Consider the following 70513-nt stretch of genomic DNA (forward strand, 5'->3'; position numbering starts at 1 on the left):
AACTGGATCCCCTTTCTGTGTTCAAGGGTGGGAGAGATGAGTTTGTGTATCTAAAACTTTGTTTTAGGGGCCTTCACAATCTCTAGCCCCATCAAACTGCCATGGGCTTTTTTCTTTTTTTCAAAACCCTGAATGCTTTATTGAAAATATGCATACATAACACTTTTCCTACACAACAATACAAAACAGTACAATCACTTTTGTAGATAACACATTGAACGCAAAGCCACACATCATCCCTTCCCTCCCTAGCCCAAGGAGCTTAGAGATGCTACAGTATGCCCTTAGTATTCCCCACCCAGCCCCTACCCACCACCACCACCACCACCTCTCAGAGAGAAATAAGACATAGTTAAATCAGAAACAACTCCCTTGGTAAACTCAAGACAAAAGAAGAGTAGACACCAGGTTGCATACAGACATAGCATTTGCCACCAGCAGATAAATGATGGACTTTACTGAAACTCTTGTTTGGGTTCTTAGTGTGTATGATTTGCCTTAAGTCTTATGAAATAATGTTGGGTGTGGGAGGGGAGTCCATTCTGCAGTCCAGGAGTTGAGATAGAGGTTTCCAGAGTGTGAATAGCAGACCGTGACACACGTAACCTACAGAAAACACCAGTGTGCCTCCAGTGATTTGGCTTTGATGAGGGTCAGATCAATCAGCAATGGCACACTAAGAGAGAGATTTTCGGTCAGTTACACAGACATGCAATAGAGTAGGTTTTCACATGAAGGAAACTCTTTAAAGGCGAGGGGTGGACAGTTCAAAACCTGATTCGATTGTAGGTAACACACTTCGCAAAAACTCCGCTCACTCCAACTGGCATGGGTGTTACTGTGCATATTCATTTGTAATAGTAGTGGTAGATGAAATGCAACTTAATACAAAGAAACAAAAAATATTATATATAAATGAAAGATAACAGGGGTTATTAAAGATTACAAAAAAAAGAGGACTCCAAATGTCTGGTTATATTTTAATATGATCATACAGGGATAGAGGTCAACCAAAAGTGATATAATGTGAACAAAAACTTTAAGTAACAAAAAGTTCAATAAAAACAGACAGAAAAGCACTGATTTTAAACATGTTTTACTGTATATCAGTCTGTAGCAAATAGTCATTACATACCCTGAAAAAGGGAGGAAGAAAGCTTTGAATGGCGCACTGACCACTGAATAACTTGGCCGGAGAGCAAAGGGGGGTGTTTAATGCTGAACTCTCTCTAAGCTCCAGGAGTGGTACCCTCGAGATGAGGCTGCTGTGCCTTATATGCATGAGGTTCTGTTTTTACAATGTCTATAAGATAATCAGTCACTGCTTTTGGGTGCATAGAGGCATAGTGAGGGAGAGTCAATTCCTTAAGCAATCTCCGGTTCTGTCTTTGCCAATGCAACCTTTTGAGCCGTCAGAATGGCAGCTAGTGTGGCGACCATAAGCCTGAATGAACCTTATGGATTTAAGCCATTGCAGTAGGTGCAAGAGAGCAAAAAGACCACTCAAAGTGCAGTGGGGGGAAGAGGATGTCATACATACTGAGGGGTTGTGTGCAATTGTATGAACAGGAAGGCAGTTTGTGTGTGTTTCTGTGTGTGTGTGTGTGTGTGTGTGTTTTAGGATTGCAACAACACTCCCTAACACTGCAGGCTTGGAGAGTGGCTCTGGTTATTGATGCCTCTTCTCTCTAACTACTCGTCCGATAATGACAACAATTAACTTCTCATATGAAATGACCCTTTGCTAATAACAAAACACTTTACAGCTTTTGGAAACATGCCTCATTCGGTTTTTTATCTTGCAAAGATGACTCATTGCCGGTAACTCGGGGCCGTTTGAATGCCATGTGGTTAAGGAGAAACAAATTCAAATGTAAAAATTAAAGCCCCAGATTAAAGAAAAGTTTTTCTTTTACAAAATGGCTCTCAAGTATTCTTTGTTCCACAGATAGAGGTCCCTATGGGGCTTTGGATAACTTAGAATTGGTTTAAAATCCTCTTTACAATTTTACTATGGGATTAGGAATATTGGGGGGGAGTTTGGGGAGATCTTCTGCTGGTGTGAATTGAGCACACATACAAAAACACGCACCAATTAAACCTGCACCCACAAATGTCAACTCTCACTAATGTGTGCATGCATAATCGCTCAGTCACTCTCTCACACACACACACACAAACACACACACACACACACACAGAGGAGGGACAGCAGTCACCGGTGTGCAATCCAAGTTGCACTTGAACTTTTTCACATCTGAAAGCATGTCTTTTGAGAAAGGTCGTCAGTACGTGTCCCGGCAGAGGGAAACCCCACCTCACCGACAACGTCTGACCCCCACCACACCGTTGATATGTGACATGTAAATCCCTCTGCCCTTCTCCTCTTAGGCAGATGTAATGGAGTTGTGCGGTAGCTAGCTCGAAGGAGGGGGGTTGGGGGCTGTCAGTTGGAAACATTACAGCGACTGTCCTTGTTAGAAGTTAAATTAAGGAATAAAAAGTTTGTCTTCCTAATGTCGAGAAACAGAAAGTGGAATCTTCACGCTAAAGCTTTCCACGGGCACTACTTCAGCTAAGATTCACCTCTTAAATGAGAATTACGCTATGACTATCATAAAAAAAATCCAACATTTAGCATAGCCTTTTTTTGTGTTCTTTGTCAGCTGGTCGGTCAGTGTTTTCATGGTGGATTTTTCGGCCTTTGTCCAACAGTTTGAATGCCAAGAATATAGCAAGAGAGTGGGAAGAGGAAAACATACATACAGAAGAGTTGCTATATCCCCCAATGCACCATCCTCCCCCAACAACACCCCACCCGTGTCCATGGAGACATTATACAGGTAATGTGAGAGACAAACAGGCAGACGGATGTAGTCCAATGAGAAGACGGCTGGTCTGCGGTGTCTGTCTGGGAGCATCACGGGGACGCTCCGAGCTCAAGGTGGAGGTGGGTTTCTCTCTGCGAGGACCTGGCATGGCTGGTGACCATGCAGCAAGATGGGGGAAGAAGGGTCAGTTGGAGGAGGAGAACATCCGTTACAGCTCACCAGCGGACCACTGACTGGTTTTCCTCTGGGTCAGGATCAGGTGTTGGATGCGGACCTGAATTTTCAGAGTGTCCGTCATCAACTCCACCATTTTGTCTAGGCCAGTCAGGAGACAAATTTTTCTCACCTTTGTTTTCTCGTTTGTCTTGGTGGGTTGCGTTTGTTATTCTTGACTTGCTTTAGGTCGGTGTTAGATTTCATTCGCCCGTTCAGATTTTGTTTTACTGTGGGATTCTTGGATTGTTGTTAAAGAGAGATGTCATCCGGTCCATAAGTGACCATCAACTGTCCATGTTACTGCAGTTCTCTGAAGAGACAGGAAAAAAGACTTCAGGGAAATACAAAGAACAACACATTATAAAATAACATTCAACACAACAGTGGTGTTTTACCATAAAACTCTCTCAAATATGATGAACATTAGCAGATAAATTCAATCCATGACAACGATTGAGCTAACAATAGTAACTTTGAAATGTTAAAAACAAATTTGGCTACTACCGTTGAGTCCGTCCGCCTCTTGTGAGTCGAGGAAAGGTGCAGGACCCCAGACTCGCACTGTGCCATCATCTGAGGCGGATGCCATGAGTCCTGGGATGGCTGGGTTCCAGCTCACACAGTTAACGGTGCGTGTGTGGCCTGTTAGCTCAGCAATGGGAAGTTCACCACGCCGGTGCCAGATGTACACTTTGTGGTCTGTGGGTAACAACGGCAACAAAACAGGTAGAGGGAAAGATACACAGGGAGAAATATGAGAACACATGGATAATGTTACAAATCGGAAGAAAAAATAAGAGATTTTTACTGGCCAATTACTGAACGACCACAGCTGAAGCAATATTTATATCAAGTCTGGTCATATGGGTCAATACTACTGCAATAAACAGCAGTGATCCTGTGCAATAGGCAGTTGAGACATTACTCAGATACCCTCAAACAGCACCAAATCACACCCCACTGAGAGAAGACTTACGCTGCAGGCACTGCTTTTTTTTTTTTTTTTTACTAAACACAAACCAAACTCAGCAAACACAGCAAGGATCCTTAGTCACAAACTCCACAGAACGAGATTAAATTATCTTAAGTAGTCTAAATACAATGGTTTATTACACAGAACAACATCCGTGGTATTATTCCTGTTTATATTTTACTCTCCGACTGTACCTTCACTGCCACTAGCAATGAAGTCTTCGTTGTGTCCTCCAAAGCAGGAGTGGATGGTGTAGAAGCCCTGGGTCACACCTTGGTACTTCCTCACCAGCACCCGGTCTTGAAGGTCCCACAGGTGCACTCCCTACAAAAGGTTGCAGCAGAACAGCCAATGACAGAGTGTCTACAGGTACCTGCCAGTTACATTTAATGCTTTTCAAGACACTTTGTGACTAAATTTGACAAATGGACAAATCATCTTATTCTTGTAAGTATAAAGCTAAGTAGTATATATGTAGTCCTCTTCAACGATAAGATTTGAGTGGGAATATGGTCATTAGAGTGAGTTAGGTTCATCTACATTTCGCCAACAGTGCAAGTACAAGTAAAAACAAGTATTAGGTTCAGTGGTAGGTTTAAAGATTTGTAACTCAGAAAATGTAAACTTTCATGCAAGAGAGCAAAACACAAAAAAAATGTAAGGCCTAATATTTATACCCTGTAGAACTACTGGAACATGCTTTAGAGGAAAATGAGCAGATATTGATAATGGGTGAGTTGGTCAGGAAGCTTACCTGAGTTGCTACATTTAACAAAGCTAATCTTCCATTCTTTGAAACTGTAAAAGACATGATAGGGTGGTCCTCCTGAACTCTGTAAAGGACATGTGAACAAGGCACAGGCAGTCAGGCACCATACTTAATAATGCAAATATACAGAGATATTGTTGTTACAGAAATCTTGGTAACTTGAGGACATAATACAAATACAATAATACAATAAAAAAAACTTGACTAAAGTCTGCTTTGCTTTGTAGCAGAGAACTTCAAACCTGAAGTGTGCTCAAACCTCTGTGTAGCACTGAAATTTATTGACAACAGGACATATACAGTTGAAATGCTGTATGAGCACAATGTGCTGTATTTTCAACTAATAATTTAACCTTGATACATACATGTTTCTGTCCGTAAGGTCCTCGAAGTTGTAACCCCGGATACGTTGGTGGGTGTCCGAGGCCAGCACTGCTCTGCCATCACTCAGGCACCACAGGCACTGCACTCTCACGCCCTCCCAGGAATCCAACAAGTTACCATCCAGGTCCTGAGAACACAGACAGCAGACCCCTCATCTCTCACTCTTCAGAGGCAACCTGTCATGGCAAACTTATGTAACCAGAGGGCCTATTAAGATGCCTTTTCTTTCAGTTCAGACACAGACACAGTGCAACCACCAGACGTGAAAGTGAAAAACAAATTGGAGGAACATACTAGGTCATCTATTCTAGAACAAAATGGTTTATCACACAACACAAATGAAGCAGCATTTCTACTATACGTATTTCTGAGCTTTTTCTGTAGCAGCTTTTTAAAATGTGCAAAATGAATCAATAAATATGAAGTAAATGAAAACTGTCATTCCTAGCACACTAACATTTACATCCATGATCAAGTGTCTTTACAGCATGCGCATACACCATGTTCCCAACAAAACGTGATAAAAAAAACAACAACAGCAAAACAAAACAAACACATCCTTATGAGTTGATCGAGTTCATGGCTGAAAAATCAATACACAGAAAGAGACAATTATCTTGAAGCTGCCTATTTAAGGTCAGCTCAACACACGACAGCTGCTATACATATACCATGACTCATACACAATGTCTCTTTTTCTTGGATCTCTCTCCTCTGCAAGCTTCCTGCGCCTTCCAAACAAACCAGGCATTCAGTATTGATTCAATACAGAGATGGTACATAATTCTCAAGAGGAAAACTGACAATGAATACTGGAGGCATTTACTTGTAAAAATACATACTGTTTGTCTCAAACAAGGCAGGAAAAATGGTCCATCCACTTACACATTGATAAAACTGTCCCCTCTGTCCTCCTGTGACAAAGCGTTTGCCATCGGGGTTCCAGGCCACGCTGGTCAGACTATCTTCATGGGACTGGGACATTTTGGTCCGTAGCTCCCCCGTCTGGTCACCAAGGGGAATAGCAGAGACAGTGGAAAAACAGAGGAGAGAAAAATAGGGGGGGAAGGGAGACAGCAAGAAGAAACATTAAGTAAGTGTGGGGGAGGGGTGAATAAAAGGAAAAGAGGGGGAAGGGGAAGGGATGGGATGGGAGAGGAGGAGAGGTCATTGAGTACACACAGCCTAAACAGTATCTCCAGGAGGTTTAAAGCATGTATTTCTTTTCCACTCATTTACTGAATTTGCATGAGACATCTGAAGTCTCTGACATCACCGCTGTATGCTTTCAAACACATTTTCACAGGGCTGGCATATGTTAGTATAAATGTTACCTGAACATTCCAGAGCCACAGCTCAGAGCAGTCGTCAGGTCCACAGGCGATCAGGTAGGTGTCATCGGGACTCCAGGCTAAGTAGGAGACACCGTAGGCATGACCCTCCAGGGTACGCAGCAGCTTCAACTGGTGGCTCTCCTACACAAAGATAGGACAAAGACAAATATGATCAAATTAATTCAGACACCCAAAGTGCTGGGCCCTCGTCATACTGGGATACATTTTCAAACCAAAGTCAAATACAGTGCACATTGGTTGGAAAGAAATTACATGACATTAAAAATTCGAAAACATTGCAGACTATACTTCAAAGGTCCGGTCTGTGCGACAAATGAATTTTCCTTTTCCATGTACAAGGGGCACTAAATTCAAACAAGTCCTGAAAAAAGTCTGAGCCTGGAGGACAAGCCTCTTCTGTGAATGGATGGATTTGGTCCCAGGGTTCTTATTTAGAGTACATACAAACAGACGAATGGGCATTCCACTTTATAGAAAAAGACACCAGTGCTGGTTCCCCTTACCAAAAGAAAGGACCAACCAAATCATAATGTTAAGGATCCAATGAAAAGTCCCAAAATTCTCAGTAATGAATATGAGACAATGACAGACTTAATCTTTGGGCCACAGAGTGGCAACCTATCTATTTCTTTAGATAATACCTCATCTAAGACAGAAAATAAAAGTCCTTCAAAGAGCTATGCATTTGTATGCATAAAATATGCCCATGAGGGTTTAGCGGATGGGAAATTCTAAGAAAAGTTTATTACTGTAAGATACATATTTTGAAAAGCCAAGACAAACCTGCCTGCAAATGTAAAAGCCCCAACCACTACATTCCTGCAGGGTAATTTTAGCTGTGACCTAAATCATAAAAAAGAGATAACATGTGTTTAGTCAGGAATTTTTTATCACTCACCGGGTCCACTTGCCAAATTATGACAGTAGTGTCTTTGGAGCCGGTGGCTAGTTTGGTGCCGTCATTTGAGAATTTGCAGAACCACACTTCGTTACAATGCTCTGTCAGAATCTGTTGAGTATAGCAGGGGAACTGCTTCCTGCAACACGAAGAAAGACTACAGGTTAAAATCTTCATTGTGCAAGTCGGCAACAGTAGGTCCATCTACCTTATATTTTCTACATCTCAACATGCTGAGATGACAGTCAATTCAAATATACAATACATGGCAGGGATAGGAGGGATAAAATTCTAATGATTCTACTTAAAAAACAGCAAGTGTAGTGCAGCCATAATAGGACAGTAAGATGCTACAGGCAAGTCATTACAGAGAGGGTAAATGAGTTGAGACCTATGAGGCAGAAGATGACATTTGGAAACACAGAGCAAGGCTTTCAGTGAATGTGCCTCCACATTATAGTTTCATAACAACAGGAGGTCAGCTGATGACAACATAAATATCAGATGGTACAGTATAACACTGAGGTCTCGAGGGGCTTTAGCAGCATGCTAGCTGTGCAGCACCAACCTGCTGCACACATGATCGAGGAGGAGAGAGACCGAGTCCAGATTACTGTCCAGCTTGGTGTTGTGATAGAGGCAGCGGTCCCTCTGCAGCTCCACTGCTTGCCGCAGCAATGTCTGCAGCCGCCGAGGGGGCAGCATCACAGAAGGTGGCAGGTATGCTACAAGGAGAGGTAAAAGCAGGCAAACTGAATTTCCACATATGGGTTCTGTGTGTGGTAGCGCTGCAGTCATGCAATATGTAAGTTAGCTCTACATGGTCAGTTTATGGACATGTTTCCTTACTCTGTAATTTGTCCAGCAGTCGGCAGCGTGAGGCGGTGCCCTTGCCCTCCCACTCAGCCTTGGCCCTCAGATCCTCAGCATGGCTACACATTAAGTACCTACAGGGAGACACAAGCACACAGTTCAATCAACACAACCTACACATGAAATGATAACAGACACCCACTTCAGACTTAATGCAAAAGAAAAATTAAAATTAAAATGACCTTTTAGATGTGAGAAATACAGTTAGTAGACAGTAGAGATTTCCACAAGAGGCTGCTGTCATCTGATTTTTAACATAACTGCTTTCTGTGTTTTAATTTGGAGACGGGGAGACCTCTGTGGATGATTGGGCTCCAGTAAAAACCCTGTTAACAATGAACACTAGAGGAATCCTAATCTAAAAACAAGCTGAGCATCTAGAAACAAACTGAGCTAATGTTAGCGGACGCTTGACTCTCAGCCTTTCCTGATGTCCATCACACAAACACTGGATGTAACCGTGAAACTGCCTGATTCAGTGTTTTTGCCGGTTTTCTTCATATTGGAGGAGGAGGAGAAGACCTCCCGGTGAAAACCTCCTAAACAGTTATCACTGAAGGAATCCAAAAAATAAACTGCCAATGGTGGTCAAACAATGATGACAACAACTCCAGAGATTCCACACTACTGCACATCATCATCAAACTATATATATGCTTATTTCACCTGTCATGCTCTCAGGTTTGTCCTCATGCTTGTCTCTCTACCCTACAAAACTACTGAATAGACCGCTGCTGTGTGACAACCCTGAACATCAGAAATACTTAAGATTGTGGATTTGACTGGGTGAAAACTGCACTGTTGCATAAGAGATATGTTCCATTCCAGAGACGAACCAGCCTCCATTAAAAAGTCTGGCTCGATAGTTGGCTCACCACCACTGTTGAGCTCTATAATCACTATGATTATTGATTACAAAGCTACCTTAGAGCAATGTGGGTATGTACAGCTGCTGTTTGCAGGTGCGTATTTGTGTAGACAGGGTGAACTGTCTGATGACTGCTAATAGACAAATTCAATATTAAACTTTTGACAGTACCCGCTAAGCACATGGATGCGATCTGTGTTGTACTTGAGTGGCGTCAGCTCTCCCCGGAGCACCTGCAGAGCCTCCAGGACTTTTCCATCCTCCAGATACTCCAGATACTTCTGCTGCAGCAGCAGGAACTTCATACGCTGAGTACAAGACGAGAGACATACAGTGATTAGATTTCATAAACAGTGAGAAGAGAAAAGAGAGAATGACAAATGAGCTCAAAACTACAGCTTTGGGTTTCAATTTGACATTGATAAGAAGGAATTTCAACCACCAATCCAACAACAGCAGGTCTGCATGACTACAGAAGGACATAAGAAGTTTTTCTATTTCTACAGGGCATCTCAAAAATAAATCACCATAAAAAAGGCTGTTATTTGCCATTAAGCCTTGAAATGGTGGTAGCATATTGCAGCATGTTGTCATTAACATATTTATAAATGTACCCAAGTCATATGGTAATGTCAACATCAATAGCATACTTTCTTCAAACTGAAGACTGCTGGCAAGTATTTACCAGTCACTGCTGCTGGTCAGCATTACCATTTGCGCTACTATAACTCTGTCTTATCACAGGTATGCAGCAGGAACTGCAGCCCTGACAACGGCTGCACATAAATTCGAGAAAACATCCACCCACAGAGGTCCACAAATAAAGTGCACAGACATCTTCTAACTCACAAACTACACCTGTGATATAAGTAAACTCCCTCCTAGAGCTGCAGTGAAAGCCATGTTGACAATGACAACACTAATCTGCTACAACCCAAGGCCTAAAATGGCTACCCACATCGAACATGCAGCTGAAAATCAACAGCCACAGTCATTATCTCAGTAACCCAACTGGTGATGGCAGTTAGACAGACTCCTGACACAGAGCAGCAGACACTTGACTGAGACACGAGGGACCACTTCTGAAGCTCATCTTGTTTACTGATTAGCAAGCCAGCAATGGCTAGTTAGCCAGAGTTGAGTCCCATTTCCAAATTGATACTGCAAAGTATGTACTATCATACTAATATTCGCAGTATACCATTTTGGCAGTTTGTTTACAATAGGTGCACTTTTATCATTTTGGATTAACAAGAAATAATGAATAAAGATGTGCCAATTTCATTTCAAACTGTTTTTTCTAAAAATGTAAAATTTGTACTTTTATTCAAATGTGTTCCTGGAGCCATCTTTCCACCATCCACTATTAGCTTGTATTTTCTGCAACTGAATAGCTCCTTTATTTCCGGTGGGCAGTGCACACTACAGTAATGCCACTCAATGCCAAACTCAAAAATCATGCAAATGTGGCATACATACTAATTCAGTCATAATTCATTCAGTTCAATAAGTAGTGTGGAAATGGGACACAGCTATGACTATAGTCTTGCTGAATCTGATCTGAATTAAAGGAATTTTTAAAGATGCCATTTTCAATAACTATCACTTAATTTGTTTCATAAAATTAATTCTGACAATGAAACGTGTTAAACAACATATTTTAAGTGGGAAACATAAACTCCCCAGTGGACAATTTAAACTGTATATAATGGAAAACTGGTTCTAAATCATTTCAAAACGATCTCTGGCATTTCTGTTCTGTATTTTCTTATGTATCTGCTGACATACAGGCCAATACAATATATCTGCAAGAGTTTCATAGCAGCTGGCCATTAAGCATGAGATGACATATATAAATGAGTCAATAAATGAAAAAATGTGCCTATTTTGAGTCTGCACGTTTTAAAACGGTCTAAACTAAATGAGCAGAACAAGAAAAAAAAATCATGCTAGTAAAGTTGAACCACATTTTGCTTAAAAACAACAGAATCATGCACTCATACCCTAAATCTAATGTGGTGTCCGACGCGCCATCCAGAACATTTTAGCTTTCAGTGTTCCACAACAAGAACCTGCAGCCCTGCATTATAACGGTACCATTCTAGAACCTCCAGCTGTGCCTCCTAACTGACTGGTTGTCATTCAGCCCAGTTCAGGTTTGGGCAAGGGCAGCTTACCACAATAGCATTGGGGGAATGCATCAGTGCTCTCAGCTCATTGAGATCATTCTCAGCCTGGACCAAAACAAAGGGAGGGTGATGGAGGGGAGAGACAGAGAGAGAAATGGTTAGTTCAGCAGTTTCCATGCATGCTCAGGAAAAAAACTAATCACATGAGCAGTAAAACAGATCTTACGGTCAATTTGTTGTTTAAGATGAGCAAATTGAGGCTTTAACAATGAAACTGATGTCCACTTGCTGTCATCATGAATGACAGCGTATCAGCTTTATGTCTCTCACAATACTGGGCTCTTTTACTATCTACCAGTGAAAAAACACTACGTTTCTGGAATCAAAACAAATGTTGGATGAGTGGCTGGTTTACGATTGGTTTACAGAGAGTACAAAACCATTGCACCCAAAGTTTACCACTATTTGGCTCAAGGCTGGTATTAATTTTCCATCCTGCAGTTCTGACATAGGTTCATTATTCCAGAAGATTCACAAGGCCATTTTTAATAAGATGTGTGCTTTTATAAGCCTCGCCTCTGAAACGTTGGAGTGAGAGTTATTGTGCAGTGAGAACAGGACAATACTGCTGAGTGTTGATTTAAAAGCCAATTACATAAAAAAATGTGCTAATATAAACCTAATGTTTTCAAATTCCACATTTGCGGGCCTAATGGGGCCCTCAACATTTTGCAATAATGCTCTGCTATGCTCTGGGTGTTCTGATAAACCTTAATTTTCATCTTTTAATATAATACTGGGCACATAATGGGGCACATGCCTTGTTAGTTTGTTATAAAAATGTCAGAAAATGAAAAAGAAACAGCTAGGAGTTTTATATTACCATGCACTCTACCTTAAAAATGTAAGGCCAGTTGACCTCAGACATTTCCCTAAGCTCTCTATATTAATAAATATAAATAGATGATATATTGTTCTATTCTTGTAATCCACAACATTAAATACACACATTCTGTGCTTAACTTAGACAATCTTAATTAAGCTATATGCCCTAAATTGATCAGTTCCAAAGCTAAATAGCACTTAAACACTAAGAACTGTAGGTCAGACAAGCGTTTCATTGGTACTAACTGGTAATTGTGCTCGTGCCCAAAGGCAGACCACTCTAAGTCCTTTAACTTCCACTCTAAGACTTCCTTTAACAACTACAGGAATCAGACTTGCTTTTGTTGGTAAGTCATATGAGATGATATGAGATACAAGATTGCTGGTGTCCTGACCACACAAGCTCTTCATGTTACAGGACAATATGGACAACAGATCGCAAAGAAGGTCATCAATTCCCTGTCCATCAAAGTGCTTGCTATTATGTAACCATGGTAACTCAAGACCAACCTTGTCCCACTCCCCCTCCATGACATGGTTGCGGAACTTGGTAGCTGAGGGGTGTTCCAGTCTGCAGCCTGATTCCTGCATCAGCAGGTCCACTGTCTGACTACAGATAGTGTGAGAGAGAGACAGAAAGAGAAAGAGGGGAAGAAAGACAAAGTTAGTCTGACATATAGACACAAAACGTGAATAAAAGAAAGCAAAGGATAACATTAATGACTTTAAACACAATTTGACTTTAAAGGTAAGACTTAAGAGCCCAGTCTAAATGAAGAAAAGGTGTGCTCATCATTATGATTTTGAAAAGGCAGCACATTTCTGGTCAGATCATTCAACCTTTCTTAATTATCTAATCACCTACAGCATGTTACCATTGTGATTGTATGGTGTTTACAAGGTGGGAGATCTGTAACAATAATTTTAACACGGGGATAATGTGAACATCATTGGCAGACAATAGGGTGAGGGCAGTTTCATGGCCAGCAATGTCTGGAGGAGGCCAGCCCAGAACACTTGTGTCACCAGAGCATTATTTACGGACAGCAGGAGGTTCACTAACATGAACTGAGCTTGTGCTGCAGTTATCACCCTCTCAGCCTGTCAACCATGAACCATGACCATCTGTCCAAACACCACCTCTCTGCTAAACACACTCCACCATCACAAACAGGTCTGCTCAGATGTGTGTGCCTGATAATGAGTGTGGGTTGGGGATGGGGGTGGCTGACACCTTCAGCATGATGACATCATTCTCAGGTATCAATGGAGTGGCGCAGCAGCTCCGTGTTGAGCCTCACATCCAGCTGGCTGCTACACTGATTTCTCTTGCATTTCTCCAGCTGAAATGCAGGGGCTCTGTTTCATACCAGGCGATGCCATGTATCCCCCTGACCCACCCTCTCTGCAAACATAGTCATGCTAAACTGGCTTTTATAATGCCTTATAATGGCAGCTTCACTTTCTCAGCTGGATACCAGAGATCTGCGGATGTCGAGCCATCCAACAGTGGCTACCACAGCCACTTTGAAGAAGAGGGGTAGAAGTGCATTTCTTGTAAACCCCACTAAGCTATTATTAGATTCAAACACAGGCTTCCATCTCAAACAGCTGGTAGAAAGCATTCTTCAACCGCCATGAAACCAGCAGATTCCGCTCAATTCAGGAGCAACTGTCGCCCACGGTATTGACTGCTGTCTTTAAATAAATACATGCCCTCATACATGCATGCGCGTCACTATTTGTGACTGGCTGTTGGCACGTTGCTCTGACAGTGACAGGAAGAAAAAAGACTTTAATCTATGAATAAAGTTATCACTTTCACCAGCTGGCTGTATGAAATTGTGAATGATTTGATAAAATACAAGGCCACCTCGAAATGACAGCTCAAGACGTGCAATGGGTGCACTCGAAATACAACCAGGATAGTTTTCATAACCATGATAGTTATTACAGTGTGGCCGACCTATTAATGGTCCTCCCACACGCTCTTGCAAAAACCATGTTATTTTACCCGACGCAGCCAAGCTGGCAAATGAAGAAAACCACCAACCATCCTGGCCAGAACCTACGTTGACAACCCGCACATTAACATTTCCTCCGCATTTTTTTGGGCTCGAGACGCAAACGCGTACACTGAAAACGTGATATTCCTGCTTCTCCTTAATTGAGATGCAAAATCAGGTTACTCCATTTGCGCGACACTGACTTCAAGCTTCGCAAACCACAACTGGAAGACGATGCTTGTTTTCTCTGAATAAACGTTACTAACGTTAGATGATGTAATGCCCTTTTCTCAGTGCGAAATCTAACGTTTATTAACGCATCATGGCGCCGCTGGCACGTAAAACACTATTCAGCTCACTAAGGACTTAAACAGCAGCAAAATGTTACACAGTGTTTCATGGTTGTATGAAGGTTTAATGTCAGGACGCAGCACCTAAGCGCAGGCTAGTGCTGTTAGCTCTCAAGCTAACTGTTATTGTGCAAGATGGACCCCTTCTTTCTACCAACTGCCGAGCTCAGAGGCTAACTACCCCATCCCCCCATGTTTGTGTCTGTCAAACGCACTAATAGCGCTTTTACCAGCTGCTGTTTCGCAGTTTCCGCATGCGAAACACTGGTAATACAGGACACGCTTCATATGTTCAACGCTAACGTTGGATGCATCTGTAGTTTTTTCCTCGACTTTCAATAAACTTACTTCAGCCCTAGTCCGTGGAGATGTTGCCCTATTAATCGTATGACATCTTCCTCCGCCTGCGATAGTCGTTTTTTCTTTTTCAGCGTGCCCACTTCCGAACTCGAGGCCGTAGAGGCAGCCGAAGTCCCCGAACCGGGACCGGTTGAAGACCCGTTACTGGTACCGACACTATTCCCGTTGTCTGTGGTGGAGAGAAGCCCGTTGGAGTGGGTTCCGCATGCCGAGGATGACTCCCCGTTTTGTGCGCTGTTAAGGCAGGAGAGCTCTGAGGATTCTTGTCCCTGTCCTGCCCCGTTTGCCTGCATGCTGCTGCTGAGGTTGTTGACAACACTTCGGTTAAAGAGGATGGCAGACGTGGCTTGAGAGTGTGGAGACTGAGTAGCAAGTCCTAGGACAACTCCGGACAGGCCTGTTACAACTGCTGAAGCCCCGGGCTCTCCTGCTCCCTCCGCCGCCGAGGCTCGGTGCTTCTTCCGCGGGGGCGGCGACGCTCCGCCGGTGTCCGAGTCGGAGGAGGAGGAAGCGGAGGCCAGAGTTTCCTCACCGAGAGCGGCCGTGGTTAGAAGCCGGCGGAGCTCCGGGTGGGAAATGAAGGTTAAGCTTCCAGGTTTGAGGCCTCGTCGTCGGGCTCAGAGCAGACTGTCACTAATGGAAGCGCTGTCAGTTAGCCCGTTTTTGTTGTTGTTTCTCTCAAAACAGCTGCAGCTCTAATGGAGTCCTGACGCCCTGACGTAACCGGAAATTCCTACACTACCAAGCTTCCGGGTAGAATTATAATCCATGGGTGGTGGCGCATGAGAACCTAGTTAGCATAATAATTAACTGATAAAAAACACATCACATTAAAATTCATCCGAATGTCTCCAGAGGCTTGACTTAAATATATTCGGAATTTCAAATTAGCTTACTGTGTGAACCTCATATTGACTTCACAGGTGTTCATCTTTTACATTTCAAACAAAACCACTCACATCTTAATAAATCATGTAGCCCCGAATTAATTATATCCATGAACAGGCCTGAGAATGTAGGTAAAAGGTTTTTCATTTTGTCTAAAAATTAGGTACTAAATGGAAAATAATGAAAACATGATTATGTAAACAGAAAAACAAAAAAGTAGCAATAGCCAGTCCTGGCCAGTCCATATTTAAATATATCACGGTGTTAGAGTGGTTATTATATTCTGTAAAATGTGTGTCCTTCACAGTTGACTGCAAAGTTGTCATAACCATAAAACTGACATAAAAAAGGTGTCACACATCAGGCACAACATTGGTATATACTGCCTTCATCTATATAACCATTCCTTACTTTTAAAAACCTTAAAAATCATCATGATCATAATCATTATAATGATTAAGATTATTCAATTATATACTGTATGATTGTTTCATTCAGCTAATTATTAATACAGAAAGAAACACTGTATCAATCGCTCAATAGCTGGAAAAGCACAGGTGTAACAAATACCAATCCTGATGGCTCAGTTCCATTAAGTGTCCTAATGGGCCAATCTAGTGAGCCGGCCAACAGGACATGGTTTCAACTGTTTTGATGTTTTGTAGTGTGGCCATGATCTTATACACATTTAGATCACACACTGTGACTGTGATCAATCAAGTTTTGCAACTAAACCTAAACAAAATTACAAAGGCTGATCAAAGTCTTTTAGCTACCATATGTGCAAATGAATGAACTAATCAATGAATGAATGAATAAGCAAGTATTAAGTTCCCAGAGAAATGTCCATTGTATTTATAATTAGATCACTGATCAGTTGTAATTACCAATCAGTCTACATTAGCATGCTAACATTCATAATTGTCATTCTTATTAGAAAACAAAATGCAATGGCACATTTCATGTGAGGCTGACATCATCATGTCAAATATAAATTGGAACTTTCTCTATTAATTGTTTTTCTGGAAATGATTAGTAGCTATACAATTAAAGCCCCTACATGGCCATGCTCTACCCTAGCAGGTATTTTTACTGATTTTGCTTGCTTAGAATAATTCTCAAGACTGACAAACTATGCTGCTGTGTCCATGTGCAGGGCCTTTAAACCCAGACTTCTCCCCAGAAAGCTGCATGTGCAGATGACGTCAAGACTTCAACACTGCATCTCAAGATCCACAAAAAAATCTCAAAAAATGAGTGCAAACATGTTTTATAAATGCAGTATAAATACAGAGCGATTAAGCCACATTATTTTACAAAACCTGAGCTCAAGATAAAACAACAAATGAAAGTAATTTATATGTCTGTTCCAAGTTTGTAATTCTCATAGTACTCGGAATCAAGTGCAAAGTGATAAAATCTGTAATGCAGGAGTTCTTTGAGATCATCAGTGAATTGATGTTTCACAGTGGTAATGCTCATTACGGTAGCTACTATGTTGTTGTGTTGGCCTACCTCCATATGCATGTCATTACTACAGAACAAATGAAGAAAGCCAAGGTAAATAACCTGTGTACAGTATATGGAAAATGGCTCGTCCTTGTGTTAATGGTGAAAATAGTCAAGAAAGGTCCCCAACTTGGTGGGGAAGGGCAGTGGTCACTGGACCGCCATTGCTACTGGGTTTGTCTTTTCCTTTCATGAAGAAGGTTAGCAGCTCCCCTTTCCCTTTGACATATATGGGCCCTCTCCGGATAAAGCGGAAGCCATACTCCTTCAGGATGTCATAGCAGTCCTCCACCACCTGGGGGCAGAGCAGGACATAACAGTTACAGGAGACGAACCAAATCAGAAGCTGAAACTGAGCATATATAAGAAAAAGGGCACAATAAGAGGAGACATCCAAGCGTGCTGTATGTGCGCTTTTGCGTTTGTGCTACCTGGATGTTTCCCATCACTCCGGTGGACTCCATTCTGCTGGCTACATTGACTGTGTTGCCCCAGATGTCGTAGTGAGGTTTACGAGCTCCAATCACTCCAGCCAAAACTCCCCCTTTGTTCAGACCTGAAGGGCATGGAAACATGGACATACACGCTTGCAAATGTGCTCAGACACAAGCAAGACACACACACACACACCCACACACACACACACTAACCGATTCGGAGCATGAAGTTGTTGAAGGACTGTTTGTTCAGGTTGTTGAGGGTGACTTTCATAGCCAAGGCAAAGTCTGCCAAGTCAGCGAGGTGCTGCCAACGCTCAATCAGTGACTGGTCCTCTGGCTGTGGAACAACAGTACAACTTCCACAGTGACTGTCATCACCATATGCAGCACTAGTTAAGATAAAAGGCTAAAACAGATTGTTACACCTGTACCAAGGTATATTTGTAAGATATCAGCTGGTAAAGTATCACACCTTGCTGCTGCTGAATGCATTCGTGTTGCTCTCTGGAGTGAGTCCTGAGGCGGCCATGTAGGTGCTGCCTATTGTCTTGATTTTAGTGATGCAGCGGAACTCATCCCTGTCCAGTAACTGGCAGGGAAAGTGAGCATCAGTTAGTCAAAGGGAGTTGCGGGTATTTAAGACATTTGCAGGTTGCTCACACCACGATGTCGCATTCACACACACATGCTGTACGCTGCTGGGACTCACGCTGTCAAAGTCTGAGATTATCTCATTGAGAATCCTGAGACACTCAAGGCCGCCGTTGTTGATGCTCTCCTCGGTGTAGAAATCAGAAAAGTTGGGGATGGAAGCAAACATCACACCTATTTCACTGTAAGACTGGCTGTACAGCTCCTACAAATGACACATGACATGGTGTTAGGTTTTTCTTGTTTTGTCACCAAGTAGATGAATACAGCAGAGGAAAGCGCTAATATGTAATTATGAAATCGACCAGAAGATGGCACTCATATGCAATGAATTGCTTGTGCTGGGGTGCAGGTGTCACATAAGGGGCATTACTCTGATGATGCAATTAACAAGGACCTATAATCATGTTGTTGTCCGCCCCTCTGACACCCGCATATCTACAGGATACAGTAACTTGGCACATGCTCATGTACCTCATCTCTCTTCTTAGAGCCCAGGAAGTGTTTGGCCACGTGCTCCGGCAGCATGTTGGTGACCAGCGCTTCATTCCAGCGTCTCATCTCGAACACCCTCTCCTTCTGGTCGTGCACGCCGATCTTCCAGAGGAACAGCTTCCTGGACTGACACTCCAGCTGCGCACACCGCATAACGAATGAAAGTCACGAAATATTAAGTTATTTGGAGACACCATTATAGAAATGTGATAATTGCTTTGTCCTGTCACAGGAAGCTTTCCTCCATAGGTGCTGACTTTCGAGGCTGTGGCAGACAAGCTGTGGGTCAGTAGAGTGTGATACAGTGTGAGTGTGCAGTGACTCACATGGCGGGCAAAGAAGTAGAAGCCAATCATCATGACAATGATCATCATGGTCATGAGGTACTTGGAGGGCACTATGGATGTTCTGGAAACACAAAGAAAAGAAGCAGAATGATGATAATTTCATCATTATCATTATCACCATGCTGTTAATGAACCTTCTCTATTGGCTTATCACAGTTTATGTATGACATAAATATTCACTGATCTGCCCATCTCTCACCTGTATGAGGCAAACTGTATGTAGTCATACAGATCATATATGTCCCGCCAGCTGTAGATATTAACAGCTCCATTGGCTGTGACGACCAGCACCATGAGTCCCAGCTTAATCAGGTGGCTGACCTGCACCAACATGGCGGTGGCGATGAGCGACATCACGGCCATGAAGCTGTAGTGCTTTGGGTTCTCTGCGCAGCCTCTGTCACCGAGTGACTCCAGCACGGGGCCAGCGGTGCTGTTGAGGACTCGAAGGGACAGCGGGACACAGCTCAGCTGCAACGTCAGACATAAATTGAGCGGTGTTCAGTAAGCACCTAAAATTCACGCTTCGACAAATTCACTCATTCATTTCAGGGTTTAAACATGAAACACATTCAGGACATAATTTCTGCATAACTGTACCTTCAGTGCTTAGAGTTGAGCGGCTTACTGTAAAGCTGCATTAAATATGTAACTGAAATATATAAGCAAAACATGTTCACTTCTCTTTTTTTCAGGCATTTTTGCCCAAGTGTGACCGTCACCTCGACATGACAGCCAAGACAGAAAAAAAAATTAATGTTCTCTTTCTCTATTCCTGTCAGACCTTGAAGGCAGCAGTGTGTGTAACAGGCTGCTCCTGTGGGGCCGTGACAAATGAGCCAGCAGGCAGCGAGACAGACAACTAATGGACCCCACTGGGAACATGTAGTCAGACACATAAAAGGCAGCGATAGTTTGATGAGGACAAAGTGGAAACACACAAATGGAGGCTTGGGTGACATGAAAATCTGTGATGGCGACATTTAATTAAAGCGATGGAGAACCTTGATTTTTTTTAGCAACGGTTCAGTCAAGCTATTTTACCATTAAATTCTTCTCCCATTGAATTTTCCTACCTCACAATGTATTTGACCTTTGTGTTATAAAATTGCCTTCACTGTGTGAGAAAACATGAGTGTCTTGCAGTCGTACCATGTCGGCGATCACAGCCATGGTAAGAACAAATATGGCCGCCATGGCCCACGTGTTTCTCGCCCATCGCGTGCGATCAATCCACACTGAGAAAGACACCAGCCTCTTTGAGAACATCTGTGACAAACAGACATCAGTGTCGTTATATAAAAAAAAGTGTTTTACCTCATGTAATGTTTCTGTATGCTGTACAAGACTCCGACAGTCTTGTGTCACAAATGTAATTTCACAAATCAGCATTGCCTTTGAGAAAAAACATTCTTCAAGTCTTTTTCCCATCACCGTAACCATGGACACAAATTGTGTTTTCTCACCCTGGGGAAGATGGCAGCCAGGGAGCACACCGTGAGGATAAGCAACAATACCTCTCCTATTGCCAGAGTCACATAGTTGACAGCCAGCCTAGAACAAGAAAACATCTCCAGTCAATGTCTCGGTCCGATGCTGACACTTTCAAACCAAAGGTGATTCAAATTTGCTCTGAAGGAGCAAGCAGAGCAAATACATGTGAGCTCACAGTGGGTCTATGAACACCTCCATTGCTGTGATGAAGAAGAGCACTATGAGGCAGCAGCAGAAGGCCGCTCCGCTTCGCTTCTCCTTCTCTGAGGAGTAGTGCTCCTCCAACTTCCCGTCCACAAAACGCAGTGACACAGGGTTGATCTGGTGATCCTTCATTCTGTGAGGAGCGCAGAGAGACACGGCAACAGGACAAAAGACTTCAATAAGAGCTTGGGAGGAGACAAACTCAAGACTTTGAGGTGGGTGATGGAATGACTGAGGACAGATTTACCCACAATGAATGCGTATGACTTCACAACAGAATGCATATCAGCCTTAAACGCTCATGTTATCCCTCTAACTCATCGTAATCATTGTGATTTTGTTCTCTTTCTTGTCTTACATTTGCTGAGTTTCTCTATCCTGCAGCTCCTGCTGCAGTCGTCTGTTGATCACTTCTTCGTCGACCACCTTGTCTCTCTGAGGTTGTCAGTAAGGCAGGAGAGATCAGACAGGGAAGATCATTGAGTGCACTTTTGAGATTTTACAGAATGTCTGTGCAAGATTATGTGTGTGTTTCCATGCAACGCACTAAACACGCTCGTTTAAAGAGCTGGGTCTGTTCCGCAGAAGTTTTCTGTGGACCCAGGTTTATAGTTGTCAACAAAGAAAAGACATTTATCATGATTTACCTCCTGTTTGGACTCGGTGGGTGTTGATTGGGGTGAGGCTGCATTCCCATTTGTTGCTGTAGTGTTGATCAGCTGGTTTGAATTTCTGTTTGACAGTATGCCTGGTTTCTGAGGAGCAGGACAAACATCATGTTCACTAAGCACAATCTAGGCGAGTGACAATGTTTCTGATAAATAAAATGAGGTCACTCACATTTCCACTGAGCCCATTGGCCGCCTGTTTAGGCACTTGAACCAAGTAAGTGTTGATGCCTTTCTCCAGCAGGTACTCGCACCTGTCTCCACCATCCCCCGCCTCCAGCTCAAACTCTCCGCGCAGACTGTCCCTGGTGGTCTGGGAGATGTGCACTCTCCTGTGTGGGACACAAACCTCACGAAATGAAACGGAACGGAAGAATGTGATCGTTCACCGTGAAATCAAGTATTATCCTCCTACCCAGGAATCCCTCCTGACTCCATCTTGTTCGCTACAGTGACATCTGTAGACCACACGTCAAACTGCCACCTCTTCTGGCCGAGCACTCCTCCCAGCACGGTGCCGGAGTGGACGCCCACACGCATATCCACTTCGGTTTTGGTCTTCTCTCGCACGTACCTGGAAGGAGAGGTGAGGAAGACGATCCCTGCTGTCATTCTGCGACTAAAAGCCCTCGTCTCCTTGGCTTCTTCCATGTTTTTTTTTATAATTATTATCATTATATTTAAGCCCACTATCCTTCCATTCATTCATACTTTTTTCTTTCTACATCTTTCTTTATCATGATTGCCTGTTGACTGATGACCGCCTCTACATTGTCACTCCCCCTTCCCCTCACTCATGCCTTTGTTTTGCCTCTTGGCTCTTCTTTGGGCTTGCACGTTATTTTCGTGTCTTGCATACAATTGTGACATTAAAATCGCTACTTACGAGATGGCTTCCACCATGGCCAAACCCATCATTATGGAGCAGGCGGCATGGTCCTCTCTGAAGTCAGGAAGCCCACAGATGCAGTAGTAGCAGTCTCCGAGGATCTTAATCCTCAGCTGGTGATATTGCTGCAAGATGAAGGCAGAGCGAGAGAAGCTGTGTGTACCGTATTGAACTATAGTGCAGCAGAGCAAAATATCGGCAATAACAAGAATAAAATTATGTCAGCTATAGAAACCATTAACAGGAAATAGGACATTGTTTGGATCAAATCTGAATCGTGTTTTAACCATGTGATGGAAGAAGAGACACACCAGAACAGACACTCACTGCTGCCAGTTTATCGAAGCGGGCAAACAGTTCATTAAGCAGCTTCACGAGCTCCTGGGCGCTACAGGCAGAGGACAGCTGGGTGAAGCCCACTATGTCAGCAAACAGGATACTGGAACACAAGCCAAGAGGTTGCAGTACAGCGTTTAACAAGATGAAAAAACCTTCCTCGTAATAATGACCATCAAAGCTATTAAGAGCTTTGAAACCTCAAAAAAGAAAAAAAAGAGCGATGAGTTTGATCCGGACCTGACGTTTTCATGGCGGTACATGTACATGGTGTTGAACTGCTGCTGCTGGACCTCTTGCTGATTGGCCTGGTTCTTCATGCCCTGCAGCATCTCGTCAGCGATGTGTTTGGGCAGGATGGACAGCAAGAGTTCCTCCTACATGGAGACACAGGCGAAGGAAAGGGAGTTTTGTCATGTTCAGTAATGACAGACACAAAGAATAAATTATCCCTCTGCGAACATGTGTGTGTGTGTGTGTGCGTGTAGCATGACTGAGGCAGTAAACACATCCTAGCAGACCTCAGGAGATCCTGTCAACCGGTCAGATGTCTTCTGGTTGGCCGGTTCTTCCTGTCTGCTACCAAGCTCCCCACTGAAAAGACACTATGGGAATTCTACCCACTTCTTTCCCCTCTATCTGTTTCCATTTCTCCACCTTCTTCTACATTTTATCACGCCTATCCCCCATGTTTCCCATCCCTCTTAACACTCAGGTCCAATTGTCACGTGAGTGGATCAAATAGAAGAATTAAATGAATAAAAACTAGATAAAAAAGGCTGGAGACAGATTATCTTTGACTTCGGTTTATCGTTGCCAGTTCATTCACAGATTGACTGCATCGACAATGTATCACATTTATCCACTATTGGATCCTAAACTTTTATTGATGTATCACTCCCTCACTGTCCGGCCCTAATATGTAATTGCATACATACTGGTCAGTTAAGACAGAGCAAATGAACCATCAACAGCATTCTCATTGCACAGACAGAGCAGGGCAGCTGCAAAAGGAATACAACAGGCAAGAGTCAAACACAACAAAAGATCGAAAACTTGAAAGATATCGACTCATTTCCTCCCATAGTTTTGGTAAAGGTAAAGGTTTGGTAGAGGTTGACCTACATTGTGTCAGGTCCCTGATGGTGGCTCCGCTGGTGAAAACAACAGTCTCTCTAATCAGCCTGTTAGCCCTGAGCTGAGCAAAACATGCTGTAATTAGGCAGCACGAGGTGTTCCACCTCACAGGTGTATTTGTGTGTTTGTGCATATGCGTTTGCATTCGTTTGCCCCAAATAAGAAAATGCATTATCTCATTAAGTAGACGTGTGATTGTGAATGTGTGTGCATGCTCTCTTGCCTGCTGGGTGCTCTGCTCCTCCAGCGTGACTTTGACCTCTAGCGACTGTCGGGCCTCCAGAAAAGCTGTCCTGTACTTCCTGTCCGCCATGTAGTACGACATCACACCCACTGTGGCTGCGCACAGGTAGAGCATCACATTGGCCAGGAGCTGAAGAGAGGGCGAGAGGATGTATGTTTGTATATATGTGTGTGTGTGTGTGTGGCGCTTTCCTTATACTGTCACTTTGTAACCATTGTCTGTAACTCTCAGTTCATGCACAGGGTCAGTCAACACGTGGAGCCATGTGGAAACAGGCTTGTCAGGACTTGAGACTCTCAGATTCTGCATTGTAGGCTCTAGATTGATCAACTATCGTTTATTTCTTGCCTCAAACACTTTTAGCTGTTTAATGGAAGCCAATTCTCTGACAAAGGTGGCACATTTTACAGAGAAAAGAAACTCAGTTGTGATTGGCTGCCTTACAAAATAATGGTATTGAAGTGTACATTTTTTCTTATAATTACATATAAATCTCTGAGATAGGCCATAGACACAGTGGAAAAGTTCAAAAACAAGCGTTTTATCAAAAATGTCCACTTTTTGTGTGGAGCATCATGGGTCACATGCAACAAAACAGCACAAGATGCATGTGGCATGCACAAAGCCACAAAATGACAGCTATTAATTTGGAATAAGCATAGTGTAATTACCAAATTGCAAAATGAATTTAAAATAATTAGGACAAATTTCACTTGCATCATATCATAGCGATGCTATGAGATCATATTTAAGTCTTTGGCCCTGTAAACTAAGAGTGACACAATTGGCATAAAACACATGTTGAGCATTGTTTCCCCCTCCCCCTGCACACCCCAACTCCTCCCCACCACTCTGCACACCTGTGTGACATCTGTGACACCTTGGGCCTCTGTCATCCTTTACATCCAATGCGCTTTCTCATTCATCACTTTACTGGGTCATATTTACCTGCCTCACCAGCATGGGCCCCTGCAGGTTATCATCAAACCTCTGAGCCACAGTCACCCCCAGAACAAGCGTGTGTATCCCGCAGGAGAGCGCTGTAAGCAGGAGCAGCGGCACCAGGTTCAGCGGGAGTGTCAGAAAGCTGGAGAAGCTGAAAAAGGCCTGCCAGCCCACAGAGTCGCTGGCCTGGGGGAAGCGCTCGTAGTTCAGACCCATGTAACATAAAACGTGGACAGCGATCATGAGCCACAGGATGTACGGCACCGCGCCGCGTGAGACCGGTGACGCGGGCAGCTTCTGGAGGCGGCACAGCGCGTAGAGCACGCTGTCCGCAGCCAGCCCCACGGCCGCCACCACCACCATCGCCAGTTTGTCCTCGGTGTACACCACCGCGCACATGACGATGACGAAGCTGTTGAAAAGAGCGGCGAACATCACCAGCAGGAGCAGGTTCTCTTGTCTCTGCCGGCGGAAGTAGCTCTGGTAAAGCCTCTCCAACGACTCGGGCGTAAAGGTGAGGCGCACTGCGCGCGGCAGGCAGCGGCAGCAGCTCGACCGGAGCGCGGTCACTTCGCGCGTCCGGGCCGCTCCGTGGCTGGAGTCACTGGGAACATCCACCGAGTGCTCCGCAGACGGCTCCGTGTCTGCTGTGTGGACCCGGTTCAGAGACATGTCGGTTTCGTGAAGGTGATCCTCTCGGTTTATGGAGCAATACTGTGGTGCCAAATGACTCCTGAAGCGCGCGGGATGCCAGAATCCATGAAAAACGATGCAACGCGCCCCATCGTTGTGCTACTTTTGGATTTATTTGATTTTGAGTAAAAATCCTTCCATCTCAATCAAAAACACTCGAATGCAGAAAATATTTCCACACAGTGACTAGTTCCACCTACATCCACAGAAACTCGCTCACCTTTTGAAATTCTTACCATGTTTCTTCATTTCATGGTGCCATTAAATCCCTTAAAACTATATTAGACTCTCAAAGCTTCTCGCAGGCTCGGAGCCGCTGCTCTGACCCAGTCCAGAAACTTCCTGCCACCTCTTCTTTCTTGCCACCGAAGTCCTGTGTCCTGCCATGGTGGACCAACAAAACCCTGAGCCACAGGTGGCTCTCCATGCCCATGCAGCCTGTCCTCTGTTCAGAGAGGGTAATGTGAGTGTATGGAGGCACAAACACAAAGCGTTTTCATGCTTGAATCCATATTCCTCTTCATCGTGGTGAGACTCATTTCTAAGATGCTCTTCAGTCTTCTGATTGTTTGCTCCTCTCTCCTCCCATCCCGCCCCTCCTCTTTCTAAACAGCAAGTCCTCCTGTTACTGTTGCTAAGATGAAACCAAAGTAACTGCCAGCTTGCCATCATGTCTTGGGAAATGTGGCAGTGATGGTGTGAAGAGGTGAGGAAAAGGGATCGTTAAAGCTGCTCTCCAAAATGACCGTTCATTTGATCCTCTGGTGTTTCAGAGAACAATGAGAAATCAATATTTCAGAGAAAACATACACAAACACAGGCTTGGTTAAAATATGTCATCCGTTTTATTCATTATCATTTATGTCTGGGACACGATTGGTCAGGATTTGTCAAGAAGCAAATGTGCTTTTTAGGAAAAAATACACCTTGAAATGTTACTTTTATGTCCATGATCTGCAGACACGCACACACACACACCTGAAAATGCACACAGACCACCTCTCTTTAGTCTTTGGCCTTGTGTTCAGGCATGTTGGTGAGTGGCAGGAGAAAAAACTCAGGTCAATCAGTCTCTGTGTGCACTTGTCATCTGTGGTGGTTTTCCAATCGGCCACTAAGAGTACCTCCCAGAGCCAACGCTATTGCCACCAGAACTCCCACAGTCCCCAGTCTCCCCAGAGCTGCGGTACCCAACGCTGCAGCCCCAAGTGCCCCAGCTCCAATAGGCGCTGCTGCTGCGGTGACCGTCTCCATGCCGATTCCTATAATTAGCTGTGGCCCCGAGAGGAGGCCCCTTTGAAGATTCACCTGGGTGTGGAACGGGCTCTTTGGTGCACCCAGAGCGAATGCCCCTACTGCAACAAGGGCGACTGTCGTGAGCTCTGATGTTGTCGGCAGGGTTGCTACACCTCGCATTGCCAGAATCGCACCAACAGCAACCGAAGCTAAAACTGCTAAAGCTGAATTTCTAGATCCGAACGCCTGCTTCGCTGCAACACTTGCGGCTCCGAGTGACAGCCCTGCCGCTGTAGCTGCTCCTAAAGCTCCCCCCATGCTGCCTCGGGCCCCTAGAGAAGAGCTCCATTGCAGAATGGCTCTCAGGGCAACTGATGATATTACGGCAGCTCCCGCAGCGACCTTTCCAGCCACGTCTGGCCCCAGCCCGACCGAGGCCACTGTCCCCAGGCCAGCTCCGAGCAGACCTGCAGATAGAAATGCCACCCAGAGGACTGACTGCAGCATCATAACCACCTCTGCTTCAGACCCTTCTCCTGCTTCCCCTGCCCCTAAACCCACTGAAAATCCCATTGTCCCCACAAAAACAGAATAGAAGAATATCCTCTCCAAAAGTTGGCACTCTGTTTTGGGCCTTTGTGCAATCCTCTCTGTCAAAGCCTTTCGAAGGGCACAAAGCACAGAGATGGTCAATCCCATGATGAAGAGCCCAACTATGGCACCCATTCTTCCATATACGACACTGAGGTAGAGAGTGGTGAAGATGATTAACAGGGCCGTGGTCATGTCGTTAATATTGGAGTATGAGTAGACTATAAGGGCTAGGATTCCTTGAGCTGCGATGTAGATCCATGGTGGAAGGATGCCAGCTAACACTCCTGTAGTGACAGCGCCCACCACAACAGAGGCTCCCGTTGTGGCCTCCACTAACCACGACGGCCTCACCCCAACTTTGATCCCCATCTTCATCGCCGTGGCGCTGACAAGGAACCCGCTTCCCAGAGAAATGAGCAGCAAGGTGAACACGAGGCATGCCGTCACCACCCCAACCCCCGTGGAACCGGCTCGCCCGGCGGCCAGAGTCGCGGCGGTCATCAGGACGCCATCCTGAGTCAGCGTGGGCTCAACTGCAAATGACGCAGCTTCACCGAAAGCAAAACCTGCTGCTGCGCTTTGTAGGATTGTCCTCACCGCACCAAAAACACCTGGGGAGGAGGTGAACACAGGATGATTTAAGTCCATTAGAAATATTTTTTATTTATTCAGTAAATTTGCTGAACTGCACTTGAAGTGGCACTTCACCAATTTTATACATAAGGTTCAGTTACTCATGATGGGGAGTACTACTGTGAAAAGAGTAATATGTCTGCTGCAGAGCTGGAGGGGGCTTTTTGAAGCCTGAGATGACGTCAGCAGGGTCACCTTGGCTTGAGCTTGGGGACGAAAGTTTTTCAAAGCATTTTTGGGGCATTTTAGGTCTTTTATTTGCAAGTTAAAAGTAGAGAGATTTGGAAAGAGAGACTGGGAACAACTGCAACAGGAGTACTGAGGACTAAAAAACAAAAATCCTGCGTGGCATACTGCATTGCATTTGGAAATGTACGATTTTGGAGCTTGATCTACACTATTTTTTATCTATTTTTTTAAATATATATATTTATTTTTTCTTACTGTTTGATCAAAAATATCCAGTTTTCACTTGAATTATTTTATCTTCTTGTACCTGCTCTTTGTAAAACACTCTGTAATTGCTCATTTTGAAAAGTGCTGTATAAATGAATAAATATTATTTATTATATATTCTATAGTAGCTGAATGTGTACTTCCATTTTGTGCTTCTTTATGTTTCTGCTCCTCCACATTTCAGATGAAAATATTGTACTTTCTACTCCATTACATTTGTTCTGCATAGTGTCCAGTGTGTACATTTTCAAGCAAAACGTATGATCAAATTCTGAAATATGATGCCTTGTGAAAGATCAAACTACTCAACAGTACATAAATGTACTTAAAATGAGCTTCATCCCCACCTGCTGCACTAAACTGCTGCTTAGATGTAAAAGAATCAACAGTAATCCAATATTATATACAGCATTAGAGTATAGGACTCTGAAAGGTGTCAGTCTGCAGTAAGAGTACTTATACACTTGGTACATTAACTTGTATTGCAGTATTTTTTCTATGGTTTTGATACCTTTACTCACTGTAAGTAAAGGATTTGAATAGTTCTTCCACCTCTTGTGTGCCCAGGTTTCCATATGCTGTGACCTGCTGCTTTCACTTTAAGAGGAAAGTCCATGCTGAAACTTAAAACCAGGAAGTCTGTCTATATTATGAAAGAACAACAAACATTACTACAGACCTTCTCACTGCCAACAGACCGGTGTCTGTGCAGTTCATACTCTGAAGAGTACTTATTTATGCAGCCTGCACTCGTAAAATTGATGCATTACATCAACAACTCCATGACTGGCTGCAGCTGATAGATCCTGTGTCCTCCAGCTGTCAAACGAAAGCAGCTGCATGGATATCTGATCCACTGTTATAAGTCTCAGCTTTAGCTTTGCCTGTGGCCACTTTTTAATCAAGTGCATATCTGATGTTACCTTACCCAGGCTCGTTTCTGCCATTGCTCCTTGTGCCTCAAGCTCACAGTCTCCACCGTTTCCTGTTTGGTGTCACATGGTTCCACCCACAGTGGGTAGAGCCAAGCACAAAATATAATGAGAGAGAGAAATCAAATACTGATTGCTGTCACTGTTATTACAGCCTAAAAATCAAACAGAAACTACAGAAAGATTTATTGACAAGCCCACCAAATTATGTTTGGAGTGTGGACTAAACAATTTGATCATCTGTGTTGAGTCTTAACCACTCGGAGCTCACAGCTCAAACATCCCATAAAAAACATTGTAGCAAACATTGTAGTGCATGATTTTGATGTCTTTTTTTTTTTTAAATCTATGTCAATGAGTACAGTATGGCTAGAGTTCAACCATTCGCAATGGTTGAAATAACCTGACTTTTTCTAGTCTTAGTGCGCCTCCTGCTGGACTCTGCTGGACCCTGCACACATGGAAAACTCAATTCACATAAAAACAAAACGAAAACAAAAAGACTGTTCTTTAAGGTTTTTCAGATGAATATTCTCCTTTGGATTAGAGCGAATGGTTAGAACAACATTCAGGTAAAAAGATGTGATGCCTGAATCTCCTCACAGCAGTCTCCTAAACAGCATCTACCTATCAACCCTAGAAATGTACATAAACATCCTATGATAAACTTCAGATTTAAACCAGCCTAACCGGGGCCTCTTGTAATGTTTAACATGTCTATGAGGTGTTAATATTTCCACCAAAGAGATATTTTCACTGCAAAGATCTCATATGGTGTCACTGTTTTGTTCCAAACAAATAATAGGTATCTAATACTTTAGAAAAAAAGCAAAGATTAGAGAGAGAGACAAAAAAATGATTGAAGCAGAACTTTTTCCTTCCTTTAATCATCTCAGCCCCTCAGATTTACCTGGTGACCCTTGGAGGAGTCTGATTCTTGGCTGGGAACCGTGGACTAAAATACTGAACTGTACATAAAGTAGTTGAAAGTAACCCCAATTCAACATGCTACAACATTAAAGTGCTATTAACATATGAATGTATCAGCATAAAGAATCTAATAATGTCATAAAACAATATATCAGCCACAAATTCCTTTTACTTGTGATACTTTAAATATGCATGCAGCAGTGAATTATGAAGTTGTACACCGACACGTAGTGTTTGTTACTTGATGGTTAAAAAAAAGGGCGTCTGATGTTCCTTAAAACACCTCCGCAGCTGGGAGACGCAGGTGAGGCAAACAGGTGAGAGAAACGTGGATGCAATTAAGGGAATGTGGATGGAGCCAATTAAAGCAAATGAGACGCCGTCGTTGATTGGTGTCCGAGCATCAAGAGGGCGGGTCTTACCTATCGCGCACCTGTCAGCGGGACAAATGCCAAATAAAACCAGTGGAGAAAGACCCGAGGGCAGATACTGGAGCCCCGACGGAGCTGACCACGCGGGGTCTGTGAACTTCACTGGGTTCAAGTAAGGCCGCCTCCTCTCATACTGCTGGCAGTCAACGGCGTTCAGGCCGCTGTGTGACCAGGTGTCATTTTTCTGTCATTTCTTAGCGGATTTGAAGTCAGTTTTTCGGCGGCATCCACGGAAAGTGAACATCACACCGAATCTAAAAATGTGTGTGTCCTGTCTGTGTGCAGATTGCGTTGAAATGGTTTCTCTATGGGCTCCAGGAGCTGTGTGCTGCTGGTTGTTGTGGCATTTCTTTAGATTAGGCCATGGAAGCCTGTAAAAGCTTTAACATGAGCTGTGGACAAACAGGAATATTATTTTTTTTTTAAAACAGAAAATCAGAAATAATATAGTCAAAATGCACAAAGAGCTTTAGTGACAAATACTGGCTCTTGCGCACATGTGGTTGTAAAGGATTTTTTAAAATTTATTTATTTTTTAACAAGAATAATATTAAGGATGAACGTTTGTGCTCGTGAGGCACCTGTCATTTGTCAGTCACAACCTACAATATATTGTCAGTATAACTTCTTCCCAGCAGGTCATCTTGTCTCTTTTGTGTAACTGAACACCTGAAGCATCATTCACACCACAGCACTGATTTGTTCACCCTCCTGTGTTTCTGTCTGCAGAAATGGTTTTGGTGGTGCTCGTGTTTGCGTCTGCCCTCTCTGTGGCCACCTTCGCCCTGGAAAATGGACTGATGAGGACCCCTCCGATGGGCTGGTTGGCATGGGAACGATTCCGCTGTAACACTGATTGTGATAGTGACCCCCAAAACTGTATTAGGCAAGGCAATTTGTTGGATATCACACACTGTAAATAAAGGCTTCTCTCACCTTTTAGTAACAAACTAAAAACCTGGGGCAGTGGATCTGTATACTTTTAAGAGTTTAACTAACACAGTACATTATCTAAAATCCAAGTGTGAACTATAACTAAACGTTTGTGTTTTGTCCCTCATGAGACATGTCTTTGTCCAGTGAGAACCTGTTCACCGACATGGCAGACAGGCTCTCAGAGGACGGTTGGAGGGAGCTTGGATACGTCTACGTGAACATAGATGACTGCTGGTCCTCCATGGAGAGAGATGAGAAGGGACGGCTGCAGCCTGACCCGGAGAGGTGTGCCCTATAGAGACCCACAGCGATTATTTTTACACTATCTATGGCATGAGGTGCTAAAACGAGAGAGACTTGTGTCCCCACAGTGAAAAACCTGAACAGGATAAATTGCTAAATCTCTACTGTTCTCTTTTTAGCTAGCAAACACCAAAACTGCTCATCATATCACAACACTGTCTGACAAACAACATAAATCCAGGTTGATGACAACTGCTCTACCACGTATTTGGCTATATTGACATTGAAAATGAATGGTCAGAAAGTGGGAGGTGACTAAATTCTGGCGTATTTAACTCTAATGGCAGAACCTGACCCTTGACCTGTCTGGGTGAATGAAATGTAATGCATAAAAAGCTTTTTTGTAATTCAGTATGTGACTTATCTGAATGCATGCATACAGTATTACAACAAATTCATACCTTTTCACTAGTTCAATCACTATTTTTGTGCTTAACAATGTTCTCTGGATATAATGAAGTCCTCACTCCTTAGGTTTCCGGGTGGCATCCCTAAACTGGCACGCTACATGCACGACAGGGGTCTCAAGCTGGGGATCTACGCGGACATCGGCAGCGTCACCTGTGAAGGCTACCCCGGCACCCCACTGGACAAGATCGAGACAGACGCTCAGACTTTTGCTGACTGGGAGGTGGATATGCTTAAATTTGACGGCTGTCATTCTAATGCCACAGAGCAGGAGCAGGGTAAGAGCAGAAGTGATCTTTACATTGCGGCTCTTGTGATCTTATTGACTTGGCCTTGTTTGGCTCTTGTTCCTCTGTTGGACAGGTTACCCTCTCATGTCAAAGGCTTTAAAAGCTTCGGGCCGTCCCATTGGCTACTCCTGCAGTTGGCCCGTCTACCAAGATTGCCTGCCACCTAAGGTACAATCAGGATGCCCCAAACTTTAAATGTGTTCGACTTTGGACTGAATCTGTTTATTCCCAGTGGAAATGGATCGGTGTGAAGACTGTTATCAAGTTCACTTTAACTTGTGAAACGGATTTGTTTCAGGTAAACTACACTCAGCTGGGCGAGCTCTGCAACCTGTGGCGTAACTACTATGATATCGAGGACTCTTGGGACAGTGTCCAGGGTATTATTGACTGGTTCTTTGACCACCAGGATGTCCTGATACCTGTAGCTGGACCTGGAAGGTGGAACGACCCTGATATGGTCTGTTGGCGACCTTTGGCTTTTATTTATTCACATATGTAACATTTACTATTTACTGTACGGTCTGTTCATAAGGTCAGGAATCACCAGTGGTAAAAGGCTTGTCTAGCGTTTGTCTTTCAGTAGTCCTTCAGCATCTGGTCAATGAAATTCACAGACAGATGCACAAATTACCACCTAATTTAGTATTGGAGACTATGCTAAGCTAGACTTATAGTCTCTCTTGAGCAGTCTCAAGTAGCCACAGATCCCTTTTTTGAAAGCCATGTTTTCAGCCGTGCTAAGGATCTCTTGGCTGGTGGGGTGTTGATATTGGAATAACAATAAATCTATGTAGTTTTGGCAGTCGTGCTACAAAAACTTATTCATACTGTGAGTATGTAGACTGGGAGATGCCAGCTAGTCATAGATTTTTTTTTTTTTTTTAAACCTTCACAGCTGATTATTGGCAACTTTGGCCTCAGCATGGATCAGTCTCGTACTCAGATGGCTCTGTGGGCGATTATGGCTGCTCCTCTTTTCATGTCCAATGATCTGCGCACTATCAGCAGCGGGGCCCGCAGCATCCTGCAGAACAAGATGGCCATCAGCATCAACCAGGACCCCTTGGGCATCCAGGGAAGACGTATTGTGAAGGTGACTAACTTTCTCAGGGATCCAGCAAGAAGATGAGCTAATTTAGAGGGTTTTGACTTTGTGAAACGTTTCTAGCTTGTTTATAATCATGACTCCTTTTGATTGTGTTATTCACATTTTCTCATCGATCTTTTTGCCAGGAGAAGAGTGGCATTGAGGTGTTCTGGCGCCCCCTGTCAAACAACGCCAGTGCATTGGTATTCTTCAGTCGCCGTAATGACATGCCCTACCGCTACCAGACTTCCCTCAGAAGACTCAACTACACCACTGGCATCTACAAGGTTTGTTTAAATTATCTGTGTGCTGAAGTGATTAGTTGCACTTTTACGGCACAGAATACCTGTCATGTTTGCTTTTGCTAACCACATCTGCTTTCTTTCTACTCTCCCTCAGATCTTTGATGTCTTCACTGAAAAGACCATGATGCTGAAAGGCTCCACTGACTTTGTGGTGTCGGTGAACCACACTGGTGTGGTCATGTGGTACGTCTCTGTGCCCGCCGAGCTGAACCTTGGCCAGTTCTATTAATATGGCGAGGAAACTGCCATTCATCATGACTTCTGACTGTTCTTTAACTGTGGCTCTTGATGTGTTGAAGAAATAATTATGTTGTAGGTTTTTATAAAATTGGTTCTCTGGATTCTTGTTAATAAAATAAAATAATTTTCGGTAAGGAAACTTTGTTTCATTAATCATTTGAGAATGAGCACTGCTGCGCCTATATCCTTACCCAATGGACTATTTTGATGTAGAATCATTGAGAGGAAAAATGCTGTTCTAGCATGACTTTTGTTCCTCGGGCTATTTAAAATATTTACATGTGTACATATGGAGCAGCACTGCTTTTTGAACTCATCAGTGATTTAGCCACTCCTATGTACAAATGAGTATTTTTCTGGAGTGATCTTAGCATTTGTTTAAAGTGCAACACTGCCACATACTTAAGCTTTTCTGTACATAAACTCATTTGCACTTTTTTCTACTTAAATATACATTTATCAACAGCACAAACTCAAATTGTCTAATGTAGATTAATTTGAAATTAAAATTGTAACCGCACCATATACAGACTTTTATAAATGAAAGTTTTTCATCCAAACCTTTTGGGGTTGCCAGTCCTCCTCCAGCAATGACATGACTTTACTTTTATGTATGGCGTTTTCTATCTTGCCATCTGCAAAAGGGCTGTAGGACATCTGGACCAAACTTAATTTAGACTATAGACAACTTTTTAGCATTTACACCTGAAGAGTTTATGGATTGTAGAACCTTTATTAATGGCTGACTGCTTTGCTGGTGACTTTCTTGAAATTAAGACACCCACATCCACAGAATAGATTTTTCTAGGATAGCGAAGGAATGACCTGCCCTACTCTGCCTCTGATTGGCTCACGCTGATATTCTTGCTAACCCGAACCAATCATCACCGCTCCTGCCTAAACCTAAACTCCTCGTGCTTTTAGCTAACCAAACCTGAGAAGGCAATGAGTATCAGCCAATCAGAAGCAGAGTAGGGCGGGCCATTCCTTCTCCATTCGAAAGTTGGCACCGCTTCCCCGGCGGCTTCCGGCTGTGTGGTCAGCTGACTGAACCGCTATGTCACGTGACCATGGCTCCGTTTCCCGTATCTCTGTTTACTTTTTAACAGTAACAGTGCGGTTTCTGCCGATTAAGTCGTGTGGTGTTAATCACGGGATTTATTTAAAGGTCCGAACGGAGTGAAAATAACATCTGAAGAGACTTTTATCTTCCTCTCTTCCTATAACTGAGAGCCAGCCACTGAATTTTAGTAAGTAAGCTTATCGTTTCACAGTGCTAAGTAGGCGTATGCCAGCAAACATTGACTGTCAAACCATTTTTTCAACATATATTTTCAACATATATTTTCAAACCACTTTTTCATTTTTTGGTATACATTTAATTTATTCCGGTTTATCATTGGATACTGCTTTAAAAGCCACAGTTTAGTACCAGGTTTAAACATAGTATGAATCTTACTGGAGGTGATCATTAATGTCATGCTTTTCAGTCATGCATGGTTATTTCCACATGTATATGCCATGTAATAATTTTATGCACTCTGAAAGTAGGAAGTAACCTGCTGGGATTTGATGTAGTCAGCTGACATCGTTAGACTGAAAGCTGGGAGGAGTCACCTGGCAGGTTGTTTGTGATTTCACACCTAGTCAGGTGATCATGGCAGTACTCACAGAGTGGTTGTAACCTTAATGCCATCCAGTACACAGCACTGACACAACTCAACTGAAAGGTTTTTCCTCTGCAGGAATGCATTTGGTGGCACTTCTCTTCATCTCTGCGCTCCCTGTGGCTGCCTTTGCCCTCGACAATGGAGTGATGAGGACCCCTCCCATGGGCTGGTTGGCATGGGAGCGATTCCGCTGTGACATTGACTGTGAACATGACCCCAAGAACTGCATCAGGCAAGTCAGCATAACACAAATATTGCAAACTGTGATCTTGCTAAAAGAAGAATTGTGTATTCTCGAGGTGGGCTTTGATAGCAGAGACATTAATTACTAACATATCATATTTAGTACATTCTGTTAAAGGTGGGAGCTGGTACACCTCAGTGTCTCAACAACTTCTTTGAATTATAAAATTGCACTATTTGAACAAACCACTCTGAACTGACCATTTGAGTGTTGTCACAACTGGAAAAAAATAATCATATCTCATATCTAGCTTTTCCAATCCAGGGTCTGAACGAGGCAGCTCCACTGTAACATATGATCCTTAGAAATGTAAACGGAGAGGTGTGTTAACATCCTATTTTAGTATAGATGGGTGTGGAGCTCTGGAAACCAAACAAGTTTTGTGGCATCCAAAAAAAACCTTTTGGTAAACAAGTGCCACGACATGCATTAAAGAGTGTGCATTTGTAGGTGTTCAAAAGGTTTTTGTTTCTAATGTTTGAAGGCCTTTAGGTGTCTTAACGTTCTAATCCGGCAACCTTTTTCCTTTTGTGAAAGAGCTCAAAGACTCGATTTTTAAATTATGGACCTCTTCTTTTTACCATTGCAGTAAGCATAAATCAAACCTTAAACCAAACACCACATTCAACACGTACTTTCATACACAAAAAACACGCAGTTTCAGTTCTCTTCATGCATTTCTCACTGAATGATGCAGTGATATTGCTTAAATCCATTTGTTAAAGCAGGGGCAAAATTTATACAATGACAATGTATCAAATGACTATGTGAAAACCATGTGACAATGCAAAAGGGGTTGCTTTTTTCTGCCCCTCCCCCCCAAGCAGGTAAAATAAAGCTGGTTTAAATATTTCCTAATCAGTCGTGTGGGCTGTTTAGTCCACCTGCTAATTTCTGACATTTCTGTCCTTCTTCCAGTGAGAATCTGTTCATCGACATGGCAGACAGACTCGCAGAGGATGGCTGGAGGGAGCTTGGGTACGTCTATGTGAACATAGACGACTGCTGGTCCTCCATGGAGAGAGATGAGAAGGGACGACTGCAGCCTGACCCTAAAAGGTAACAATACAGTATATGCTGAATCCTCTGCCTAAAATGTAATGATTTACACTATGGGGACTTTTTGACAATGTGACTGTGAAAACAGATTTGATGAAAAGAGTGGTGAACAAATCTAGACACACAAAAAATCACACCATGGTTATTATCTTTAATAAACAACTGTAGGCTTTTCTGACTGCACACATACTGTATATGCATCAGTAGAGTCATAACTATTCCATTGTCCTAAGTGAGATTTTATACAACCAATTCCAGCTGATTCCAAATAAGTTGCGATGGGGTGTAAAACATAAATAAAATAGCATGTGATAATTTGAACCCATTCAGAGTAGTTTCTCTGCTGCATACTGCATGTTATACAAATCCTCTTCCTCAGGTTCCCTGGAGGCATCCCGAAACTGGCCCGCTACCTGCATGACAGGGGTCTCAAGCTGGGGATCTACGGGGACATGGGCACACACACCTGTGGGGGCTACCCCGGTACCCCACTGGACAAGATCGAGATAGACGCTCAGACCTTCGCTGACTGGGAGGTGGATATGCTTAAATTTGACGGCTGTTATTCTAATGCCACAGAGCAGGAGCAGGGTAAGAGCAGAAGTGGCTTTTACGTTGTGCTTCTCGTGAGCTTTTTGACTTGGCCTTGTTTGACCCTTGCTCCTCTGTTGGACAGGTTACCCTCTCATGTCAAAGGCTTTAAATGCTACGGGCCGTCCCATTGGCTACTCCTGCAGTTGGCCTGCCTACCAGGGTGGCCTGCCACCTAAGGTACAATCAGGATGTCTTAAAGTTTATATTATCCACCTGAAGCTTTCACATTTTTACTTTTTCACTATGTGACACTTGATTTATGTTTTCAGGTAAACTACACACAGCTGGGAAAGATCTGCAACTTGTGGCGTAACTATGGCGACATCCAAGACACTTGGGACAGTGTCCTGAACATTATTGACTGGTTCTTCGAAAACCAGGATGTCCTGATACCTGTAGCAGGACCTGGAATGTGGAACGACCCTGATATGGTCTGTGTGACACATGCATCATACAGTATATTCACATAATTACTCTGTACTAGTACAGTGAGGAAGCAACAGTGGTTCAAGAAAAAGGCCTCATTCCAGACAAAGGCCTTGACTGGAACTTCCCTGGTATTTTTCAGCACATAAGCCTTTATTTATTAATAAACTTTTATTGAAGTCCCATTGAGATCATAAAATCTATTTTTCAAAGGAGCCTTGGCCAAGATAGCACACATGTTTTAAAAACCAATCTCGTCACTCTGAACCGTCTAAAAAGGAGCATTTTATCCACAATAAATGAGAACCAACCACAAAAAAGTTTACAAGCATCGCCTACATCATCAACAAGATGAAATACATCATGCAGAAAGCCTTTTTGTGCTTCATAAAGCAAGGCTTGGGCTTTTTTGGCATTTCTAATTGCAGCAATTACATAGTGATCACTCATATTGTTTTCAAAAGTGCCTGAGAGCTGAACAAATCAATTAAAGATGATTTCTCAGGGTATTTATAGTAAGGATGTGTGGGAAAATCGATTATTTGGGTAAGATTGAATGAGTGACGGAGATTTTTAAAACAGTCATATATAGGCTTTAGCCAGTCCTAATTTCGGTCGCCTACCAACATGATCTTGCTGTACTGAAGCTGTGGTAGGAACTAGGACAGTGTTGGAAATGTGCATCAGCGACAGCTGACGGTGGTAGGAACATCAATATTTAGGGCCAGAAACTCCAATTGTTTACTGACAGATTTAGTGAGCACGTTTACGACACATGTGCATTAATGAGCATATGGTCAAGAACCTCATTACAGACAGATAAGAAGACTAACTTCATTTATCAAATGATAAAATGTAATGAAGTTTAAGGCTGAAAGTATAATTTGGATATTTACTGGAGACTAAATTGAGCTAAACTTAGAGTTCCTTGTGAGGCCCCTCTAGTTATACTATAACCCATTTTAGATGCCCTAAAGCAGAAAATACAGACCTTCATTCTTCCTTCCTTGTTTGTTTGTCTTGACTTCCTCTTGTTCGAACACAGCTGATTGTTGGTGACTTTGGCCTCAGCATGGACCAGTCTCGTACTCAGATGGCTCTGTGGGCGATTATGGCAGCTCCTCTTTTCATGTCCAATGATCTGCGCACTATCAGCAGCGGGGCCCGCAGCATCCTGCAGAACAAGATGGCCATCAGCATCAACCAGGACCCCATGGGCATCCAGGGAAGACGCATTGTAAAGGTGTTGCACTTTTGCATGGATGTCACAGCTTCTCGAGATGAACTTTTAATTTTCTCACCCTCAGTTGTTCACATATACATGTTGTCTCATCCTTTGTGGCATTATTCACATTTTCTCATCCATCTCTTTCTGCCAGGAGAAGAGTGGCATTGAAGTGTTCTGGCGTCCCCTGTCAAACAATGCCAGTGCATTGGTGTTCTTCAGTCGCCGTAATGACATGCCCTACCGCTACCAGACTTCCCTCAGCAAACTCAACTACAGCGCTGGCATCTACAAGGTATGTCTTTAACCATCTTCTGGACTCAGGTGGACAATGTATCTCTGGTTCACTCTTGTCTTCTCAATATGAAGACATTGCACATCTGGCTAAAATGATACTGTATCGCCATTGGCATTCAATTTCTTGATGACTTCGCCACCTTTTTACAGTCCCCTTTAAACATGATGGGATACACCTGAGCACTACTGGTTCCCACCATCTTTCAAACAATATGAAAATCACCTAGAATGCATGCAAATCATTATGCAGCTGATGTTTTGTCAGTCCTGCCCTGGTCATCGTAAAAACTATTTCCATTATCCATAATACTGAATGTCTGCCAAGACAGTATTAGACCTGTCCATTGCTATGTCCAAAGATCACATTACACTTGAAATACCTCTCTGCAGCAATGGTAATGGGGTGCCACAGGGACCTATTCTTGGTCCATTAATATTTACCATATACAGTACATAAATAATATTATTCTTCCTAATCTGTACTTCAATGTCCATTTTTATGCAGATGATACCCTATGGTGCAGGTGATATCCCACTCATTTAATTCATTGGGTGAGGAACCTTTTTCCTGTCATGGGCCATTTCCATTTTTATAGCATCCTGTGAGGTCCATACTAAATTATTGAACATATATATCACACTAACCTCTGCAATGACTTGAACTGCTTCTCTTTGGTGAGGCATCTGTTGTCAGATGGTAGTGATGATGATGATGATGCTGGTTTTCCAGGTTTGGGTCACTCAGTTTTGAGTGGAACTGAGTCTTTTCAAGAGTCAGGTTTGAAAACGACTGCTCACCGTAGCAGGTCGATGTTTTGCAGCTCAATGAGTTCTTGTTGGAGGTTGTCAGGCACATCAGCTAGTTTCACATCGACCAGCGTAGCAAATATATTCAGTTCCTCTTTTTACTTTTCATGTACTGAAACCTCTCGACCAACTGCTGAAGGCGTTTTCACACTCAGCAGCATTTTCAGATGTCATAGCAGGCTCTGGTTCTTTCCAAGTAGAATAATTGAAAGTGTTTCCTCTTTCCAGTTACACTTGCCACAGCTTTAATTTTGCTTCAAATGTTGACACACTTGCTATCACTGAATTGCCAAATCCCTCTAGATTTTTCCTGACAAACTGACACTTTGGAACAATTATACTTGATCTTGTGCTAGCAGCTCTGCAGCATCAACAAGGCTCTCCTTCACAAATCCTACTTCTGAATGAGGTTTCAGCTTCTTAGCTATTAGCTCGCTTACCACAAAACTTGCCTGCTTCAAGTCTTCACTGGATATATTATATGAGTGTGGTCAGACATGGATGTAAACTGAATCTTGACTGGTTAGCAGAGGCATACCACTGTGAGGCGGTAATTCTAGTAATTCTTTACTCTCCCTCAGATCTTTGATGTCTTCACTGGAAATCCTGTGACGCTGAAAGACTCCACTGACTTTGTGGTGTCAGTGAACCCCACAGGTGTGGTCATGTGGTACGTGTCTGCGCCCGCCAAACTGAACCTCCGTCAATTCTACAAAGGTGGCAAACTCCAGAGCTTTGCAGACTATGATGATGAAAACGCCATTCCTCGTGTCTTTCTCTGACCACTTACTGATTGAATTTCATCATCTAATAATCACGTCGCTGTTTCTGCCTCAATGCAGGGGCTCTTCATAAAGTGTGAAATTACAAGACTTCACTTGTACATCATCAGGTGCTCAAAGGATTTTATTCTCTGCTTAGCCATGATGTGCCAATTAATAGCTCTAAATTGTGCTATCTTAAAAGCATGGCTATCTATTCTAAGTCATGAAATCACTGCAAGCTCAGGGACAGCTATTTTGTCACTAATCTGAAATTCTTCTCTCAGGTTCTGCACTTACAACGTCAAACTTGATCAAGTGAAAAGGTTAAAAATAAAGCACACTTCCTGTTATAGTGAGAAAAGCAATGATCTGGGACTCAAGCAAAGTGTTTCTGTACTATCTCAGTTGGGATTGGCAGAACTGAAAAACTGATCATACATCAGCACTGCGGCTCAGACAGAAGCTTCCACTGCTCTTGTCGAAACCTTTCCTATAAGGAAGCAGGATAATCTTATGATGTCTTGAACAAGGAAGCATGATGAACACTGCTGCCTTGCTAGCTTTTCTGAATGTTTATACTTGCAATAAATTTGTGGAAGGATCACTGCTTTAGTCTTTCAAAAATCCAGATGTTTCACTCAGGATGCTTGTCATGAATGTGTGGTGAAGGTTAAATTATTATTATTTTTTTTAAAGAATGATTCAGGGAATTGTGTGTTTTCGTCTTCACTGATGTTCATAAATTTAGTTCACTTTTCAATCAAAAAGCAAGTGTTTGTGTTTTGTTTGGTAACATTTAGGCGCAGCAGTGCTCATAAGACAATTACCTCAACAGGGTAAAAATGTTGGTCTGGAATCACTTTGGTGCATCAGGCTTTTTAAAATAATTGTGTGCATAGAGCAGGACTGTTCTGTTATAGTGCTCTTGCAAGAAGGTCTTCCATCAGTGACTACATGTACCGACGAATGCATGTTTTACTGGAGTGGCCTTAACCCAAAAACCTGGCAACACGGGCCCAATAACACTGAAGGTTCCTGTTGAGTCTGCTTCAGAGACAGCTGAGGCTCATAAAGTTCACACAAACATATGAACTGCACTTTCAGCAGGAGAGTGCACTGTTTTTGGTTTGAGTTCAGCTTTCAATTACTTTATAGGTTCATGTTTTCCAAAAACGGTAAGAGGGTGTTATTCACTTTTAGCTCTTACTTCTCAATAGCTGAGCAAGTCTCAACTTCTCTAGAATAAAATGCGTTTGATCGCCAATTACATGCAGATTTATTGTAGATTAATGGAGATGAACATGAAAACCGCTTTAATTAGCATTCATACAGCAACTTTCCATACCTTAGCCCACATGTTAGTATGTATAATGTTCAGAAAATTAGGACAGAGAGTGGAAAACCCACTCATTCAGCCAAACATGAACACAGGCACACATCTATACTGAGCCAGCAGAGGTCAGCGCTGCTCTTCAGGGCTGTACGGACGTGACAACACTGGCCTTCCACCCCCATCCACTGCCAAAAAATGCACCTGCTGGAGAGTACAAGGACAGTCAGCCCATTCGGCTCAGTCCTTTATCTCACTGTTATGATTTACTCACCTTCTCCCATTTTCACACATGCACAACAGTAATTTATTCTTTTTATTCTTTATTATGTCCTCCATTCCTCTCATCTCTTCTCCTTTATCCATCTTCTATTAATTCTTCATTGCATTCATCCTGCCTCTTCATTCCCCCCATGTCTCCTCCTCCTCCTTGTTTCAAACAAGGAGTTTCATTAGCTAACTCTTGTGCCTAGTATCACCTCTGACCTTGGACTTAATGCCCTGTGTTTGCACACAATCTCAAGATACTGGAGCAGTCACATGAGTGTGTGCATTGGCATGCATGCTACAGCATGTACGTACGTATGACATGCGTAAACTTGCTTTGCTTGACACACACAAGCACACATATCCCCTCTAGGTCATTTCAGGACAGATTGGCTGTGTGTATGTCTGTGTGTGTGGGAAAGAGGATCTTTGCCTTCCTTTCTTTCCCTGTTAGTCGTCTCAGATATCCGTCGGCCGGCCAAACACGACACATCTCTCACTGTCAAGGTCCCCGCCGCTTGGGAACATGATGTGAGAGAGAAGTGAGGGAGTTATGATAGAGAAAAAGAGAGAACAGTCCAAGAAGGATTTGAGCAAAGGAGGAGGAGGAGGGGCGCTGTCAAAAGTCTATTAGAAGCTGCAAATGAGCAAAGGAAGGACAGGCTGTGAGAGATGAGAGAGAATGAGTAAGGGAGGGGCGCGAGACGAGGAGTGAGAGCGTTCCTGCCGATGCTCACGTAGGCCCACAGCTGCAGAGAGGCGCAGTTGCCACTCTCGCCTTTGTACCCCCCCAGCACCAACTCCAGCACCCCTGATTCAAATCAGGGATTGATCCCCCCTCCTTCCGCCGACACACGCGGTCGTTGTCACGCTGCTGGTCACACTCTCTGCCTCGCGCCTCTAAAATCCAATCCAGATGAAAGGGGGCATCAAACAGTCATGACAGCACTAGAGTGGATCGGATGCACACAGGACTTTGCATATAGGTCAGGATACATGCACGCTCTCAAAGGAGACCACACACACTCTGAATCCCTGTGGTGCTGCCACAGAAAAAGAGAAGAACTCAAGCTGTGTCTCATGAGTGTCTTCCTTGGTATCTGACATTTACAACCCCGTTTGTGCATTGTCACAAAAACTGCAGTTTGGAAGAAAAATGTCTTATTTGAGTCTTGAAATTGGTGACAAAAGGCAGTAGTGCAATTTCTTACATGCACAGACACACACAAACACTGGCACTATGCTCTTCAGCTCATCATGGTGACATCATCAGTCCGCTGGTTGCTGACTCATGGTATACAAATGTCTGATCCATAGTTGAAAAGGTATCATGCACTGTTATACCATCCCACTCTAATGTTATCCTTATGATTAACCACCATAACCATTCAAATCTTCAATTAAATACCATTAAATATCCCCCCCCATGATTCACCAGACATGTATAGACTGAACAAAGGAACAGTAACTACGGAGACACTAAAGCTGAAAAAAAGGATTTGAAGTTTGAACAGGTGGTTTTGGAGCGTTCCTGTCCCAACTTGTTCGAAACGTGTTGCTGCATCAATTCAAATTAAGCAGATATTTACAAAAATCAATGAGGTTGAAAAGGTGAAACATTGAATATATTTTGTTCTGTTTTCAATTAAGGTATATGTTAAAGATTGGTAAATTATCACATTATACTTTTATTTCTTTAATACAGCTCAAGTTTTTTAGAATTGGGCTTGTAAAAAAAATTTCGCTGTTTTAGGCAGATTATTATCCATTGTTACAGAAACATAACAGAAAATCTAAAAAACATTACACACTCTTTTCTCTTCTCTTTATAAAATCTAAATTGTGCAGTGAAAGTATGTTCTTGTTTCTTCATATGTGTATTTTAGAGGTGCTGTTAGCTTCACCACATCAAATCAACCGAACTCCACGAGAGTCAGCTCTGCTAAGCTAGGCTAGTTAGCGTTCATGTGGTGTTGCTGTTTTGTTCTACGTTATGATTACTAGAGCCTTGTTGTTTGTGTGCTATCACAAACACAATTATTAAGATGTTGCAGCATCAGAAAAGATTTTTCAACATCAAAATCAGGTAAATTAGCTTTAGCTATGGCTATATGACTACCTAGCCTAGCAGTCACTTCAGTTTTTATCTCTGTTTTGTGGTGCTTGCACCAATTCAAATGCTGTTTTTCCCCTGACCATTGCATCCATTTGAATGGTGTGAGACTCATGATGATACCACACTCCTCCTCTGGCCACAGTAGACATGTCTTTCTAAAGGACAGCGTGCTTGTTGCATCTCACCTTTAATCCAAAAGTACTGGGGCATTAAATTGATTTGGGTCTAGACTCTGGACGCCTGGTGGTGGAGGTTGTTCTGTCCTGTCCTGCCCTATAAGCTGTTACAGCAGAGGATGTCCTGCTGGCTGTATGGAGACGCTGTTGTTTCAGCTGGAGCGAGGATCTGTGGATATATCTGCTGGTGCATTAGCAAGACGTGCACTGTATAGCCGGGGAACTGTGGAAAATGCTGTGCATGATGGAAAAGCTGCGTTCCGTCTGCAGCTGCGGACGGACACAGTTGCTGATTCACCTCTGTCTCATCACCGACTAAAACTTACATGATGTCAGTGCAGATTCTTTTCATGAACAAGCGTTTTTTTTACCCTCCCTGTCTGTAACCACTAAACATCATGTGAAATACTTCTGCGGCTGGGATTTTTATGAATGAATGTCTGGATTTGTCCACCAGTGGCTGCTGTTGACTCAGTAAAAGAGGCGCGCCTGGTAGGCGAGCTGTTTCCACGACGCCGCTGTGTACGAGGCAGCCTGCACGTTGCTGAGGCGTTGGGTTCACGTGGCACCTGGCCAAGGCTGTCAGCTGCCTGCTTACTGGCAGCCTGTGTGGGTCAAAATCAGCCAGCCAATACTGCTCTCTCTCTCTCCCTGAAACACACTGACACTTAACTTTGCACACAAACACACACACACACACGCACACACACACAAGCTGGTCTCATTTCTTCTCTCTTCTTTGCATTTCACCCTCTTCTCTCCTTCTAAGACAAATCCTCTATATCCTGGATCCCTCTGGGTTCTGTGACCACGCTTACCTTCCTGCCGACATACTGTACATCTGTGACAGTGTGTGTGGTCACTCCGTTCCCTCACTGTGTTCCTCTGTTCCACCGTATTCCCTGTCTGAGGTTTCTGTGTCAGATCCCGAAGCCTTTCTGGGCAGCAGAACAAAACCCCATCTTCTCTTTCACTGGCTGGAGCAGAGCACAACCAACACAGCAGCAGGATTTGGCTCGAATCGGCTACAAGGAGAATGGTTGGACAGGACTGGAGAGAGCAGGTGGAGTTCTTTGGCAAGTGTGTTATGCCGGTATGCATGTGCGTGTGTGTGTGTGCATGTGGTGAGGGTCACACTAATAGAAACTTGACAGATTTCCAGTAGATATTTGACATGCATTCGCACAGCAACAATTTGGTAGGTAACATGATGCCGTTTGAGCCGCTGCTGATAATGTACCTATTTTTGGTTAAGGCCCCATAATGAAACACAGCATGATGCTGCAACTTTGACTGACAAGATTAGTTGGCAAAAAGGTTTCACATCGGGGGGGCGGCCAATAAAAATAGAGACGTGATCGGTCAACAATGCTTCTCATAACCTTCAGCCAGGACTGAGAATACACATGTGCATGATTTTCTGTGCTATTTTCGTTTGTGTCTATCAGCATTTAGACTCTCTCTTTTTTCATCATCTCTTCTCTCTCAGCTTGCCTGTCACTGAGACCACTTTGACCTGCCTACCTGTCAATCTGGTCGTCCCACCATGATTAACTGTGACTTACTGTGTCTGTCTCTAAGTAATGGCGTCCTGCAGAGGTCATAGCTTGCCACTGATAATTTCATTTACACCAGTAAAACCGCCATGGTTTGATTTCTGCTCCGTTTAGCAGACGCTAAAACATAAGCCCTGCTAAACCACAGTGGCTCTTTCATTATACTATTAGCAATTAGCATGCTAAAAGTTTGACATTCATGGTTCCCAGAAGATGAATCCACTTTATCCCTGACCATCAACATCTGCTGCATTTTGTGTTTAGTGCTAAATAGCAAATTAGCATGCTAGCACTCTAAGCTAAGATGGCAAACATGGTAAACATTATAAATGCTAAACATCAGCTTTATCAGAGCAACATTATCACTCTACTAATTCTCACTGCATGTTAGCATGCTAATGTTAGCATTTAGCTCAAAGCTCCACTGTGCCTGAGTACAGCCTCACAATTCTTTGTCTTGTTCATTCATTAATAGTAGTTATTACATTTTTTTTTATAGTTGTCACAGCAATTGCCTTGACTATAAGAAAAGGTCATGTTTTATTAGACTAGACTAAAATGTTCCACAGTTTTTAATGAGCTTTTTGTGGACATCAATAAACCTTTCACTGCATTTTTTAGTTAAAAGGACAAAATATTCCTGAAGCTGGATCACGGTGTTGATATGAACTGGATTGGAAACAATGAAGTGTTGTTGTCCATTTAGTTGAAGCCTTCTCTTTATGAACATAATGTTGACTTGTTACTTTATTTCACACGCTGCTAATAAACAAACATCCTGAATATCCCATCCTTTTTGGCTACATCCTGTCTGATACTATCTGTCTTCCAGTTAACCTCACTCTCTCTCTCTCTCCCTCTCTCTGTCATCGACCTACTTCTACTGAGGTGATTGTGTCTCGTTTACGTAAAAACTTGGTGTCAGGTGGGTCAGTCAAAGCTTGTGAAGACTGCGCTGCTTCGCCAACACCACCCCCCCACCCCAGGTTCTTAAATCCATTTGGCTCGCTGTTGGCTGGAAAAGATCAAACAGCACATGTAGGGCTGACCTTCAGCCCAGCGTCCCCGCTGCCTGCTGCGTATATCTCTGCAGGCATAGTGCGTCTAAACATTAACTCTGGGGAACGGGCACAGTTTAGTCTAATGGAACTGGCCAGAGTGTTTGTGGTGTGTGTTCGTGTGCATACATTACTTAGTTGCCTGTTATGTAAGTCAGTATGACTGTAAAGATATAAAGGGAGATGTCTTTGAATTTTAATGTCCTGGAGGGTTAAATGAGGCAGAAAGAAGAAGATGTTGCTGCCTGAAATCCACAATCTCTGTAATCGTCATAAAAAATCACTTTGCAGTGTTGGTGAGTTCAGGGTGCAGCAAACACCTGCCGCACCAGCACAGCCCGACCAGAGTCCTTCTGGCACCTCTGGGGCCGATGTGCACCTGCAGCAGGGAGCCCACCTGTGCTGTGGAGCGTGCGTCCACGGTGGGACCTCGCTGCCACCTGCAGCACTGGGCCTTTTGCACCAGTCAGCGTGGTTCACAGTCTTGGAGCTGACATGTGAGCAGCTGTTCTTTCAGTCCATTATGAGCACAGTTGAGGCTTTGTGCGTGGCAAAGAAAAGACTTACTTGTCAAAACTGTGACGCAAAAGTCTCCTGCTCTGTGTCACAGCAAGTGTGAGTTTTTTTGGCCCAACTCACAGTTATGTGTGAATGCTGTCACGTACGGCATTGTAAATGACTCATAGTGACACTATGTCAGACAGGTATACAATCAGGCTCGTTTTATCTTGATCCCTCTCATGCTTGCTCATTGACTGCTGCTTGCCAGAAGAAGTGGAAGCACTGAGGAGTAATTTGCAAGATTGTAACATTTTATCAAGGCAATTGCACTCTGGTACACTGCTTGGTTGTTTCCTTAACATTCCAGCAACCTAAGGTCAAAGCAACAATTTGACCGCAACTATGTATGAAATACTGGCCATGTGTGATTTATCTGGAACTAGTATTACAGTGGAAGTTCTCAGCCTTCTGTAGCTGAGTTTTAGCAAGAAATTTCACATTGCTCATTCGCACAAAACCTTTTTTTAATAAAAACATATCTTGTTTGTTTTATCATAGAAATTCAATTGGGTGTATGCATTGACATGGCCTCCAAGGTCATTTGCATTTGGCCCTTGACCACTGGGGGGCGGTAGGGTATTGCCTGACCCATGATGGGGCATCTGATCCCCAATAACTCAGGTGCTTTCCGCTCAGATCAGGTCAGGCCTGCTGACTGAATGCCCCAGACCTCCATGAATGATTGGCATCTGGAGTCACGTCAGTTTTAGCTGACCTTGTCTCCAATGCCCTGCACTTATGATTCACACTGGAAACTCAATCCACGATGCAACAATAACTGTGTGTGGTTTTGTTTGTTTTGAGGTTGTTTGGTCTTATGTTTTCCTCGGCCACACTGCTGCAGAGGCTGCGGTGATCAAACATGTACAGCAGTGGTGTGTGAAATGATTGTTTCCTGGAAAATCAACACTCCCCTGTAATTTGGCTTTTCAGAGAGTACATTAGGTCAAATACAGAGGGAGGAAAAGAGCGGCAGAGGACGCAAATGAAAGGCAAAGATTCAGACGAGCTGGAGGACAGCTTGTGCAGAACATAGTCTCCATCCCATGAATCCATAAATCACCTGCAGTGGACCTTCTGACCCTGCTGGAGCACATATGCACCTTTCGCTTCTGCTGTTTAGTCCAGCAGTAGCCACAGGGAGAAAAATTTTTTCTCAAAGGAAATCTCTGATAAGCCCTAATCTCTCACCTTGATATTGTATGCCACCCAGCACCCCATTCTCTCCCCCTCCAGCACTTTGAAGTCCTGAAAAGCAGCCATTGTTTATTTCAGAGCAAATCTGCTGATCTGCCACTCATGTGAACAATATGGAAATTTGGGACATGGGAATTTGGGTTTGAGAATGCCACAGAGAGGAATAATAGCTCGGAAATGTGCGACTTACATGAATGTGATTTGCGGTGGCATGAATGGAAATATTGTTGTGGGTGGATTGATTGTGGTTGAGTGTGGGAATTTAAAAGCAGGGGGGCTGAGAGAAAGAGAAAATATGATGGATTTCTTTTTTTATCTGGATTTTCTTGCTTTCATGGCCTGCTTGCTGTGTATATTCTCTCTCTCTCTCTCTCTGTCTCTCTCTCTCTCTCTCTCTCACACACACCAAGGAGCTGGATAAAACAAGAGCTTTGTTTTCAACACCTATGGAAAATATGACCGCAAAAAGTCACAAGACCACCTTTGCAATTAGCCTGTGTCAAATATTTGACTTTCAACCACCTGTCTCTCACGGTCCCTTGCACACACACACACACACACTCACTCACTCACACACACACACACACACAGAAGCTTGTTTTTGTTTTTGGCTTTGGCTTGTTGCCAGCATTGTAATATTTTTATTTTTCAGCAACAGAATGATAAAGTCTTGGATTCATTTGCATCGTTGTTCCTGCAGTTTATACAGTTCCCCAACATGTATCAAGATGGAGGCAGGTGTTCGATGCCTGACACTAAACAGACAAAGATGAAGGTAAAAAAGTTTTTGTATCAAAATTGCATAAAAAGAAGACAACAGTTGAGAAGCAAATTTAAAGGTAGCAATGAAAGGTAAATTATCAGAAACATATCAAGATCTCCACATGCTATGAAGGAAATCCTCCTGAACTTCCTAATTTAGAGGAAGTCCTAAATTAATTCCTTGCAAAGTATACAGAAAATCTATGTAACCTACAGTACAGGCCAAAAGTTTGGACACACCGTTTCAGGTGACTACCTCTTGAAGCTCATTGAGAGAATGCCAAGAGTGTGCAAAGCAGAATCACAGCAAATGGAGGCTATTTTGAAGAAACTAGAATATAAAACATGTTTTCAGTTATTTCACCTTTTTTTAAGTACATAACTCCACATGTGTTCATTCATAGTTTTGATGCCTTTAGTGAGAATCTACAATGTAAATCGTCATGAAAATAAAGAAAATGCATTGAATGAGAAGGTGTGTCCAAACTTTTGGCCTTTACTGTATAAAGATTTAAACTGACTACACTGAGTCTGACTGTAGGATTCCCCTGCATCCTTCTGTACATCTGTAAATGTATTTGGCAGTTCTTCCATATATAATCCTAAAAACAATGCTCAGTTAAACATGAAGTTCTCGGTCTGGCACTGTAATCCAGAGACTACGTAAGAACTGACACTACAAATGTGACTCTCAGCAGTTTTTTTTTTGCACCACTTGAAGTTTCTGTTTCAAGAATTTTTTAAGGGTCCAGTACAATGAACTAACTGAACAGTCGAAATAACATTACGTCAAGCAGGAGGCTAATGGTTCCAGAGTGTCTCTGTCTGATGCAGTTGCCTTCCAAACATTGTCCATTACCCTGACAAACCGTGCCTTACACCTTAACCAAAAACCACGTCTGCAACCGCAGCATTTAATGGTTTCCCCAGTGGGGACCAGTTCCAAAAAGGGATGCGAGTCCCCATAATGCTGTCTTGACTTGTCACGTCCCTTTCTGTGGACTGGTCTTATAAGACTTTGCGCTCTCAACACGAAACCTGCCATTACTGTAGACAGGAGCTAAGGCTACACAGATGAAACACAAACAAACATTACATAATCAAAAGTAACTCGTGTGCGTGACATAATTTAATATTTATGTCCAACATCCTTCTCCTGAGGCAGTAACACACCAGTGGAGATGACAGTTACAGTGCTGCTCCTGCCGATGATGATGATAGCCACTGAGCCCTACAGCCTGAGCCAGCTCCTCTACTGAGAACCTGGAGGATATTTTAAACGGCAGCTCTCACCACTGCAGAATGTAGATAAACACATACCAATTTAAGTTCCCTGTCATAATCCTACAGTCAACAAACCTTCCCTGGCAACACTGCCCCGCCAGTTTACAATGCTAAGTCACAATTACAGTACCCCTAATTACTGGGTTACCTCCGTGTATGTATGTGTGTCGGCCTATGCGTGTGAGTGCGCATATCTGTGTTTCTGCCTGGCCATGCCAGTGTCTGCAGATGAGAGAGTGCTGAGGAAGTGGGTGGGGGTAGGTGGGATCCCTCAACTGCGTTACTGCATGGTCCCCAAAAGTATTTTAGCCAGGATGTCTTAAAAATAGTATATATGCCGCTGCATACAAATAAAAAGAGATGGAGACACATTCTACGAGTGGAAATCAATACCAAGTGAGGGAATGACACAGCAGAGATGAGGAAGGTTTAAAATGTTACCTAGCCTGCAGTAGCCCTCTTTCTAAGAAATAGCTTCATGCTCTCACTCCATTTTTACTGCCAGAGTTATATTTGGCCTGTGTTGCTCTGCTCTGTCTTTCTATATAACTGGCCTTTTCCTCCTGTGTATGGATGGAGAGAGTGTAGAGTGTAAGCTAGCAGTTGGGTGAGGCTGCATTTCCCACAGTGGGAACATGCTCACAGTAACATGCTGATGTTTAGCAGGCATAATGCTTTTCTTCTTAGTTTCTCATGCTAACACTTGGTAATGAGCACTGAAACAAAGCACAGCTGGAGCTAATGGGAATGTCATTGGTTTTGCATGTGCTTGGTCATAAACAAATTGAACTTTTGACATGATGGTGGTGCTGGATGAAAAGTTACGGGGTCACCAGTTTGTGGTGTTGAGGGGCATGAATGTGTGTGCCAAATTTAATGACGATCCATTTCAAAGGTTTTCACTCAAAACCATCACCAAATGTCAGCCTCATGGTGGCGCAAGAGGAAAAGTCAGGGCATCACTGATGTCAGTAGGCTTCATGATCCATGTCCAAAAAATGAATGATGGTGGACCAATCAACGCTGCGGACAGGCTGCCGCTGTCACGCCTCGAGCCATGTCGCTAGTGGGGCTAAAAAGCAGCAAACTCTGTGACTTTCAGGCTAGATTTACACTGCGCTCACAGTCTCATCATCCAGAATGAACTTAGATTAAAAGGTTGTAGGTGGAACAGTAATGGAGAGAGTGAACACAGAGGGCAAGAGAAGGATGGAGAAATTGAATTATTGCTCAATGAGTGCAAGCGGGGTGGAGACATTATGTGATAAATGAATCGATAAAGAGCAGAGCAGCGGACAATGACAGGACGAAAGAGCCACAAAGGAGAAGTTCTTGCAGAAAGTGTGTTAAAGGAAAAACAAATCTGGGGAGTGTCTTTTCAGCGTCTCATCTAGAGGAAAAGGAAGAGACCCAGACTAATGGTGACTGTTTTTGCTCTTGTTCACCTTGACCTTTTACTGTATATCCCCTCTTAATGTGACCACTCCCTGTGACATTCTGCACACACTGATGGAGCCACAGCTATAAATTGTTTTAAATCTGTGCGCTGTGTGCCAGGGTAAAAATGTGAATGAAAATGTGTGCCTTTGCGAGCGCCGGTATTGCACGAAAAACATGCTTTCAATTTGTCGCGCATGAATGCACAGTGGGTAAGCTCTACCCATGCTTGTTTTGCACTCAGACATATATTGTAGACATGCACACGATCTCACCCACATATGTACCGTGCACAGAGGCTGCAGATGGGAGAGCTGAGGCTATCGTCACTGCCAAGAAGCTTCACCCTGTGCCGCTTTCTTCTGAAACCTGAGAAGCGGTATTGACATTATCTATGTGCAGAAGTGTCGGAAAGGAGCGATAGGGGGTTGCTGAAAAACCAAAGCACTAACACCTGTCCATCACAAGGCTGTAGATGACCTGTTTGATCCAGCAGCTTGCTGGACGTACTGATTCCTCTAATGCTGTCAGAAATCAAGGGGCGCTGCCTGCCTATAAATCCTGGCTTTAACTTTTACTTCATGAGAAGCTACAAGCTGCAACCTGTAGCTCACCCACCTTGGCCTCCAGAAAGCCCCTGGTTTGTGGTTGTGCGGTCAGCGTCCGTTAAGCTGCCAATCGGGAACACATGCCATTCCTAAGAACTCTGCGGGACTGGGGGATCTGGTGACAGCGGCTCTTGGCTTACAGATAGTCGATGCTAAAATGAGATACACTTAGGGGCAGGCAAGTGGGGGGGGTAGGAGAGGGGGAGTGTGAGAGGAACGGGAGGCATGAGAGGGAGAGGGAAAAGGGAAGAGAGAAGTGTAACGTGGGGCTGCGCTAACCACGTGCCAATGAGTTCATGTTTATCCCTCCTTACTTCACTCCTGGGTGAAGTAAGGAGGGCTGTTGCTTTACTGAATCCACTGCGCTGCTCACGGTTCTATAGCTTCTCTCTGGTGCAGAAGGAGTTAAGACTGGGCTCCTGGCTTTCATCTTCACTTGATTTAACATTGTTTATACAGTCTGTGTACACACTGCAGGAAGTGAAATCCCATTAGGGCTCGCCTGATCGTCGATAGGTTGGTTCCGTTCACAGTACCTGACGTGCATTCTTCATGGGAGCTTGTTATCACTGAAAATGCCTTGCGAATTTCATATAGGTTCACCTCACTGTCCAAGGGTAAAGCATATATACTATGTGCATACTCCCTTTGGTTGAAATGAAGAGGAGCTGACATGTTGGACACAGAACATTCGCTTTAATGAATACTGCATGGAGTTTATACTTCAGGCAATGTTTCATTCCTCTCTAACTTTTCCCTGAATTTGATAAATATTTGATTTAGTCTTGGAAACTTGTGTGAGTGTGTGTCTATGTATGTTCTCTGTGTGTGTGTGTGTGTGTGTCCTCTTATCTGTCTGTCCTTGAGCTTGAGCCTGCCAGACAAACCTGAGTAAGCCTGCAAACACTGAGCATAGAAGCAGTCAGGCTTTTCCAAAGTAGGAAATGTGCAGTATTTCTTGGATATATCTCCCGCCTATATGTCCAGGTGAAATCTCAGGATTGAACTAATGTTTCACTGTGGTCGGCAGCCGAATCTAACAGGCTTTGAATGAAATATTTCAAACTGGTTCAAACCGCTGTTTTTTTTCTGATCTTACAGCCCTTAGTTTTAAGGTTTGGTTAGGTTCAGGCACAAAAACAACTTGGTTAGGGAAAAGCCATGGTTTAGGTTAAAATTACTTCAATAAGACTTCAACTTTCATCATCATGGTTACAATAATAACCACTTGGTTAAGGTCAGGAAATGACCACATCACTATGGTAATGGGTTGAAGAAACCAATATTCACTGTTGGTAGAGAGCAGGAAACGATGAGCGGTCTTCATCCAGCCACCCAGGCGGCCTCCCTCCGTGGACTTACAGCTCTCTGACAATGCCACATTACTTCCTCCTTTGCTCCAGATCAACAAGAGTTACAATCACCATGGCTGCTAAAGGGCTTTGTCACTGCAACCTAAACATATGTTTTGCGGCATTTGCTGAAACAACTGGCGCTTTCATTTTTCTTGGGAGGACAGTCTCAGTAATAGTCGCTTATTTGCGTCATGCCCGGATAGACACATAGACTTAAAAGGCACCAAACAGACTGTCGCAGTGATGGAACAACATTTTCCTGGGAGAGCACTGCTTTGCACAATGAACATGACATTGTGAAAACAGAGCTCCATGTTTATCCAAAGCTCTACAAATTAATAATCCCACAAATAGGCTCCTTTCCTAAAACACATCTCAAGTTTCAAGAAGTCATTAAATCATCATACAATGAGCAATAAATGGACTTTAAGTGTTTTTTCCAAGCACTTGTTTCAAAGCACGTTTTCAAGTTGTGCATAAGGAACCTGGAAATTCTAGAAATTCTAAAAAAAAGGAAGTATTTTGAAAAACAGCTTTTACGGTGGAAAAGTTGGTGTGTTTGAAAATGTGACAAAGTGCAATGGGAAACAGAGAATAATTCACCACTTACATGAAGCATGTGACTGAAATATCCACTGGAGATTCTGCTCAGCTGAATACATGAGGAATGACTGCAGGCAGAAAACGTCAGATCAAACCCGTCACATTTTCCACATTCTTTCTGCTTTTCTTATGTTTGACTGGCACTCTTTTGATTTCCTCATCTCACCGTGCCCTCTGCTTCTACAATGGTTTAATGGCACCTGGAGAATAAGAGCCACCGGCTGTTTACCTCGATGAACCAACTCCTAATGTTCACATAACAATAGTGGATGGAAATATTCATTAAAGGACCAGTGTGTAGGATTTAGTGGCATCTAGTTGTGAGGTTGCAGATTGCAACCAGCTCAACACCCCTTCCCTCACCTGTCCCCTTCCAGGTGTGAAGGAGAACCTATGGTGGCTGCTAAAAACATGAAAATCCTATCTAGAGCCTGTGTTTGGTTTGTCCCTGCTAGACTACAGTAGAAACATGGCGGAGGAATATGGTGGACTCTCTGTTGATATAAAGGGCTCATTCTGAGGTTAGTTACCTTAGTTTCAGGTGATTATACATTAAATGAAAACATACTTACAGATATTATATTCCATTTCTGACAATAGATCCCTCTAAATCCTGCACACTGGACCTTTAATTCACATTTGGTTTTGACAATTTTCTGACACATTTGTTTGAATTTTGCAGTAAAATTGAATGGACACTCTTATATTCAGTCTCACATCACCGTTTAACCCACCTGTTAGTGTTCCTGAACATAATTGCGTACGTAGAGATATTCTCTATCAAATCTACAATACTGTACCAAGGCCACAGAAAATGCTTGTTTCTCAATGGCTGGCAGGTACCAGTGTTCAGTTTAAATCGGGGCTGTTTTACTGCAGGTAAACATAAAAGTAACAGATTCTCTTCTGTATGCTTGGGTTCATGTCAACTCTCAGTGGTGAAACCGATCAAATCGAGGGATAAATTGAGTCCAAGTCCTGTGATGCAATAGTTTACTCTGTGATACGGCCAATTTCCCCTGTGATGTAACAGTTGGTTGCAGGCTGCACAGCCGTTGGACCTGTGAGACAGCTGTTCATGCTGCGTTGCGTCTTATTAAACATCACTTTCTTGCGTGGGTTCTCTCTTGCAGCAGCGGTCCCGATGATGCAGGTGTGTGTTCTGTGAGACAGCAGTTTATATTGTGATGCAGCAGAGGGCCTTCTGACGCAGCAGTGAGCTTCACAGGTTTTGAGTGATGGGGTGCTGCATTTCCTGAACGGATTTGGCACTGGCTATCAGTCCATGTATGCGAAAAGTATGGCACAGTAAGAAGATTACGCCTAATCCACTTAGGGTTTTAGATTATTACCCTAATGTATAGGCAATATACTGTATGATCACAGCATGAGACATAATGCGTCAAGGTCACACATTATGCCAGTCGATAGAAGGACCAACATAGCTCGTGTTAATTTGTGAAGATGAACATGACATTTGTGGTGTTATTCATCTGCTGTGTCATGCATGTCAATACATGCGGTAAGCAAATATTTGAATTACTAGCTGTGGTGTAGTGGGTTTTGTGGGGACATAGGAAATGAGCAACAAAGGTGAACTACGGAGGTGAACAAGGACGGCTACATAATTAATCAAACAAACTAACCAATCTTTGTTGCTGAGCATATTCATTTCAACACACAGGTACACGCCCAGTAAGATGACAGTTAACACCCACCGGAGCAAAGTTCAGTGTGCACTCACACAAGTCACCTGGAGTCAGTTTTATTTATAGGGGCCAATATTACAAATCAGAAAAGCAGGAGAAACCTTTGAACAAGCGAGGAGGAATCCCTCTAAGGACATAGTAAAATTACAATACACACAATCCAGGCAGAATTATAGATTGCTTGCAAACATATATACAAAAAACAGGCTTTAAATTGCTGACTGTCGGGTTCACACTGAAAAAAGAGACTTGGACCAGATCTTATAACTAAACAATAATGAGAGTGCAACGTTTCCTTTTTTCGATGACGTTAGCACTTTTCTACCAGACACTTGACCACGCAACTTGAACTCTCCATTTCCTTCATCTCTCACATGCAATTCGAAGCCTCAGCAAAGCGAAAGTAATCACATGTAAATGATTTAAGTGGTCAGAAATAGGCCGATTTCACAGAGAACACGCAGGGAATGTCTTAATCTCATCTTTCACTGGTCGCTCACACTGCTAATCTTTCAGAAACATCTGCGGCTCCTGGAGACCGCGTCTCTGTGCTACACGCTACCAGCAATTAGCCACGGCTAATTAGCAGCACCGCCACTCAGTGTGTAATAAAACAATGAGTCACGGCTGAGTGACGTGGCTTCGTGCTGTTCCACACATTATGTTATCTCACGTTTTTAAAAGCAGCCATTAACCGTAAGTAACTCCAGATCACTGACTTTATTGCTCACATCATGGTGCAAAATCCTGTATGTGTCCAGAATATAGACACAGGCCCTCTTTTCACTTAACAGTGGACATATTAAACCTATGTTAACACAAGAAATGTCACCAGATATGTGATTAATCAAAATTAATACAACCACAGGGTCATGTATAAAGATTTTTCCTAATTATATCAATTACTTTCTAATTTGTTAACCCAGTGGTTCCCTGTCAGGTGAGCTCATGCGCCCCTCACCTTTTGTCATGTTGAAGGTGTGTTTATTTCAGGTGGAAATTAAAAAAATTAAAGTCTGTTACATATAAAAAAGTGGATATTCAAATGGTCAGCTTCGCATTCATACTACTAGTACCTGCAATGACATTTCAGCCACTTTTTCATTACTTTTAGCTAACTATTTAAACTATCTATTAGCCTACGGTACGTTTAGCCGTTTTAGTTGTTTATCCATTACATCTAGTTAAATGTTTCACCTGTTCATCCGTTACGATTAGTTAACAATTCAAACTGTCTATCCTTTACATTTAGTTAACTCTATTGCAACTGTTTATCTGGTACATTTAGTTAAATTACTTCAGCTGTTTATCTGTTATGTTTAGTTCACTATTTCAGCTACTTATCCATTAGCTTTAGCTAGCTGTTTTAGAAATATTACTGCAAGTGAACAAAACTATTTCAACCATTTGTCCATCACTTTAATTTACTATTTCAAATCTTAATCCATTACTGTTACCTCACGGTTTAAAACTTTTGTTGATCATTACAATTGTTCACTCATTTGTTTTAGCTAACTGTTTCAGCTGTTTCTGAATGATTTTTTTTAGCAAACAATTTCAGCTTTCCCTAAATTTTAGCTATTTTTGCTAACAAACAAGTTTTCATCCAGTAACTTTAGCTAACTATTTCAAGTGTTTATAAATACTTATAGCGTAGCATCTTTTTTCCTGCTCAACTCGAAATTGTCATGTACATTTTCTTTTCAAATCAATTTAGCTACTCCACAATCTTCCATGCACTCTGGAGGAGTACCCACTGGTGTACCCGGGTGTGTTAACCCAGCGGTGAACTACATACATACCAGCACAGTGAGTGAAATGTTATCCAGTAAGAGCAGTGTGCCAGAGGGACAGGAGTTTGGTTCATTATGGGAAAAGTCAAGGAGACACTGCGCAGCATGTTTATTGTTTTGGGCAGCTGATGCCAGTGAAATGTTCTGGTCAAAGTTTGTTGTGGTCACTCAGAAGAGAGAGAAAAAAAGATGCCTGTGTCTGCCCTGAGGGAGTGAGATCAGAGAACTGAGTCATGGAGGAGGGAGAGAAACGGCAAGAAGAGGAGTGAACAAAAAAGTATAAAAGGAGGGAGAGGTTGACAAATAGGAGGCATCAACTCTGACCGAATGACTGCAGCAAAACCTCAGCTCCCGTGACGTGGCAGTATCGCAACGTGGAGCCACAAGAGCCACTCAAACAGAAAACCTGCAACCTCGTTTCACGTATTTATTTATCATTTCTGTGTTTCTGTAAAGCACCTTGTGCAGGAGTCGACATGCAGGTCAAATGTTCTGGAGGGCACAGATGTTAGATTTATAGTGTATGTGAGAGAAAGAGGAAAATGTTTACATTGTGGAGGGGTCTGCAGCATAGAACAGGGGTGAATTTATATAGTGGCGTTATGTACATTTTTTTATTTAAACCAAAGTCAAGCAAACTGTTATTTATAGTAGAGTCATCCTCATACTTATTCAGAAATGAGAAATTTGCACTAAAAACACCAGGAGAAGCATGAATGTTTTAATGTTTCTAAAGATTAACTAAAAATAACTTGAACATACATATATAGGGTGGAAGATGTTGCAGCAGGGCCTCTAATGAAAGCAAAGCTCTGAGATTCTTCAGTTCAGCTGGAGAGTGAAAGAGCATGGATGTCAGTTTTCATGTGATAGGATGCTGATAAATGGTCTTTGAAGGCGTTTCGCAACATAATAAATTAACACTGAGTAAGTCAAACAATAACTTGCATGCACGCACATGCACAGAGATGCAGTCAGAACTCCCTTCTGGACTTTGGGATTAGAAGAATCAAGTTTCACTATAAGAGCATTCCTTTACCCACCTTCAGCAAGACCTGCCAGCATCCCAGTCACCGGTTTTCTTTTGGCCGAGCGAGAGAGTAAATCAGTGTTGTTCTTTACCTTAATCCTAAAATTTCATGCTTTTTCAAGTGGGCTTTCTCGCCTGTTTTCTGAGTGATTTGTGGTTGATCAGGAGTTGAATAGTTCTGCCAAATTTTAACACTGAGCCCTTGTGGATTCTCTAACAAGGCCGGGCCTGTCTAATACAAAAACACAACACAAATCCAGCTCCTAACCCTCCTTTCTGCCTGATCTGCAGTAATTCCCCCAGCTCACATCGCTTCCGCACTCGCAGATGAAGAAGTGTTTCACACTCTGTGCCTTTCAGTTGGCGTACAAAACAGCTGAAAAGTGGCATTTGTGAGGGCCAAACAACTGGATGATTTGGAGCTTTCTGAGCTGAACTGGACTGAAGTGAAAAGAGCGTTTTTATAAGGAGATTGATTAAATATCTTGATCATTAGGGTCTGTGTGCTCTAAAATCCACAAGCAGTAGTTTAACCTTTTGGGAAATAGGCTTACTGGCCAAGAATTAGTTGAGATGGTTGATTCCTCTCTCATATTTGGATGTTGAATATTACTGGTTGCCTACAGACTCCAGGACGCCCTTTTACAGTTCGTTTTTTGTATGTATTAAACAAACAAGATATAAAGTGTTAATTAATGAGCTTATAAGTGGACAGATTTGTATTGTGCACTGAAGCTGAGAGTAAGACCTGAATGTAGGGCACAAAGAAAGAGAGACAGGCCAGCTGAGAGGAGGAGATTTACCCGTGCTTTCATGTCGTCCAGCTGATCAATAAACTCCACTGCCACTGGCAAGCAGATGAGAACGTACACAGCAGCACACACTCAGCCTGGTGAAGGGTAATGCTGTGGTAATGAGTGTAAGCTGGACCTCTCCCATGTGACGGGTGAATGGGTGCAGCCAGGCTGGCGAAACCACGACTGACCGGTCGTGCTGCAGAAACGTTGGGTGTTCGAAGATATTTTACATTCGTGCAGATCTGCGGTTAAATGTTTCGCTTCTGCATTGGGTTTTACAGCTGCTTTGAATGAGGTGTGTGTGTGTGTGTGTGTGTAAAATCACACACACACACCCACACTCTCCTATCGGTTTCTCTTTGCCCCTACCTCAGTTTCTCTATCACTCCTTTTTCTTTCATTCACACACAAACACACACAGATGAATGAAGAGGCACAATGCTACCCCCGCCCCCAGCTCTCCCTTCCTCCACCTTCTTCCTTCTCAATTATGCTCTCCTCCGTCCCATTTTTTTTATCCTCTTTTCTTCTCCCCCCTCAGCTCAATTAGGGTCTTTTCCACCCTGCTCCACTGATCCCTCTTTAAACTGATTTCAGTCTTATTCCCATTCCCTTCCTCCTTCCCTCTCCGGTTCCCTGCCTCATGACTCACGGAGGATATTTCTCAGTGTTACAATCAGTCGGAAACTTGGGTAAATATAGATCGGAAGCCTTAAAGACGTAGTACGTGTGAGGGAGCACATACCTGCCGACGCTGCGGACGCCAATCAGGGAGGGGTTTTTGCAGAGTCGTCATTTCTCTCGGTTTACACCGCAGTGCGAGGTGATTTACCTGCCTGGGAGCACGTTGCCTGCCCCAGGTCTTAAAGCTGGCAGGGCCTTTAATCACACCTCCATTGTTCTACATTTCCACTCAATCCTCCTGCTCTTAGACTGTTCTTAAATCTGATCTCGTCCTGTGTCAGCCTGGAACTCAAATGTTTATTATGCTTCTCAGTCCAGATTTGAGCATGTGTGCACAGTGACTTTTGTTTGTTAGAAAAACACAACAAAACCTTTAATGGCAACCCAATTAAAGTAAAACTTTAATTGTCTTATGGCGAGGCAAAGCTGTGGTTTTGCTTTGGAAGCAACATGTTTTTGGCATCTTTCAGCACGCTGTTTCGTTTTTATGTTTTATTCCAGCTGTTGCAGACAGCTAGTTTAAGTGTCAAAGCTCTAAAAGCTCTACGCGACCTGCTCAGCGCCAAAGGGCAGACAGACAGTTAGCAAATAGCTGGTGAACAAAGTGGAGCATTGGAGCTAAATAGCTGCATAAGAGTTAGTGGAGAGAGAAACAGGCCTTACATTTGCTAAACAAACACTGATGGACAAGAGCGCGACTCCCAACAGAAGCCAATGGTGCACTGAATTTGCTGAGTGTGTAAATTGGCAAAAGTTCACCATCTCACCTTTGCAAGGTGAAAACATAACAATGTATTTACTTCTGATTTCAGCTGCCTCCACATGGCCAAAAAAATCAGTTAATGCTGGAAAAAAAGATTTTATTTTTTACAATCTGGTTCAATGTTTGTTCAGATTTTGTGTACTTCATACATTGTCCATGTTTATGTAACACTTTGCTGGAAACACTTTTACGACAGTCCAGTGAGGCCAAATAAGTGTAACCCAATTAAATATGAAAAGCAGGCATTTGGTGGTCTAAATAAAGGAAATTAAAGGGTTGACACCAATAATAAATGATTGCTTCTTTCAGATTCATAAACTGCTTCTGCACATTCATGTCATGCAGAATGAGAAGTTGTGGTCTAAAAAAAGCAACACATAAAAAAATGAACATCTTTTATTCGTGTTTCCTTGGTCTCATCAGCAGCTGTTCTCTTTGTGTTGAAAGTGTGAACTGTGAACACTGCACACCGCACTTTACACCTACACCTACACCTCTACCTCCACCTGCACCTTCTGTGTACTTGACTTTTATGTACACACATATACTATAATTATATACATTTTAGTATATCAGCACATTTCAGTTTCATTGGCATATTTTATTCTGTCGGTACATTTCACTGTGTATATTTTATATTTTATTCTGCTTGTATATTTTATTCTGTTTGCACATTTCACTTCCATATTTTATTGTTTATTGTTTAGTATATTTTATTGCCTAAGTATATTTTCATTCTGTTATATTTTTAATTGCTTCACGAATATTTTTTTTTATTGCATGTTGGTTTATTTTATTTTATTGTAGTTATCTTAATTTTATTCACTCTTTCTAGTCTTATCTTTCTTACCATCTAACATGGGGGTTGCAATGAAAATTTCATTGACATGTGCAATGACAATAAAGACTCTTGAATCTTGAATCTTGAATCTTGAAAGTTGCTGGATTGGTCGCTGCTCAGCGGGATGCAGTGACCTGACGACAAAATCAACAGCATCACTATCCTCTCGGTCTGAAGCTGTCAGTCACTCTCATTCTGCAGTGACCTGTTTGATTTAAAGCAGCAGAGTTGCATCATCAGCAAACAGCATTAGACTGCAGATTACATTCAACTGTTTTCAATTAAACTTTTTTTTTTCCCCAGATAAGAGCACAGGCGCTGATAAATCCAAAATCTCTGTATGATCTACGACATGTGACCAGAAACTGTCCAACGTCCAAAAGTGAAACTGGTGAATCAAGCTGTGATCTCGGTGATGAAGGATTTTCTCTTTCCTCTTAAAGGGTCAGAGTATGTTTTAAAGGTTGCATAAAATAAGGATGAATGTACTTCTTTTTTCCCCGCATAACAACACTCAACTGTTCGCTGGGCTTGAAGAATCACATTATGTGTTTATGCGTTAGAGAAATAACAACCTCTTGAAAGACGAGTTTATTCAGGGGATTATTTGAACAAAGTGCGTTGATGTTAAATTTCCTTTAACCGTTAATTTACCACAATAATGGATTATGTGTGTTTTAAAGCCTCTCTAGCAAAATGTGCTGTTCTGGTTGCATCACGCTTACAGTCACACAAACGATAAGTTATTCCTTGATGCTTTTTACATTAAATTAAAACATCCTAAACAGTCTGAACTGATGTTAAATCAACACAGTTTAGCTAACAGGCTAGACAGGCGGCTAGCTCGCTCGCTGGGTTCTGGGTTCTTGGTAAATCACAGATTAGACGGTTTATAACATTCTTTGGGGTGTTTTAGCCAGTGAAGGGGGCCCCACAATTTACAAGGATTATATGGTGTGCTTTATATTTAGGTATGCACATAAAGAGCATGAGTCAGGGAGAGCAGAGCAGAGCATTAGCGCCATGCAGGAGCTAATCTAGTGGGAAGCAGCAAGCAATGGGGATAAGAGGGAGCGAGTTTCAAAACAAACATGGCCAAAGATCCAAAAACCTCCACCTAATCTACATTCATAGGGGTTAGATTTGCGCCAGGGGCCTAGAGATCAGCTACTGCTACAGTGTCACTGAGCAAGTCAGTAATCCCATGCTCTAGCAGCTGAAACTGCTTTTTGTCCTCCCTGGTGGACTAAAAGGGGACACCTGACGCGATTATCTGGTAGAGCAGGTTACAGGTAGGAGGCTCGAGGGTTACAGGTATCAAGTTTGTTATAAAATACATGCGCAAAGTGTCAAATTCCAGCAATGTGCCCAAAGCGTGACATTTCTTTTTGCCAGAAATGAGGGACTGTTGAAAAAAGTGGTCTGGCGAAGTGGCTGGCAGTGCAGCACATGCACCAAAATTGGAAACATGTTCCAGGAACCTTTGTTCCAGGTAATGTTCCTGACTTCCTGAAAAGATTCTTGGGTTCCTGGAAAAGTTCTTGTCTGGGGGAAAGCCAGTAGAGTTCATAGCCAATCGCTGCAGTCAATCCAGGATTTAAATTTTTATTACTCTCACGAGTTAAGCTGCATTGTTTCTTGATGCAAGTGGATATCTTCATCTTCACCTCGACAAGAGTTGGGCGAACCTTTTGAATGACTCACCAGTTGAAGAGATGTCATTCGGCATGTTTGTGTAATGATGAACAAATGCAAAGAGCAAAGTAGGAGGGATGCAGTGTTGATTCAGGTACTGGTGAGTTGATGAATAACGATCCAGGAATGCTGGTTTAAGCAATAGATCCATGACTTTCTTCGCCCTTCTTGACACATTGCTAGGTAAACAGTAGAATCACCCTACTGATGCTTCAAAGTAGCTACTGTAATGCATTGTTCTCCTGAATGATGCTGCATCATGTTGTGGCAAAACCAGAGCGAGGTTCCACCTTTTTGCTGTAGCAAATATGTGTTTTTTTTTTGCTCGAGCCCTCTGCATCAGCACCTCCTCTGCATCGATGTCGTGGTTTCGTTGAATCGAATGAGGGGATCGCATTTTTTTCCCGAAAGCGCAAATGTCAGTAATGTGATGTGCTGTAATGCTAAATTTACCCTCAGGTTAATGGGCATTCAGTGTGGACAGAATTATGTGTTTTTGTGCAATTATGGGCAGAGAGGTCCTACCCATATTCTCAACCTAACTTTAACCACACCAAGCCGTTACTTAAGTCCAACTAACTCTTACCTTAAAAACAGCATAACAGTTTTCAATTCAACTTGATCGTAAGGATTATATCTATAAATACCTTTTTTTTTCAATGTTAGTGTGTGTTTTGGGGCAATCACAGGTACTATACACCACAACCATGCAGGAAAACGTGAAGAAATTAAGAAAAATTGTGAAAGTTTTGTTTTCACGCCTGCTTTCTTACTTAACCATCACCCCAAAGACCTACCAAACCAGCCTGCTTCTTTTGTATAAGCCTACTAGTTAGTTCTACTTTTCCCTTGACAGGGTTAGGGTTGAATATTTTGCTATTCTCACACAACTCTTTGGCAAATGAAGAATATTATCTTCACCAAGGTGGTTGTCTACAGTTGGATTTAACAGATGAAATTATTGCACACTGCTTCAAAGTGCCATTTTATTCATAAGGCTGAATATCTGCCTGTTTGTCATGAAAAGCGTGCAGGGATTTCTTCTTTCTCTGATCTACGTCCTTTCAGATTACATTCTGCAGGGATTCGTACTGGACGTGTGAGCATCAGCTTGCTGCACAAAAACATGGAAAACTCATGTTGCCTAATGAAATCTCTTGAAAACACAGCATTCACAACACAGCAACCTTTTCCTTATTTTATATAAAAACAATATAATTTGAAAATAAATATGCTTTACTGTTTTACATAGACACAGAAAACATGTTAATAGTGAAGGAGAGACAAAGAGAACTAATAAAGAGGACTCTAAAACTGATGGCAGAAAGGATGAAGGCTGTTATCCAAATTTAAAAACGGTGGTGGTGTCGTGGTAGTGTATGCTGAGCTGCTAGCGGTACTTTATTTGTATTTGCATCTTGCAGGACGGACAAAACACAGGTCCGCTACTTACTTAAATACTTAAATACAACTTACTAACATCTACACACAGATGTGCGCATCGGCAAATGCACGTGAACACACACTCATACGCACGCACGTACACAAACACACAGATACACGCCTGTTAAAATTCTACACAGCACCCACACCCTTAGATAAGAGGGGTTGAAAAATCCAGAGGAGATGTCATCGGCACACCAGTACACATGATCCATTTAGGGAATGTTAACAAATCATTGATTTTTTTTTTTTCTTTTTGTGACTTAGAAAAGCACAGAGAGTCTCCATGCTGAGGGTAGCCATCAGTGACCTTACACATGGGGGAGATACGACAGCTACAGGTACATAACACTGCATATATAAATAGACCAAATTAAATATGGGTAGAAGACTGAATACTGAAAAATACTCTATAACATTATAAATTATCTAGAATGGACTATGGCATAAAGGCATATTAAGTATGTACAAGTTCAGAGAAGAAGATATGTAATCAATGGATTCTGTATTGAGTTCGACAACTAACAAAACTACTTTGACAATCCCCTCTCCTGAAAAAGGAACAAAAATAATTTAAAAAGCACTCGAAAGATTTCTCAGTACATTTCGTGAGGCACAGTTTTTCAAATGGAATCAAACTACAGTATAGGATGTTTTCAGTGGTTTTCATGTAGAGCATAGCAAAACATTAGATGCTATATTGATAACCAGTATCCCTTTAAAAGTATATGGCACTCCAGAGTCTCTTCTCCTGCAAGCTGATCACAATAGCGACTTGTGCAAGTCCACGTCAGTCCTGCAACGTCCTCACGGGAAAGGAAGCAATATCAGACAGATTCTAGATTTCCATGAGCTGTCCCGGTAGTCCTGCTTTTTCAAACTCCAAAAGCAAAAAGCAGACATTGGCCGACGAAAATCCATCCATCAGTTTCGAAATGAGAGCGCTCCCATGTCCTCTTCAGCCTCACCCGCTGTTTTAGCAGTTAAATATATATCTTAGATTGAGAGGTTTTGCAATTTATGATTGACACACAACCACAGTAGACTCATATCCAGTGAAGTAATTGCATACAATGAATTGACAACAAGACTACACCTGCATCACAAGCCTGTTAGAAACGCAAAACCACATGGCGGCTATTTGCTTTGTGTCAAATGATGGGTTTAGTTATTTGTTTCTGTAGCAGCATAACAATTCTGTACTCTTTTTTTCTTTTATCATGGTCTATGTACACACAGATATACAGTGGGAGGAAACTTCAGTTCTGTCTTTCTTTTTGTTCTGTCTCAGTCAGTCCAAGGGGAATGCTTTCCACAGAAAAGAAGAGCTTACGGTTCATAGGTCAAAGTGCTGTGCTGTGAAATATCTCCTATTCCTTCATCTTGTACATCTGGTGCCTCCACCTCTCTCATCTTCTTGGCTTGTCACATCTAAACAAGAGGAGAAGAGTAAACAGTTAGAAGGACGAGGAAGGCTGCAGCAGGAAAAACAAGCTGTAGACAGGGTTGTTTTCATTTGGTGCCGTGTTTGTGTCCAATGACGAGTGTAAGCCGGACATTCACTCTCCTTTTAGCTTTGTTTTGGTCTCCACCAACCCCTGAGGGAGATACTTGGCTCTTTAGCCAAGAAATGCTCCAGTGTGTGCACCAGCTAGACATTAAAGGTACAATGTGTAACAACTGGCAACCTGTTGAAGGTTGCTCCAAACAAATAGGGGGCAGCATATCACCAGAACACATTAAAACACCCAAAACAATTAGTTCAATGACGATAAAGGTTTGCAATGCTGAGGGGAACTGCAGAGTTGGGTGATTGTTCTCTGTTCATACCATACACCAAAAGTTATGTGATCCATTGCTAATATAAAAGTACTGAGTGGTCAAAAATTCCCGATCTCTGTCCAGGCTCATCTATTTGAACCATCTTTTGTTTTTTTTTGGCACAAACTAGACTGTAGACTAGAACTTAGAGAAGGCCTCAGACCCCTCGGTCACCAGGTCACCCCCAGGCTGGATTCATAGTCATTTGCATTTTTACAAATGACTTTCAGAAGAGCTTTTCTTACTTCTGATCGGAGCTCGGAAGTAATGGTTCTGCAGCACTTACTTGCAGGTCCTCTCGTTGAGCTCTAGCTGGCGTTCTTTACAGTATTCGTCTGTGTGTTTGCAGGAGCACCGGCAGGTTGCGGGATCCTGCACGAACAAACGCTTTCTCCTCTCTGAGCAGTGATCACAACATGGCTCACAAACACTGGACAGAAAGAGACAGATAGAGGTGGGGAGGAAGAGGGAGAGAGGCAGATTATCACAGTGTACAATTACCACCCATGAGAAGGGCCACCCTTGGGTCAGCCCTTCCGTATGCTCCAGTTTGCTCCTCCACGCCACAGCGCGACAAATTGTGCTGCATGTGAACGTATTGCACACAGGTTCCCACAGGCAGGCAAACATTCAAGCAGTAAAAATCACCCTCCCCTCCCCCCAAACCCTCCTTCGTTGATTGGACCGCTCACAAATACGTGTGTTAGACATGCACTGAGCTAGGCTCCGGTTCGGTTCATGCAACACAAAATGACACATATTGGCTCTGAATTGCAGGTCACACCTCTCGCTCTCACTCTTACAAACGTTCAGCTCTTGATAAAGAAGACTCAAGGGTCTGCTTGGTGCACCGTTAAGAAAGATTTTATTTTATTCAGTGAAAACTGAAGACTGTATTTCCCACAGAGAGACATTAGAATCAGAACAGAGGCTAAAAGGGGTTTGCATGACATTTCTCAGCAGGGGGGAGGAAATGGACAGATGAAGGCTCAGATACTCCATTGACATCTCAATAAACAAATTACAAATGAACACAAAGACATGTATTCTTTCACAGTATGAGCACTGAAGAAACATGAGATCATATTTATGTTATTTTTGAATAAAATATGGGTGCTTTTGTCTACTTTCAGAGACAAAAAGCAGGCAAAGAAAGACACAAAACAGTACTTGCTAAACAATTTGCTGGTTTACAAATCCCCCCCAGCCAAAAAAAAAAAAGGCAATAGATAGCCATCACTCATATCTTTATGTTACATAAAAAGTACCAGCATTATGCACGTTTGTAAAGATGAAAAGAACAAAGAGTGGAAAGGAGACGGGTGCGAGACACAGCAAAGCAGCACAGACTCAACACTGAACACAGGACTGTGATTACAATCCTGGTGATCCCAACACAGATACCAGGACAGTATGAGCCAGTCTGCAAAGCCATGCTGGTGGACCTGTGATCTGTTTCAGCAGAAGGTTCGAGTTACAGCTAACGGCCGATCTGTTTATCCCAGCTTCTTTAAACATGTCCATTATCAGTCTTAAAGCTAGCTACCTGACGAGATGTGTGGGGCAACTCAATTTTCTATGTCTTTCACGATGCGCTGTTGTAGCATATCTCATCCCAACCATCGACCCAGTCTCATCCATAGAGAGAGATATTCTTGCAAACAGGCAATGTTATGGTAAGGTTGGGGGGTGGGGGGCAGATTAGATGGGTATTTTGACGGGTGGAGATGAGGTGGGATATGGCTAGCAAGCCTGCTGTACTTTTCTGGTAATCGCTGTGATGTAAAGTTTTGCTCAAGCTACGCTAGCAAAACACGTAAGCAAACAAGGTAGCTTAGACATTGATGTTCTGAATATGTGGAACATGGCTGACGAGACAAAGTTAGGACAATACACGGAGGCAGCATGCTAATTGCTGTG

General features: G+C 42.8%; 6 protein-coding genes across 7 annotated transcripts in view; 2 read left to right on the forward strand and 4 right to left on the reverse strand.

Moving 5' to 3' along the window:
- Nucleotides 1-968: 968 nt before the first annotated feature.
- Nucleotides 969-15625, reverse strand: LOC121622103 (WD repeat-containing protein 26). The gene is made up of 14 exons (XM_041958943.1): nucleotides 14886-15625; nucleotides 12692-12791; nucleotides 11345-11401; nucleotides 9339-9475; nucleotides 8276-8373; nucleotides 7995-8151; nucleotides 7427-7565; nucleotides 6508-6648; nucleotides 6059-6178; nucleotides 5155-5300; nucleotides 4775-4853; nucleotides 4215-4344; nucleotides 3552-3746; nucleotides 969-3357 (listed from the first exon to the last, which is right to left on the reverse strand). The coding sequence occupies exons 1-14, from the start codon at nucleotides 15188-15190 to the stop codon at nucleotides 3332-3334; spliced, it is 1830 nt and encodes a 609-aa protein (XP_041814877.1). The 5' UTR covers nucleotides 15191-15625; the 3' UTR covers nucleotides 969-3331.
- A 1643-nt stretch (nucleotides 15626-17268) lies between these two features.
- On the reverse strand, nucleotides 17269-25816 carry LOC121621794 (adenylate cyclase type 3-like). Its single transcript, XM_041958418.1, has 20 exons — nucleotides 25148-25816; nucleotides 24179-24328; nucleotides 23059-23195; nucleotides 22810-22921; nucleotides 22480-22607; nucleotides 22009-22167; nucleotides 21766-21925; nucleotides 21573-21680; nucleotides 21284-21360; nucleotides 20897-21058; nucleotides 20694-20781; nucleotides 20380-20496; nucleotides 19427-19698; nucleotides 19207-19288; nucleotides 18860-19018; nucleotides 18444-18590; nucleotides 18207-18323; nucleotides 17945-18071; nucleotides 17726-17850; nucleotides 17269-17589 (listed from the first exon to the last, which is right to left on the reverse strand). The coding sequence occupies exons 1-20, from the start codon at nucleotides 25814-25816 to the stop codon at nucleotides 17407-17409; spliced, it is 3279 nt and encodes a 1092-aa protein (XP_041814352.1). The 3' UTR covers nucleotides 17269-17406.
- An 853-nt stretch (nucleotides 25817-26669) lies between these two features.
- LOC121622258 lies at nucleotides 26670-29781 on the reverse strand. Its single transcript, XM_041959173.1, has 2 exons — nucleotides 29685-29781; nucleotides 26670-28278 (listed from the first exon to the last, which is right to left on the reverse strand). Exons 1-2 carry the CDS (start codon nucleotides 29701-29703, stop codon nucleotides 26924-26926), a joined length of 1374 nt encoding a protein of 457 aa, XP_041815107.1. The 5' UTR covers nucleotides 29704-29781; the 3' UTR covers nucleotides 26670-26923.
- A 1999-nt stretch (nucleotides 29782-31780) lies between these two features.
- LOC121622178 (alpha-N-acetylgalactosaminidase-like) lies at nucleotides 31781-34610 on the forward strand. The gene is made up of 8 exons (XM_041959063.1): nucleotides 31781-31935; nucleotides 32130-32270; nucleotides 32763-32974; nucleotides 33060-33154; nucleotides 33285-33446; nucleotides 33885-34082; nucleotides 34223-34363; nucleotides 34476-34610. Exons 1-8 carry the CDS (start codon nucleotides 31781-31783, stop codon nucleotides 34608-34610), a joined length of 1239 nt encoding a protein of 412 aa, XP_041814997.1.
- Nucleotides 34611-35714: 1104 nt separating this feature from the next.
- LOC121621896 (alpha-N-acetylgalactosaminidase-like) lies at nucleotides 35715-42474 on the forward strand. Its single transcript, XM_041958602.1, has 9 exons — nucleotides 35715-35871; nucleotides 36367-36523; nucleotides 37454-37594; nucleotides 37974-38185; nucleotides 38271-38365; nucleotides 38458-38619; nucleotides 39660-39857; nucleotides 39994-40134; nucleotides 41525-42474. Exons 2-9 carry the CDS (start codon nucleotides 36369-36371, stop codon nucleotides 41723-41725), a joined length of 1305 nt encoding a protein of 434 aa, XP_041814536.1. The 5' UTR covers nucleotides 35715-35871; nucleotides 36367-36368; the 3' UTR covers nucleotides 41726-42474.
- A 23827-nt stretch (nucleotides 42475-66301) lies between these two features.
- The window catches only part of vegfab (vascular endothelial growth factor Ab), a 14151-nt gene continuing 9939 nt past the window's right edge, over nucleotides 66302-70513 (reverse strand). For both annotated transcript variants that reach the window (XM_041958466.1, XM_041958465.1), the window contains 2 exons: nucleotides 68880-69023; nucleotides 66302-68203 (listed from right to left, as the gene is read on the reverse strand). In XM_041958466.1, the coding sequence (XP_041814400.1) occupies nucleotides 68182-68203; nucleotides 68880-69023 (166 nt within the window). In that variant the 3' untranslated portion in view covers nucleotides 66302-68181. The remainder of the gene's footprint in view (nucleotides 68204-68879; nucleotides 69024-70513) is intronic.

Source organism: Chelmon rostratus, chromosome 18 (genome assembly GCF_017976325.1).
Source record: "Chelmon rostratus isolate fCheRos1 chromosome 18, fCheRos1.pri, whole genome shotgun sequence".
Taxonomy (NCBI): Eukaryota; Metazoa; Chordata; class Actinopteri; order Chaetodontiformes; family Chaetodontidae; genus Chelmon; species Chelmon rostratus.

Coding starts and splice junctions, on each gene's coding strand:
- LOC121621896 (XM_041958602.1), top strand. CDS start 36,369: ATGCATTTGGTGGCACTTCTCTTCATCTCTGCGCTCCCTGTGGCTGCC. Junction 38,186..38,270: donor TGCCACAGAGCAGGAGCAGG/GTAAGAGCAGAA, acceptor TCTGTTGGACAG/GTTACCCTCTCATGTCAAAG. Junction 39,858..39,993: donor AGGGAAGACGCATTGTAAAG/GTGTTGCACTTT, acceptor TCTTTCTGCCAG/GAGAAGAGTGGCATTGAAGT.
- LOC121621794 (XM_041958418.1), bottom strand. CDS start 25,816: ATGTCTCTGAACCGGGTCCACACAGCAGACACGGAGCCGTCTGCGGAG. Junction 19,289..19,426: donor ATACAGTTTGCCTCATACAG/GTGAGAGATGGG, acceptor TTGTGTTTCCAG/AACATCCATAGTGCCCTCCA. Junction 17,851..17,944: donor CAACTTCATGCTCCGAATCG/GTTAGTGTGTGT, acceptor CATGCCCTTCAG/GTCTGAACAAAGGGGGAGTT.
- LOC121622178 (XM_041959063.1), top strand. CDS start 31,781: ATGGTTTTGGTGGTGCTCGTGTTTGCGTCTGCCCTCTCTGTGGCCACC. Junction 33,155..33,284: donor AAGATTGCCTGCCACCTAAG/GTACAATCAGGA, acceptor GATTTGTTTCAG/GTAAACTACACTCAGCTGGG. Junction 33,447..33,884: donor GGTGGAACGACCCTGATATG/GTCTGTTGGCGA, acceptor AAACCTTCACAG/CTGATTATTGGCAACTTTGG.
- LOC121622103 (XM_041958943.1), bottom strand. CDS start 15,190: ATGCAGGCAAACGGGGCAGGACAGGGACAAGAATCCTCAGAGCTCTCC. Junction 6,649..7,426: donor TAATTTGGCAAGTGGACCCG/GTGAGTGATAAA, acceptor ATCTTTGTGTAG/GAGAGCCACCAGTTGAAGCT. Junction 5,301..6,058: donor GGGGACAGTTTTATCAATGT/GTAAGTGGATGG, acceptor CTGTGTTCTCAG/GACCTGGATGGTAACTTGTT.